The sequence below is a fragment of the Calonectris borealis genome, chromosome 1 (genome assembly GCF_964195595.1).
Source record: "Calonectris borealis chromosome 1, bCalBor7.hap1.2, whole genome shotgun sequence".
NCBI classification, from domain to species: Eukaryota; Metazoa; Chordata; class Aves; order Procellariiformes; family Procellariidae; genus Calonectris; species Calonectris borealis.
The window spans coordinates 202,668,546-202,740,634 of record NC_134312.1 but is presented as its reverse complement, the minus strand read 5'-3'; the positions used below and the strand labels follow the sequence as shown (position 1 = coordinate 202,740,634).

General features: G+C 43.2%; 2 protein-coding genes across 2 annotated transcripts; one reads left to right on the top strand and one right to left on the bottom strand.

Annotated features, from left to right (window-relative positions):
- Nucleotides 1-14,970: 14,970 nt before the first annotated feature.
- Nucleotides 14,971-36,651, bottom strand: SLC35F2 (solute carrier family 35 member F2). The gene is made up of 8 exons (XM_075143266.1): nt 36,497-36,651; nt 29,959-30,134; nt 29,283-29,410; nt 23,788-23,947; nt 21,943-22,099; nt 21,083-21,135; nt 20,252-20,406; nt 14,971-16,325 (listed from the first exon to the last, which is right to left on the bottom strand). Exons 1-8 carry the CDS (start codon nt 36,649-36,651, stop codon nt 16,107-16,109), a joined length of 1,203 nt encoding a protein of 400 aa, XP_074999367.1. The 3' UTR covers nt 14,971-16,106.
- Nucleotides 36,652-59,330: 22,679 nt separating this feature from the next.
- Nucleotides 59,331-70,435, top strand: RAB39A (RAB39A, member RAS oncogene family). Its single transcript, XM_075140250.1, has 2 exons — nt 59,331-59,653; nt 69,710-70,435. The coding sequence occupies exons 1-2, from the start codon at nt 59,331-59,333 to the stop codon at nt 70,134-70,136; spliced, it is 750 nt and encodes a 249-aa protein (XP_074996351.1). The 3' UTR covers nt 70,137-70,435.
- Nucleotides 70,436-72,089: the final 1,654 nt, after the last annotated feature.

Below are 72,089 nucleotides of genomic sequence, written 5' to 3'. Positions count from 1 at the left end.
TGCCCAGCCCAGGCAGAGCCTCTTCCCCCGCCGGCCCTGGGCCAGGGCTGTCTCCCTCCCCAGCTGCGGGATCACTGCTTCCCACAGGCTCGCCTTCCAGTTTGCTGTAAGAGATTAATCTTCCCCTTTCAAGCACAGGTCCAAGCGGGACTTTCACTGGGGCAAGCCTGGGCCCCCAGCTGGTCAAATCTTTTTTGATCATCGTTGACCAGCTTTTCACCATGGAGTGTGGCTCTGAGATATCTTCTGCCCTGCAGCCCCTGAGATGCACTCCAAGCCCTTTCCCTCCTGGCCATCCAAACCATTACCCCACCATGCAATGGTTTACACTAAGTGTCTAATGGAAAGTTAGAGCCGACCTCTCCATTCCTCAAACCTTTGGAGACTGAGGATAGGATTTATCCGACCCCACGCAGACATCCCCTGAAGGCAGGAGCTGGAGCGTGGGCTCCACCACTTTTTTCTTCTTGCTTCTGCTGCTGTTGTGGAGACTATGGGTGGCCAAGGACGTGCCCTGGTAGGCCATGGTCAAAAACTGATCCTGACTGAGAGGCTGAAACTTAAATGATTTAAGATCTATGTGCTCTCAGCCTTTGAGACAATGGCAAGAAAGACAGACTGTATTTAAAATATTAAAAGCTCCTCAGTGGAATGTGATGTTTATTAATGTGACATTTATTTGCATGAGACCAGTGATATTTATTAATACTTGTCACTCATAATGGACATGTTTTGCAGAAACACATTTTGATCTGTCATTCTTTGTCATCTGATTGCTGTTACTAACTGCCATGGCTTCATGATTTGCTGCTTTTGGATATCATAGATCACTTGATTCACACGTGATTGTCATCTTCCTGACTGAGCATTGTAGATTTTATGAACAGGAGTCCCTTATCTCCTCAAGAATTACATGCAGATAATTTCAAATTTTTAATGACTACCTCTAATTTATAGTCTCTTAACCATTTGATAAATAAAAGTTCTTTACCACACCCAAAAAGCAATTTCAGCAAGTGCCCTCCCAAAGACATTATTATCATAATTATATTTTACTACTATAATGGTAGTGTCAGAACACCACCAGAAAGCACCGAGCAGCTAAATAACCATAATATCCCCACCCTTAAAGATCTTATATCTATGCACAACAGTATAAAAAGAGGTAGCTAAACATATAGATTTTATTTGCATTTAATGCAAATGAATGCATGAGGAAGCACAAGAAAACTAACAATGCTACTGGTTGAGGAACTGAGAGAAAAACATTTCCACTGACACAATCAAATCTATTATTCTTCCTTCAAATTATCCAGCAGAGAAAACTTGCACATTCAAACACCTGGAAAATTGTGACTCACCTGACTTTTACTGATAATAATATCCTACGTAATTTTTTGTTTGCTCTATTTACCCAGTCCTCATCTTCAGGACACCCTGCTTCCTCCCACCCCTGCCCACCCCAGCACCCTACAATGACGGTGTCCTCTGAGCTATCAAACATCTTTGATAAGAAGGAGGTCTGCAGTGAGGTACATCAGAATGTAAGCTACCAAATTGTGTTTTGCTTTGAGCTTCTTATTTCAAAAAGGCAGAGGAAGCCCCTAAAATGAAAATTCTTGCTCTGTTTTTTATTAGCAATTAATATGGAGCCCAGTAAATGAAAACAACATTGAAAAATGAAGAAAATGCTTCATAAAATTACATTATGCAAATTGTTTTAATGGAAAAGCATGCTTACTTTATTAGAGCCCATATTGCCTGCTCTACAGTCATGTTCTTAATCAGACTAATTGCTCTTGCTTCTGCAGTTTAGAGGAAAGGCAGGGATGCACGCAATTGTCAATGTAGATTAAAACTCATTTACAACCTCAAAATCCGCACTGTGTTCTGCAGCAGCTCAGCTGAGCCACAGACACCACTCCCCCCTCCTCCTCTGCCCGAGCTTGATGACATTGAGAGAGGCAAGAGTTTCTTGCAGGAGTGCTGAAGTGTGGTTGTGCTAATGCTCTTGCTCTGTTTTTAATTTAACCAGGCTATCTCGCACAACAAGATGACAAGTAAGTACCCCAGGAATTGAGGTGGATGTGCATGGACATCTACTGGGCTCACAGTAGCAGTACTGCTCTAAAAACTTGTCCCCTAGATGATAAGGGCCTCTGGAGCAAATTCACACATGCAGAAGAATTGCTGTGTATGTGTACGAGGTGCACAGAGAATAGAAAGGCAGCTATCCTTCCCTGTACTTGTCCATATGGGAAAGGTGATTTTTATACGGGAATACAGCGATGACATAGAGTGCTGTTCTGGAATAGCTTATTTGCCTAGAACAGTGATAGTCAATTTGCCATGTAAGACAAAAGAGTCCAAGAGCTCACATGCTCTACCTAAAGGAAAGACTTCCATAATAACCCCATTCTCCATATGGGTTTTCCACACCAGAAACAAAAGCCTGCTCAACAAGCTTGGATCTTGCCATGCCTCAATATGATACTTTAGTGACTTTTTTTGCAGTAATCATTTCAATGGTACACATTTCTGGTAGCACCAAAATAAGGTATCTGCAAAATGACAAATGATTGTCCTTCCTTCTACTCTCTTGGGCTGAAAACAATGTGAGAAACTTCCCATTTCCTACCTGCAAAGTAGATTTGTTGCTAGAAGAGCTGGATCTCAATTTGAAACATGAATTAAACCTTCAGATCATCAAGTCCAGCTCTCTGCTCTTGCAGGATTTTACTTGGAGAAGGGCTCCAAGCCAGTTAAATCAACGTATAATTGGATTTGGAGCTTGGCTTTATTTTTCCTCTTGTTCTGGTTTCAAAACACCAAAGGTCAAAGGTGGGCCATTACTGTGAATTCTTGCACAAATAGGGAAGACTCAGGTCCCTGTGTGTTGTCAGCACCATGATTACTTTGCAAAGAGCCTGTGGAAGTTTTAAGTAGAGAAACAAAGAGTTGGGTTACTACTGCCAGCCTCAAATAGTTAGGTATCACGAGTCAGATTTCCCCAAATCCAAACAATTTTCTTTAAAGAACAGCAACTAAGGAGCTCTCTTGACTTAAGCCATTATGACTCCTTTGGTTCACATTTCCTCTGCAAGCACAAGAGTAAGAAACTTACTTTTTGTAAAAGGCAAGACCCTCACCTCATCTCAGATCTCCGGGACCCACAGGTCTAAAACCTCCCAAGGTGACTAAAAAAATCACAGGAACAGTGCTAAATAAACTTGTCTCCAAATGCTGTTTTGATTTCCAAGCGCATTGACTTGGCACCTGGGTAAGTGTTGTGTTTCTTCTCTTTTCTTCAGTGCTCTTTTGTTTCACATACAGGGGGAAAAGCAGTGCTTTTTCAGGGGGTAGTGTGATAACATCCTTGCAAGTAAGTCCAGAGTCTCTTTTTCCTCTTTGAAATGCCTTAGATTATAAGATACTTTCAAGTTAAAAAATTTCCAGGGAAAGAAATTTCTTCAGAAGTGTCCTTTGAGTCAAAGATAAAAGTGATGCCCAGCAGGTATAGGCTAGCAGTAGTTAAAGAAAAGATGAACTCCCAGCAGAAGCTGTGAAATTCACACCCTCTAGTTCTGCTACTGTATAAGACTACACCATTCTCTTCCTAATCTTTTTTTTTTCCCTATCAACTGGCTGTACCAATAAATGTGCAATATATCTGCCTGTGAATCTGCCTTTTTAGCCTAATTATCCTGCCGTTTATGATGTTTTCTCTGAGAACAGGTCTTAGACCATTAAACATTTCATGCAGTGACCCATGCTCCATCAAGAGATGATACATCTGCACGCCTCTGCAGCAGGTGGAGGACACCCCAGGACTGTGGGAGCGGGCACCAGCTTGGACCTCAGGAAGATATTCTTCAGCTTCCAGGTTTAGCAATGGTCTTCTGATACATCAGTGAGCATTGAACATCTTCTGCCTTGGTAAATCTGAGATCCTGGGAAAGTTCATTGATATTCTGGAATTATACATTTATATGCAATGCTATGAATGCAGGAAAGGCTAAGATCCTTTTGCAAGAAGGGGGGAAAATTAACCTGGAAAGGCAAGGTAAGCATTGAGACCAGGTACCAAGAGAGATGCTGATGGTGAGAGGCGTGTTTCTGAGAAACCTGCTTTTGTCTCCTGCAAATCTGTATTACCATTTCAGCCCATATTCCTCAGTTGCCCTCATGCCAACCATGCTGGGTCTCACTCTAATTTAAACCTGGGACAAGCCAAGGAGGGAAGCTCAGCCTCAGGTCTGTGTCCTCAACTCCCTAATGCTACCTCCAGCTTCCCCAAAAAAGCCAGGTATGCAGAGCAGTGACACATTGCCGCCTGTTCTGCTAGGGCAAGTTATAATGCTGGATTCATTGGTGCTACAACATAAAATTAATGATGTCCTCTAATGGACATCAGGAAGGAAATGTCATTCTTGTCTGGCTAGATAAATTAACTTTTAGAAATTAACTACATTCCTAGCACATCTCTAACTCATGGTTCTTTAAGATTGTTGAGGACCAGACCACTCATAAGCTACTTCTCATCTCTAACTCCAGAAGCATTTACAAAGGAAGCTGGTGTCTTCTAGTGCCTGGGAGACTTGAGTTTGGAAGACCAAATTCCTTTCCCCAGCCACCTAACAGTCCTGTGGCAGACCGAGTCTCCTGGCTCAGCCTCTGGGGTCCCAGCTATCAGCACAGCTGTTCAGACCATGGCAGTTTCATTGTGTTATCTGAGAAGTTGTAATAAAATAGCTTATTTCCATGCTTTCTAAGTAACCTGTACTTCACATACCCCATTGTGCCGGTATTGCAGGCAGAAACCCAATAAGCCTGTGCTGACTCCTGCATACCCAAACAGCAGCCAAACAATACCATAACCCCGGTATGCAAAGTGCCTTTAATACACTTCTTCTAAGTTAACTAAATGTTGCTGATGTTCTCTGATAAATAAAAGCCCTATGAACTGTTCCCAGTGGTACAGTACTGATCAGGGAGAAGTGTACCTCAAGGCAACTCCTTTACACTGAAGTTTTATATCAAGAATATGCTGAAGCTTCACCATAAATAATTAAATATCTTTCTAAAATATTAATGCAGTTTGTTGATGGCTTCTGTTTTGCTCATGGTGTTTCAAAGGCGTTGACTGTAGGCAAGTATAGATCTTATCTCTGATGAAAAAAAGCTTTGAAAATAGTCTAACACCTTTGCAATTGAAAGTCTTTCTCCAGACAGAGACTTTTAACTGAAATGTGCTGTCTGCAAGGCAGCACTCCTAAAGAGAAAGATCTAAAGATCGAAACAGAGCACAGTGAAGTCACTGCAAACAAATCTATTCAGTGTTTGACCAACTAATGTCAGCCACTTACAAATGACAGAAGTTTGACTCCATAAGGCCACTTCCAGAAATATGCTAGTCTAGGTAGAGATGGTCTGGAGCAATAATTGACATCATTATTTCCAAACTAATACCAAAAGTGGTTATTCAAGGCTGAGAAATCAGATAACAGACTGTAGTAAATCACTTTCCTTATTAAAGTTCCCCTCCATTTCGGGAGAGCTTATGGGTATCAAGGCTGATGGCATCTAACAAATGAATACTATCCCACTTTCTGGAGCCAATCATGATGCTGCAGATAATTAGAACTGCATTTTTAAATTTGGAGAAATGTGACAAAACTTTTCCAATTATTTTTCTCTTCAGAAAGATTCAAGATTTCAAATCAGCTGATGAGGAGACACAGAGAGGAACCTGGAGTATTCCAGTCTGGACCCTCCACCAAGCAGAGGGCACAAATGCCACAACTCTGGCACCAGCTTTATGACTTAAATACCTGTCTAAGCTCACTCTTCTAAGAATGATCCTACCTGGCCAAGAGCAACTTTTGTTGTGAGCCACATGCCCGCTGCTCCCAACAGCTCCAAGCCTATTCATCGCTAATATTTCTGCGCTGTTTGTTGATGATGGCAGCCTGGCAAGGGCAAGTGTCCCACTGGCTTGCACTGAACACTAGGGATTTCATGTCAGGAAAAGAAGGTTTATATTAAAAGAAACAGAGAAAATGAGGTACAGGATCAAAAAATCTTCTGCTGGCTTATAAGTAGAGTCCTAGATGTGGAAAAGCAACCCCCACATCCTGCCTTTGTGCAACCACAGTAAAATAACCACTTTCAAAATGCCAACATTAAATCGCCTCCTGTTACTGTGGTAAACCTGCAGATGAGCATTGCTAATCTCTTGTACTGAATGCGGGAAGCTATTGTTTGTGTTATTATCTGCTGAGTGCAGATTCTAGCACTGCACATAACTGCAGGGCATTGGTATGCTGGAGCTCGCCTGCTCTGGTGCTTATGTTAACGTAAATACCAGTGTAAATGGTCAAACTCATTATTCCCTCCTAGGAATGCACTCTCTCCATTTCAAAATGAGAACAAAGTGCTTCTGTTGACTCCCGCGGCTTCGTCAGACACCCAGAGCAAGGTTTGCCTGCAGACCTGTCATTGCAACATGACCTCGAGTCAGTTAGGTCATTTCAAAATAAAAAGAGAATATTGAATGTCACTGGCAGATGGTGAAGTTCTGTACTAAATAGATAAAGTCTACATACATTTTTGAGGAACATGAATGAAAAGAATAAGCAGATAAAACTGAAATGTTGCTAGACTTTGGAGCAGAAATGTGGTTTTCTGGGGCATGTTCTGCCTCAGCCGGGCAGGAATAACAGAGCAGGGAGCCGTGGTGTCAGAGGGGATGTTCTCCTGCAGCCTGAACCATGGTCCTGCCTGCATCACTGCGATTCCCACCAGCCTCCACTCATGACAGAGTCTAAGCAGAATAATCAGAGTCCTACGTGCTTCGTAGCTCAATCCATTTACCTCTATAAAGAAGGATGTGCATAGCTTCCTCCCCACCTCATACAGCACCAACCTTTGGTGGTGTCATGTTGGGGCACAGACCTTTTCCTGAGTGCCAGGTCCATCTTCCAAAAAGGACACTTTCAAAACTACCAAAGTACTTTCAAATTGCTTTTGTATAACATTATTCATCTAGATTCTTATCTTAGCAACTTTGCATCAAAATGTCACCACCTGATCAAAGCGCTGGAATTCACACTACTTTCCCTTTTTGCTTGAAGAAACGACATTATTAACTAGGTTATCAGAATAAAAACTTAACATGGTATGTATTCACAATATTTTGCTCCCACTAATTAATTTCTGACTGAACACCCTGCCAGAGGATCAACTTACTACTGAGATAGACATCACAGCACACAGAAGCTTAATTGGATGGGAAGAAGTCCCAGAAGGACACAACTCCGCTTCATCTTCATGCTAAGCTGGATCGAAGGCTGCCGCGGGCTGGGCAGAGCTGGAGTCGCGTGAGCTTGTGCAAATGCAGTTGCGATGCTTTGCTGGTGGTGGACTCTCATTGCAAGCATTGGAGCATGCACAGGACTGTGTCCTTCATAATGAAGAGGGGTTTTAATCAGCTTTGCATGACTGAAGCACGCAGGATTACATCTCAGTGACAGGATGGTCAGGTGTTCAACAGCACCATGTCCATGCTGGGATGTCAGCGAGCCTCAGGTCTGCCTATGCAGGACACATCCCCAGGGCTGGCAGATGTAGCTCGTGTTTGGGTGACTCCGAATTGCCATGGCGTCCTTGCAAACAACCCTTGTCCGTGTGGCCTTCAGCAGCAGAGGGGGAAGGTGGTGAAGCCAGGGGTGGGCACTGTGCCCATGACCCTCGTTCCTTGGGCCCACAGGGCTGTTAAGGACTGCATCCCACCTGCCAGACCATGCTGCCAGGAGCCACTGCAGAGGGACATATCCCTAGTCAGGCAGGACTAACCTTGCTATGGTTGATCACAGAAAGGGGAGACCAATATACAAGTTCATTTTAGCCAGCACTAGTCAATCAAAGCAGGAATGTGACCAAATTTCATCCAGCAAAAGCATCCATAGGACAATCCCTTACTGGGAGAAATTAGATGGGCAACTGTCATCTGCGTAAAAAAGGGAAGAGAGTGAAGGATTTGGTCAGAGGTCAACACCTGTCCTGCACTGACCTTTAAGGCTACGACCAGTCTTGGTTTCAGTATGTGGTCGGTACTTCATAGACACGAATCCATCAGCTTCGTCTGGAGGACATGGGGCACGATCCTCAGAGGAACTCTTCCTTGAGGCTAACAGTTGATCCAGTAACGAGTAACTCAACACTCAGCATCCCCAAATTATAATCAAAACTGAATATTGGATCATTTTAATGAAATTTCTCTGATCTGTCACTTCTGCTAACTGAATGGCAGTTAAATGACCTGGGGCAAACTGAGACAGTCCCTGTGGAAAACTTCATAACACTACCAGCAAATTAAAAAGCAAAGTGCAAGTCTTCTTTAAAACAATCTTAATTCAGTTTGTTACAAACCTGACTCCGAGTTCTGCCAGCAGCCTGATAATGCTACTAAAAGACAATTGTACTCTTTCGCAGAAAGAAAGGGTAGCAGTTCTTCAATTCTCCTCATTCAATACTAAGATGAAAGGTCCTTTTCTTTACAAAAATGTGGCTAGTGCTCAGTAGACCATAATCCTCATGTTGGAGTCTGTCCTGATTTAACCCCAGCTGGCAACTAAGCCCCACACAGCCACTCGCTCACTGCTGGTGGGATGGGGGAGAGAATCGGAAGAGTAAAATCGAGAAAACTCATGGGTTGAGATAAAGGCAGTTTAATAGGTAAAGCAAAAGCCGAGCACACAAGCAAAGCAAAACAAGGAATTCATTCACTACTGCCCATCGCCAGGCAGGTGTTCAGCCATCTCCAGGAAAGCAGGGCTCCATCATGTGTAACGGTTACTTGGGAAGACAAGCGCCATCACTCCGAACGTCCCCCCCTTCCTTCTTCTTCCCCCAGCTTTATATGCTGAGCATGACATCATATGGTATGGAACATCCCTTTGGTCAGTTGGGGTCAGCTGTCCCAGCTGTGTCCCCTCCCAGCTTCTTGTGCACCCCCAGCCTCCTCGCTGGTGGGGTGGGGTGAGGAGCAGAAAAGGCCTTGACTCTGTGTAAGCACTGCTCAGCAGTAATGAAAACGTCCCTGTGTTATCAACACTGTTTCCAGCACAAATGCAAAACACAGCCCCATACTAGCTACTCTGAAGAAAATTAACTCTACCCCAGCCAAAACCAGCACGGAGTCTTAAGGTTAACAGCCCGGGTTGGGACATCTGTCTTTTGAAATTTCTTTCATGCTTGGATAAATCATTCCCTTCCCTCAATGCCATATCTTTTTTCCCACGAGTCATTCAAAAGTGATCAAAACATCCGTGAAGCAACTGTAGATGGGAGAGACAACAGACACACTGGAAGGGAATTTTGAAAACACCTACAGAAACCCAGATAGGTGTTTGATGCAATATTTTATGTTTTATTAGCAACAGTCATAGTAGCTCACTGGAGTCCCTGAAGTGACTCACTCGCTCCGCGGGGTGACTTGTCTCTCCCTCATCCCAAACACTGCAGCCCATCACGGTGGACAATACTGACTTTCAGAGCAGCATTAAGGGATGAAGAGTGCGTGCTCTGCAAATTCATGGCTGCCTTCTAACAAAAATAGACCTCACTGAAAGAAAACAGGGCCCAGGCATGTGCTTGGGCTTGACATTTAAGAGACTGTCATCACACCGGCATTAATGAAGTTCATGTGAGATGCATCCTCAATTTCAGGAGATAAAACCATTCTACTAGACTATGACTCACCCTCCACACCTTTTCAGACTCTTTCCAACTAAAGAAAACCCCAAAATAGTAAGTCCTCCCTGCTGCTTTGGGGGAAGCCCCATGGCAGCTCCTGCAAGGGTGAGGGGTGGGCGAGTGGTCCCTGGCGCCCTGCCCTGCCTCCCTGTCTTTCTGTGCAAACAGAGCAACCGTGACCTTCCTGCCAAACACCTCCCTTAGATTAAGAAAAACACCCAGAATAAGAGCAAAATCTCTCTGACAGAGCACAGTGTGTGTCGCCGTCCACAAGCTGGTGCAATGCAGAGATAAGACGGCATCTCCCGTCTGCACGCATGAAATCCATAGGTAGTCCTCAGATTGTATCTAGAGAATGCAGAGATTTCTCATGTTAGCACAACTAGACAAACACTGTAGGAAGGAAGGAAACGTACCTTTGTGCATGCCGATTCCTGTTTCACTAAATTTATAATCTTAATATCGCATTAACATGGCGTGTGCCTTATGCTGTAATAGCATTCCAGCTGCCTGAATGCTCCTCTTAATTTAGTCATGCTACTTTAGCTTTGTTGTGAGTTACAAATCATTCTTGCTCTCAAGAAACAAATTATTTTACAGATGTTGCAAGAGATAGGATTACCCAGCAGGATTTCTTTTTTTTAACACATGCAATGTATAAACTTTATTAAATGAAAGTAATTTCTTCAGGGAAGTCCAACAGACACTTACACTAATGGCAGAGGGAGACAAATTACAAAGATTTTTGAGCTTCAAGGAGCATCGCAACTGATTTGAAGGAGCTCTGCTGCAAACAATAGAGCAAAGCAAGAACACCAGGAGTATCCTGTACCTGTACAGGTTTTTAAGTACTCACTGATTTTTCAGGGGCACAAATATTACGCACACACACATATTATCATCAGGACATGAACTGGTGGCTTGTTTGAGGTTGGTTGCATCTTTCCGCCCTGAGCAAGCTTTTTCAGTCAGTTCGAATTTTTATCATGGTTTTGTTTCATTTTCCAAGGAGGGGGTGTTTTATTGATTCAATATTTTGAAGCTAAGACCTAAAACATTCCCCACTTTGTTACAAAGATCTGTGTATGGATGAGCTATCTACCTGGTTTATTAAATAGTATTTATTTAAATAAAAATGAGTTAAAGCAAAACCAATCTTTTCTAGACTACCAGCAAGCAGCCATACTCTTGTGCAGTCCTCTTCCTGCCACGTTTACGCTATTTCCAACCATCCCCTTGGTCATGCATTTACTGAGTGACATTGTCGTGTTGTGGAGGGCGCACTTTTGCTGATCAGTGTGCTGTTTCTAATTAAAATAATTAGATACAGTGTCAATAGATGGTGCTGAAGAGCAGCAACATCGCCCTGGACTGCAGTAGCATCAAGAATATTCCTAAAAAATTGCAACCGCTGTCACTAGCTGCTGTTTACATAAACCTTCACTGACCTGTACTTTTGGAGACATTGCACTGTTTCCAGCCATCAGTACATAATAAGCTTTGGTATTTCTATAAAAACATCTTAACATTCTTAAATAAACATGAAAGATTCATTTTGTACAATAATAATATGTCTCTCTAATTTTTTTAGCCATCTTCGATGCCTTCTTTGGAAGTTGTCTGTAATGTAGTTTCAGTATACACTGTCTGTTCTTTTGGAGTACTCTGGACACTCTGACACTGTGATTTATGAGAACAAAACACACCTTTCACCTGTAGTCCCAGTGATCTTTCTGCGTGCGCAAACTCTGGATATGAGCTGGTGAAATAAAGTTTGTTTTTAATAGGGTGATGCCATGGGCTTGAGTTTGGTGATACTGACCCCAGGCCATACATTTAAGATGAAAATATCACAACTGTTCCCAGCTGGTAGCTTAACAAAAATACATCAGTCTTGAAGGGCATGGGAATCTGCTCTTGGAGGCTGCGTACTCTCAGAGAGCTCTGAGAACTGTAACTTTCTCTCTTCGCTCTTTATATATCCAAGAGCCAGCTCATGAAAAGATTCAATCCTCCTACTCTCAGAAGAGATGAATTTCATATTGTTTTGGGAATTTAATATCAAGATTTTAAAGAGATGCTGCAACTTAACTAAAACCTACGATTCTGAGCAACCAGATGCAATGTGTTAACCTGTGTTGTACAAGAAATCAGATTTTTCCTTCTGGCTATTTTCTATAAAATCTATAACTTTCAGCCTTGAATGTTCTTATACAAGAGAAAAATTAAATTGTATTGGGAGAGGAGTGAAGGGTGCACACTTTGAATACCACTGCACACCAATCTTGTGGAACCAGCCATGGGCTTCCCATAGTTGCTAAACAAATCTCTCTGTGCCTCTTTCATCTCTCACATAAATTGTAAAACTTCCAGCTTGGATAGGCCCTTACTACAGACACCAATGCCCATAAGAAAGGGGCATTGCCCTTGGTTGGGGTCTCCAGACTTGGCTTGGTTCCACCTAAAACTAGGCACCCAAAACAAGAAATCTCAATAAACAAATATTGGCATCTCCAAGGGAGAACGGAATTGCTCCCTCCAAGGACTGCAGAGAAAGCTCAGGAGAGTGAGACACCTCAGATGCTGTTTGTCTGATAGTGTAGGTTTAGGTGTAGCCCTAAGTTAAAAATGAAATGCTGTAACATCACAGCTCATCAGATTCTCATCAGGTCTAACACTTAAATTGCTTAACACTTGAATTTTGATGGAAGACCAAGACAGTCCCAGGATCCTTCACTCTGCATTTTTAGGAATCTCTGTCTGCTTACTCAAAATTGTTCATATTGATCATGTAGCTTGTGCAGCTTCTCTCTGTCAAACTTCCTAAATTGATTGAAATACATATTTACAAGATAGATAAGTATAACTCAAATGAAATATCCCACAATACATAAAGTGTGAGTGAATGGCGCTGACAAGAACTGATATGCTTGTCGCAGACATCACATCGTATAGAACTGAGTATGTGCGACTTAGGAAAGGTCAAAAGTCTTAAAATAGCTGATGTCCAAAGCTGATGTCTCATCCTTTCCCTCAAACTCTAGCACAGATAATGTCACCACCTAATTACTGCCGCACTAATTTTTTCTTTTTCCAACACATCATGACATTCTGATGCCAGATAATTTTTGATGTCTTGCAACCAAACCTTGGAGGGAGGCTGGGTGTCACACATTTTTATTTGGATACTTGGGTTTAATGCAAGTGACAGCTGGATTTTTTCTCCAGCTTATTCCAATATTAAAAAGATACATGTTAAAGACTCATCCGTGCACCTTCTCTGAGAGGTACCAGATGATCTGGCATATTTGATTCATTAACTGAACATGTGCTTCCCCGGGAGCAATACATGTGTCACTTGTGCTCTGAAGCAATGCATCCTTCTTAAAGAATCTGCACCAACCTCCTTCTGATGCACGAGACAGTGAGTAGGGGTGGTGTATCTGGCCCCCATCCCACGCAGGGCAAGTTCAGGGGACCAGCGCCCCAGGCTTAGGACTTTGCAAGGCCAGGCTTCAAGGACCTCTTCTGCCCAGAACCTGGACCACACCGCAGTGCCAGTTTGTGATGCAGAGCCCTTCTGCAAGTCAGCTTTGCTCCTTTTCACCCAGGTAGCCACTCCACAGAGACGGGAGCAGGAATTTAGGGTGAGGAAGGGTAGGACACCAGGCATGCACACCCATCGGTGTGCTGCTGGCCACCCTCCTGGGCTGCTGGAGGAGCCCCCCACATCCAGTGGGGTCACAAGGAGAGAAACGAGAGCCTTGCATCATGGGGATGGCAAGGGCATGACAGAAAGACTGACAAAAAATACCAACCTTGTCCTCGCTGGAAGCTTGAAAGACCTTCCAGAGCTTCTTGGTGGCATTAATAGGCATCTTAACATTCATTAGCAACAATGCGGCACAAAAATCTTTTGTATGAAGTTAAATCACAGCCTGTGTCTGTGAAACAGAGTTTTTAAGTTTTCAGTTCAGAGTACAAACCAGCCAAATATAAGAATATAAGCTGTCCCAGTGTAAGTGATGGGGAATCTGAGCTGGCACGCTGCCCCGCACTGCTCCCCTCTCCTTGCAGCTCAGCAGAAGTCCTGTCCAGCCCAATTCGTTTGAATCAGTCATATTTTAAAATATTAGTCATATTTTAAAAGCCTTGGAAGAACAAATCCATAGTTAATGGGATGTGTTTGTAATCTTACACGTGTTTTACACAATTTTGATTGCAGTGGTCTATATATTGAGATTAGTTACTGCCTGTGCACTCACACCACGCCACAAGACGCTCCTGCACTTTGAAGACCAGCCAAAGTCTGAGTCAATACATGCTTCTGTGTACTTTCAGATAAAGCCTACATTATGTTATCACTGATTATACACTAATTATAGAGAATAAAATACCATACCCCCTCAAAGGGAGCATTCTACATAGGAGGGGACTGAGTATCCAAATTAAAATTAAAATTAATACAAACCTGGATGCAATACCGTGTTTAGAAATATAACATACTATGCTGCCACAAGCATGACTTTGTCCTGTTGTGGTGACAGTATGGAATAATCACCTAATTAAAACATTTTTGTGATTGCACTACAAATATAGTGGCATCCACACTTCAATTATCAAATTTAGGTGTTTCCCCCTTGATTCTCCTGCAATGGAGAGTTAACAGTCTTCCAGCACAGCCTGGTGGTGCTGATGAGTTTACAAAGCACAAAACCTTTAGTGAACTGTTCATGCAATAATCACCAACAGCAATGAGATCTGAGGGGTGATCCATTTCCTTTCACAATCCCTCAAAAATGTAACCCCTAAATAATGTATCTACAAATTCTCAGAAGACATTGTCAAGGATACACTATTTCTTAACATGTAATCAAGATCTAAACCTTACTTTAATTCAGATTCCTAAGGTGGGATAACTGCCATTCCTCACATCTGGACAGCCATAGCATTTTCTGCTGAATGTTTGTTTTGCTACCGCTAAATAAAATCAGGTAAGATCTTTGCTGAATTATTTTGTTTGAATAAACTACACCAGAAGTACACAAAACCAGTCTGTGTTGTCTGATCACCAGTATCTTCAGAAAATGTCATATTTACTTCTTACAGCAAAACTCAGCCATTAAAATAATCATTTGGTCAGTAAAAACAATTAATATAATTTTGAGCAATAAAAAATTCTAGCTTAAAAAAAAAAACCACAAGAGCCAGCTCTTCAGCTGCTGAAAACTTTATTCTTTTGTTACTTCATACACCTGAGCTATGAAGACTTGTACAAAAAAATAAAATAAAATAAAATCCCAGTACGGTTTTACTGATGTCAAAACTGCAGCCTCATATTTTTTAATCATTTACTGTAAATATGAAGAGGGGGAGGAAAACTGCCAATGAATCTACTGAAAGCACTTAACCTTTTGGAGATTATGTCATTATTGTTGCAATGAGGATTGGCTAAGATGCTTCAGTTTTTTTAAGAAATGCCAATTTTAGTCAAACCTTTCTGCAGAAATGTGTCCCATTTCAGGGAGAAATTCACTGAGAAGTGAACTTCAGTTCAAACCCTTTTGCTGTCTCACCCAGAAAAAAAAATCCTTTAGTTCTTACTGAACAGAGCAAGGGCTTGACTTTGTCTCCTCCACCTAGTGGGAATGCCCCAAACAACAGGCCACTGAGAGAAAAAGAAGGGATTATAAAAACACGTATTCAAACTTCCCTTACTAGCAAAAGTCAAAATAAAATACTTGTAGCAGCCCCAGCTGCAACAGGGAGTGCAGCAATATGAAGAGATGAACATTGGGGTGGAATGTAAGAAGCAAATCCTCCAGCAGAGGAATGAAGTCCATCAGCACGTGGAAGGTGTACGTATGTAATACGGCTTACAGAACTAGATCCTGTGAGAAGCTGAGTGACTTTTGCAAGATGCTATTTGAGGGTACCCAGCACTGAGGTGTGGGAACCATGAAGCCCTCAGATAGCATCTTGCAGATTTGGGTCCCTAATGCAATATAAACCATATTTGCTCCAGTTAGTGACCTGAGAGCATGCTTTGGCTTAGTTTTTTCCCCCAAGCATTTTCTGTTAAGTTAATTAAGCATTTAAAAATAACAGTCTCTCACTTCCCAGAGACTCCACATGAATACTACTCTCTCTTCTTCTAAGGGCCAGGTTTTCTGCAAGGGTAAATCAATACAGTTCACTGATTGAGGATCTGGCCTTAAAAGTCTATTCAGTGCATTAAAACCAGCGCAGCATGACATAAGCCTTGGCAGCAGAACAATTCTCCAGATTAATATTTGAGGGAAATTTGGCAGTAAAAAAAAAAAGCTCTATTTTGAAATGCTGCCATTTCTTTAATCGGTGCTGACCACCACAGTTTCTCCTCTTGTGAACTGTACAGTTATGGCCGGAGTTTCACTGTCGTTCTCCTCCAGCTTTAGTGCAGCGTTGTCCAAGCCGGTGCTGCCGGGCTGTGGCAAGGCGGTGGGTTCTGCTGTCCGAGTTGGAGTGGAGCAATACAAGATGAAGCCCACCATGATGATAACAAAGGACAGGATATAAAGACCTGAAAACTGGCAGAGGAAAAAAAGAGATGCATTAAGTCTTGTTTGATGTAACAATATGTCAATGCTGCCTTGTTTTAAGAATGTGAAAGCTACCCTTCCTTTTAAAAATTATTTTAACGAGGATTATCACCACGATCTGTATTTGGGTCTGAAAATCAAAATTCAACAGCTCCATTCACTGATAGACTCAAGGTGCTCGTGGGTTTTCTCTGCATCTCATCCTCAACACTGTTGGACACAGAGTTTCCTTAGGTCTACATACAAGAATCTCAACAGAGAGAACAAATGCCTGTAAATATGGTGGTACTGAAGGATAGTTGTTTACACGTGTGAATGCTGAAATACTGTACCCCTAAGAGAATTTTGTTTCAGCACAGCCAAATATTTCAGGTCCTGGCAAGAGATGAATCTCTCCGTCCTACTGCAAGTCACCAGAGCAGCTGGTTCTCTGCACAGCTCTCTTAACCATCTGCAGGGCTAAATAAATGTTATTACTGGATCAAAACTAGTTTGCTTTCTACACCCAGCAAGTCCTTGAGAGGGAGACTGGGGCTCCTTTTACAAGATCAGCATTTGTGCTCTGTTAAGCGTGGTGTGTGGTAAGAGCATGAACTGCCGAGGTACATCAGGTATTTGATTCACTATCATTCACTTGCCTGTTAAAAGTCCAACAATTGCTAAGATTCATCCACGTTGACAGAAAAATAAATGCTTACTTCATATCACCAGATTCAATAATACAAAGTGTTCAAGTTATTCACAGCCAGGGACATTTTTTCAGCAGATTTGTTGAAGTCCTCCATATTGCCCTTGCCAAACCACACTGATTAAACAGTAGGATGAAGGACACAGCACATCCTACATCCCGCTGTCAATATTAGCTAACCTCCTTAGCTTCCTTAGATGTGCTTGAAAAATATGTTCTAGTTTATCAAGCAGCAGAGCTGAATGAAATGAATGATAAGACCTGGACAGTGGACTCTGATCCAAAAAAGACTAAGGCATCTACAATTAAGGCATTGCAATTCCTAGCTGGTAGTCACTTGGCTCGGAAACCCTTGGACAGCACCACGCAAAAGGAAAAGCAGACTGAAACACACTGGCCTTGCGACACATGCCCTCTCTCCTCACCTCGCTGGCTGTTTGCCCAGAGGAGCCTGGACTCCAGCATTCACTCTGCTCAGGAGGAAGCACCAAGCTCTGAAGATGTCCTGATGGAGGCAGCAGCAGCGTCCGTGGTCCTACCCCTTAGTGACCCATTCCCATCAAATGGGCAGCGCTTGGGTCTGTATCAAGGCACCGGCACAACTTCTCCAGAGTGCAACCTAAGGCCAGGAGGGAACACGTGCTTGTACGCAAGGACACGTGGCTGGCAGGCGGGGCTGGGTGGTCGCAGTAACTGCCAGACCCCCTCTCGTAGTGTGTACGAGGCAGTAGGTGTCTCTGATCCTGCTCAGAATTAACTCCTCCGAGAGTGGATACACAGTCACCAAGCCAGGGTGCCAAAGCCGTTGCAGCACAGCTGTGATTCAAGGCCTGCCTATGTGTTTGCAGCTATTGATACAGGTGAACCTTAACCATGCTGCTCCAACAGGCCTACGCTCTTCCCCCCCGCCCCCTTCATTTTTGGGGAGGGCTCAGTGGTCTTTTCCTGGGTTGTTTTCTTCTTTTTTTTTTTTCTCATTTCAAATATTGCAGCAACTTCATTGCTTCAGACACTAATTTCAGTCTTATATGTGCAGTATATATCCCCATACTCACTATCAAGCCTAAAGACAACTTGAAATGTTACTGGAGGACTGTAACTCCATCTAGTGTCTGTGTCTGCAGTAGCCTCCCTTCCATAGGAGTTTACATAACAAAAGCATTTGGAGACCTTTTTTAATATCTCTTGAGGGTTTACAAGTATCTATATAATAATAGATACTTGTAATTTATATATAATAAAATATCTATATAATAAGCTCATTAGGAACAAGCACAGCAAAGATTCATTACGGAGTAAAAGAAAAAAAAAAAGAGCTCATCAAAACAGGTATGCAAAATTCACATTTCACCTTAAACAAACATGGTTGGGGCTGAAAAGTTGAGTGCATTAGCAAAACACTGTGCACAAGTCAAAACCTCATAAATTCCTGGATGTAGCCGCTGTATGTTTGTGCTGCTTCTGTTTCAGAGCAGGCTCAGACCACAGCGGTTCAGAGCTCTCCGTGGCTCGCTCTGCCCCACAGCCCAGCCAAGCCTTCAGTGGCTTGCTGTGAAATATCATCTGGTAATGGGGAATACAGAGCGATTCCTTGCGTTTTTGTTTGTAGATTCCTGTGTCCAGGGTGCTTTTTAATCCAGGAAATGTCCTGCCTGGTTTCTTTGCCCCGTAGGTAAAGAAACTATATGGTTAACTTGGCAATAAGATTTTCTACTGCTAAGTGTCATGTTAAAAGCCATGTCAAAATCAGGCGCGCTCAGTTCTTGATTCCTAAGCTATCTCGGATCCTCTGATTACTAAAGATGCGGCATTATTATTGCTCCCCTTTTTGTTACTTCATTGTTTCTAACCACAGATGCAAGTTCCTATTTTAATAAACATCTGAAATTCTCTCACAATACAATCCCAAAGTCTTCTCCAATTCATTTTTCCTTTTTGCTACCAGAATACCCCGCAGTTAGTAATTATGGGATGATCTGGTGCCAGAAAAACCTCTCCCCAAAATAAGCTAAAAATCCTAAAGAATAAAAGTTTATTTATATCCCTTCCAAAGCTCTTGCTTACATCTTCCTCTTTACTATTATGAATATAAATTTATAATCACTTCTTGAGTTAAGCTACCTAGGTGCCAAAATACATGTTTGGAAGTGACTTAGAAAGGATTTTTTTAATTGTTAGAATGTAATTATGGTTCGCTTCCTACATTCATTTTTAATGGATGCTTTGTGGCTTGGAGCAAATTTTGGAACCCAAAACAGGGAGGAAAGTGAGCTAAGAGACACTTGAAAAGGAAAATCTAGCTCTAGTCAGATCCTATCATTACCAGACCTCTGTACTGTAAAATAAATTGGCCTTCATTTTCAGAAACAAATCTGACCTAAAAGCTTCTGGCTCTCCATAATGCTGAAGAGAAAGCAACCACATGGAATAATACAAATTAAGTTCTTATGCAAAGTTCACAAGCTTATCACTAAGCCCTTCCAGTCACCGAGCAAGTGACTCAATTACGCCAATTGCTATAATGAGCTAGGTTCCCTCAATGATTCTGGATGAAAAGTGTAGGGTGGAATGAAATTTTCTTAGCACTGTTGTTTAGCTTGAATAGACACTACCAAAAATATTTTAGAGAGCAATAAAAGTAACTGCCTTTCGGAGAGCATACAGAATAATATATTTATCTGCATTTTTTTCAGTTCCTTTAGTCTCTTCTCAGCAGTAGTAACGAGAAAGCTTGATTCTTCTCCCAAGGTGTTGGTAATGAAAGACTAAATTTCTAAAAGAAAATATTAATTTCTGGAAATCAAGCCAAACTCCTCCTCTCTCAGACACCAAATGCCTTTCAGGACAGGGAGGTTCAAACCTTCTCTTCGGACACTTGGAGAGATGAACCAAATCTACCACAGTACAGTTCCACACAGGGCTTACAGCAAGAACTCTACCATTTGAACGCCTCGGGAAATCATCTACCATCTCTTAACATTAACTCCAACGTATTCCACGAAGTGTGAAATTGCTTGAAAATCACTGTTCGCCTAATGGTGCAATGTTATGTAATTAACTACGTATGAGTCCTTCTGATTGACATCTGCCAATGATGAACAATACAAGCTGTAGAAATGTACAAGTGCAAACGATTGTTCAGGGACTTCTAAGAACATTATGCTTTATTTATAATTTTGGAGTAAAAACGTAACTGAAATTATAGTGAAAGAATGAAGGTACTTACCTTATAGAAAAAGATGAAAAGCCCAAAGAACAGGCTGTAGAGATCCGCAGTCAGAATACCCAGGTTGACCGAGGTTGCGCTGGTAACTTTAATCACTACTGGCATGAAGCTATACAGCCCAAACATACACAGGGCAAAGACTGTGAACAGTAATGCTGTAAAACAAGATGACAATTTACTCCTAAGGCACGGAATAATAATTTTAAAGAACACTGATATTCTTCAGCTGCTTTAAAACTATGCATTTTTATCTTTTAGGATAAGGTCTCCTAAAAGATATCGGAATGTGACTTTAAGAAAAACATGGCAGAAATACTTCTTCTTCAAGACTACCCTGCATTGCAAGAATTACTGTATCTATACAAGAAAGTTCTTGTTCTTTCCTAGTTAACATAAGAGCTGACTGAAGAAATTTAGGGCCACATTTCGTAGTAACGTACAGTTCTGTTGAGATCAAAATGTGTCACAAAATCCATTTTCCCAGTATTTCATTTAGGAAGGACAACAGAAAAATGTTCTTGTGATGTTCCAACACCAAACACATCTCTGATTAAACAGATCTAATTTTCACTTTTTGCAATTTATTTTGAAAAAATGTTTCATGCTATATGCAAAATGCAAAACCTGAGCTCAAAGGTTTTGATGTTCAATCCTGCAAACTTTATCTCTTTGCTGAGCTGCAAAGTTTGCAGAAAGTAAATTTGTAACATTATAATATGAATGCTGCTTAATATCCAGAGAAAGAAAATTAAATCCCCAGCATTTGAAGTCTAAATGATTATCATTTTCCAGTGTTGTGTAAAAATGCACATCATTTTGTCATACACATACCAATTTTCCAGTTCCACTGAATTCTCATTATCTCCCTATGTTCCACAATGGCTCTAGAGTTAGAGAAAAGATATAATATAGTAAAAAAAAAAAAAAAAGCATAGCATATTCAAACAGAGAATTCAATTACCAGAATATATAAGAAACATTTTGATTTATAATCCCTTAATTTTTTGTTTGAAATTTTATTGAATGACACTAACTCCAACATGTAACAAGCATGAAAAAAGATCTGAAAATTAAAGTGCCTGAAAGTCAAGAGCACTTTTATTTAATTCTTATGCCTTCTTCCCAAGCTTTTTCATCCTTCAGAGATTCTGTTTTATTTGATATACCATTTGAAGAAGTTATTAACTATAATGATGAGAAATGAGGAACATAAAATTCATTAGACAGACTTAAGTGCATGTGGTCTGTTACTCTAACATGGTTATTTATACGAGCATACATGGCTTCATTTTAAACTGAAGTTTAATATGGAAGACCTCCCACTAACAATTATCTCCTAAACTTTTCCACAGAGAAAATCCATTAAGAAATAGGTTCCTGTGAACAGTCCTCAGCATACTGAGTGTCCTCATGAAGATCAACAAAATCAAAAATACAGCCAAGTATCGTATGTGTTCAATTGCAGGATTTCAGCTTTAGAATTGCTGTAGTAAGAGTAGTGCAAATAAAAAGCATATACAACGGATGCTGATCAGCAACAAAAATAAAATTCAAATGGAAGGACTCCCATATAGGCCAAATGCAGATGTAACAAAGAATTAATTTAATAACAACAACATCATTTCATGGTAGACAAGCAATCATCTGTAGAATATTCTTAATTAGTTTTAAAATAAATATTAGATCCTTACAGCTGTAGACCGCTGATAATAGTCCCAAACAAGCCCACCATTCCTAGAAACTCCACTCTGCTCAGATTTTTCACAATGTATTCCTCACTCACATTAGAAATGGCATACAAAGAAGCACCAAGAAGCACTAAGACATCTCCAATCACCACGTCACTACCTGTACAGAAATATTAATCCACAATAAGGGTAATGCTGCAAACACTTTTTAACTTTCCTTAAAAAGACAAGCAAATTAATCTTTAACATCTCTATCTTCCTAGCGCCTTCCAGGGTAAGGGGAAAGGAAACATCTCTTGCCTGTGCAGATGAGGGGCTTGGTGTCTGAGCACGGACCCTGCTACCTGCTCACCTCTCCCTGCACGGTCTGGAATGAGCTAAACCCAGCATTTAAATCTCATCCTGACCAAGCCACTGCTGTATAGTCTGGTCCAATTCTACTTCTGCTGACCTTAGGCACAGTAGGGACTTAAGAAAATTCCCAGTTAGAGATGCTCTCTGCCTTTCTGAATATTGCCCCTGCTATTGCAGTAAGGCCTGATTCAAGTCTTGCTAAAATCAGCCTATTGATTTCAGCGGGACCTGGACTCAGCTTCAAGTTTATGACAGGTCTTAAGTGGGCACTGCAGGTGGGTGGTATCAGGGGTCCTGCTGCGATTTATTTATACTGGGCAAATGGGACTCCCTCTGATATAATCACTCATCAAGTAAATGCCGTTATGCATCAGCTAAATAGCAAGAGGATTGCTGTTGTTTAAATCCTTGAATTGATTTAAAATGTCCTTCCCTGAACCAGCTGGCAATCACTAATATGTCTGAAATACAAGGGTAAGCAGTAGTAAGGATACCCAGGTCAGCGAATAAAGCACAACTGTCTTAAAGACTCAGGGAAAGATTTTTCTCTCTCAGGACTGAGATACGTGTACCACATAGCATTAAAGCGAAACCTCAGTTTGCCTTGAATGTCTTAGCTACAGTAAGGCCCCAAAATAACGCCAAACAGGCTTATCTCTATGCTGCCTGATGCAGGCAACGCCCCATTCCTCTCCCCCTGAAATCTACCTTGCCTCATACCTACTGGCTCTGAAAATTCAAAATTCTTATTCAAAATAAGATCGCTATGATATGGGTTGATTTAGGCATCTGTCATAGAGAAGACGAGACCTGCCCTGATCTGCGCCCAGCTGGATCCTGGTCCCCAGAGCCCAGCCTCCCTCCCGGAGGTCCCAGGAATCCCAGCATCCTGCCCACGTCTCCTCTTGCTCTCCCGTCGTAAGCCCCTGCTTTCCAGGCTGTGGCCTGTGGGCCTTGGGGATATGTGGAGTATTTCTGTTGGGTCTGCCAAAGGTGACGCAGCGAAGTCAGCCTGCTCTTAAGGAACGTTTTATTTGCTATTTGTGCTCATAGAAAACTGCAAATCAGAGAAGTCTGGCTGCCAGCAGGCTGATACAGTGTAAGCAAGACAAGGTTTGCAGGGAGAGGCAGCATCTTTTATTAGACCATCTAACATGATTAACAAAAGTGAACGAGCTTTCAAGAATAAGGCCTTTCATCAGGTCTGATGAACAGCAGCAAAATTTAAGCTTAACACAAGTGTTTCTCTTTTAAGGTGGAAGAAATAATCTAAATCTACAAGCAAAGAAATTCCACAGCTCCCCACAAAATCAGCATCTCCTCAGCCACTATCTTCTTGGACAAGAAATACAAATAGCAGCGTGTCTTCTCCTCTTCTCTTTTAAAATAAAACTATCCGCTCCCCCTGCATTTGCTCCTCTTGCTCCTTTGCAAGTTAGCCCACCACAGGAACCGTCTCTCCACTCCTCCCCGCTGCGATAAAGGATTCCTTACCTTCGCTGTCCTGCCTCCCTGCCAAAATGTCTGCACCCACCATTGTTCCTACACCCAGCAAACAGATGGCAACAGCAAGAAAATGGATCAGCCTGTATCTTGCACGGAGAATGAACCACGACAAAGCCATCAGCACAGGAATCCCGAAACAGTCCAGCAGCTGTGTGTACAGAGAAACGGTTTGAATTAGAAACCCACCCCAAATCTGGATTGCACTATCCTGAAAGCAAATGTACAGGATTTTACTTTCCATACTATCAGATGTTAATGAAAGCTGCAAAGCAACCCCAGTGGATTCGTTTAAAAGAGGGGTCAGACCCACATTTTACCATGAAAAGCATTTTGCAAGCGAAGGAGGAGCTGGGGCAGAGGGTCCAGTCTCTCCTGGTAGGAAGGCACTGATCTAGAAACTCTTCTAACGATGGATCTAATCAATCTTTGCAGCTTCACAAATGAATGCTAGCATGTTGCTCTGAAACCACTTGCTCCCCATGACACCAACACAAGGAGGCGGTTCACCGACACTTCCTTTTCTCCCCAGCAGGTTTTGTCTAGCTCATCTTTTCACTCCTAAAATCTGTAATTAGAATTTAGGGCTCCATGTACACAAAGTAAAAATCTGAAACTACTAAAGGATACACGTGATCTGATTTTACATCAAAGTGAATAGGGCAAGAATCTGACCCTGCAGTTTTGGTTTTGATTTTATTTTCCCCAAGTGGATCCTACTGAAAAAAAAAAAAAAGTACATGAGCTGAAAGCTACATGCAAAATCGGTAGAAGGAAGAGAGGAATGAAGAACAGCCTTCCTGAAGTCACCTTCCCAATCTTCCAGCGTCCCACAAAATCACATGCAATCCACCAATGCATTTTCATGACTCTGCTAGAGCTGACTCTCAATTAGCCAGAAGCGGGTAACCCGCTCTATTTCACCCATGCCACAGCAGCAGAGACACACAAGGCAGCTGGAGTTTTGAAGCACTTTGGATGTGTTTGCAGACACTGTCCTGAGCAGACTTAATAGCTATGGTTCAAGGATGTCTGCACTCCATGGCAAGCAGTGACACTGACTTCTCTTTCCTTTCTTCATTATTCCCTTTCCGTGTGTTCCTAAAATCTCACCTGTCTTTGCCTTGTTAGACCCACCCATCTCCTACCCATTCTCCTTTATTACAGGAAAAAAATCAAGAGTTAGCTGTGTACTTAATACAGAAAAATACACTGTAGCATAAGATGGTCATGATGTTCCAGAATAACCAAATAATACCAAGTACATTGAGCTAATCATTATTGGTTTAATATTCAATTCAACAAGATAAGACTTTGTTTCTGAATTTGTCTGGGGAAAAAAGAGGCGCATTTTCTGACCTGCCTCAGTAGAGTGCCATGAGAATATATAAGGGAACAGTCTACAGTGGAACATATTGTCAGCCTTCCAAAGACTGCTCACAAATTACTCTTAAATGTCAGTACTTAAAACCTGGCCTCTTGAAGTCACTATGAAGTATTAGATACAGGTCAATAGGACTGGGGCATAATCATTACAACCAAGGCAAGAGCCCTTAGTCCTTAATGTTCATTGCTAACTTCTGCCTGCCTTCTCCCCAGAAGCTGTGCTGGCTTCCACTAGTTCAGCCAACGTCCCCAAGGGTTTTAACCGAACTTGTAAGGCTTTCACAGTAAGTTTGGTTTTACTTGTTCATAACTACACGTATTAAAGTCTTACCAGCACAGCATTAAGGGGAGTTATTACAGATTAAATCCTAACGGTGCTCTCTAATCCTTCCATTTGCCTTTGTTCCTGGGATTGCCTCCAGCTTGTCCAGTTTGAGAAGTCTGTGCAAAAGCACTTGCCTAGGCTGTATTAGGAGACATTAGAGCCACACAAATCCTAATGCGTGATGCTACGTATTTCAGTACAACTTTGCTCTATCGGAAGAGTGAGTTTCTATCTAGCCCCAGGCCTTTTCCTCTATCTTACCTTTTGTCTAGGCTCAAAAAAAACTTTCTAACATTTCCTCTGAATTCTACTGTTTTGCCTAGTGTCAAACAAGTATCATTTATCTGTTTCTGCAAAATGTACAATTTAGCTCTCATAACTCTGTTTTTCCACCTTTGGTCTGAACCAGTTCTGTCCTGAGTACGGAAATGTATTTGATCCCTCTGGTGTGAAGTTGCAATCACGGAAACTAAGAAATATTACAAAAATTAGAAAGCAAAAATTTTACCCCCCTGGTAGGAGACATCTCTTCTATTAACACGTAAGCTTTCACTTCCCCACTTATTGAGATGTTACCATGTAGCTTTCCAACCTCCCAAGCAGTTTTTCAACCCAGACAGAAAGAGTGGAACAACAACCCTTTTAAAAAAAAAAAAAAATCTTAATTAGGATGTAAGGTAGATAATGAGCCACAAGCTCTTTCAGTAATGGCAGATGGGGAATTGCTCATCCAGACCAATAACATACTGTAGAGCTACAGCATCCTGGTTAGAGGACTTGCAGCCAGGACACACAGGCACCAAATGATGAAGAACACGTCCTGGTAATCTGTTCCAGAGGACAATTAACCTCAATTACAGATAGAAGAAATTTGATTTCCAACTACTGGATCTTGCCTTCCCTTCATCTACTAGATTACAGAGCTCTTCGGTGGAAAATGCTCTCTTCTGTCCATGATCAAGATCAAAGAGGTGCAAAGCAGATGTAACATTGCAATGAATTGTGTCAATGGAACCATTTAAAAGAATAAAGTTGCTTTATTCAGGTTTTATGACATTTACGAAAGTACTGATTAGTATTGCCAGCTGAGCCTCAGCAAACTCTCATCTTACTCAATTCTAGCCTGTATTTTTACAAGGGGAAAAAAACAGATAACCTGTTCATTTGATTTACAAATGTTTTGACTCAAGCCAGCCTTTGGCCACACTGTTTATAGGAAGGTTTTAAAGGTAGGGTGAGTAAATTATTAAAAGGTGTTTTAACACATGGTTAATAAATGATCACAGACTGTTGGAGGTCATTGGTTTGCTTATAATTGCCAGCTCCAGACAGCTGTGTGAGCAAGACAGCTCAACAGCTCATCCTGTCGCTTCCCCGCACGGCTCCCTTTGGGCAGCCCCCAGCTGAGCCCCAGGGGCTCATCCTGCATTTTCTCCTGTTGAGGTTAACACTCTTCCATCAGCTGATATTCTGTCAATAGCTGCCTATAAAATGCCTCCACTCAAATTATATACAGAGCAAATGCTAATTGTGTCCAATAACACCTTAACAACATGAAACCATAGCTATGCTGCTTGTTTTTTGCTATGAAATACACGGTCAAACAGCAGCACAATCAAGTCCTGCCACAAGACAGAAGGACATTGGCAGCAACAAGTCTCCCTGGCATTGCCTCAGCCACAGCTGAACAGAAACAGTTCAGTTGTGGACCAAAGACTTTTTCTTTATTTACAGAGAAATGAGAGCTGCCATCGCAATGTTATCTCCTTAAAAATCTCCCAACCCCTTCCGTGCAGTGCTGGTATTTGAGAACTAAAGGAAAATCAGTTCTGCTTTTGTGTGCATGTGTGAGAAAATACATGGAAGTTCCCTGCTGAGCTGAGAAAACTTACCTTTGAAGATAAGTTTCATAGGGCTGAGCTGAAGCTCCAGCCAGCCAGCATTTTAACAGTGATTACCCTCTATTCAGGAAGGTGCCGTATACTCCTGCGTTGCTTTTATGCTCCCTGGGCATCCACTCACAGCCAGTACCGCAGACAGGCCATCAGGCTGGGTGCTCGAACCACAGGTTCTGATGTAACTGCAGAACTGCTTGCTACTGACAGATAGCAAATGCCTTGCACTGGAGCAAATCACAGGCCCTTTTTTTTTGTCCTGTATCTCATTTCTGACAGTGGTGAGAAACTGGTGACTTCAGAGAATGTGCAAGAAACCTTACTGCAACAGGCAGTTACAACAAATTCGCAATTACTGAACTGACACTGAAAGAAGCATCAGCCTGAAGGTTACCACATGGGAAGAAGGTTCAGCGATTGCTTGAGTTTGGTAACCGGACAGTACAACCTACTGTATCTACTCTTTCTTAATTTCTATGAAAGAAATTATAGGAATAGCTTTACTACTTCTGAGAACTTGGATCAAAGTCCTGGCTTTTTCAGCTGTAAAGTATATGATCAAACAGTGTCTCAATTACCAGCTTAACTTGATCTTGAGACTGAAATGGGTCACTCTTAAAGCTTTGATTTCTTAGGCATTATTTGAAAGGGAAAGTCCTAACACATAAGTACAAAGTGGAAACGTGACAATAATAATCCATCAGGCACATGTTACTGGTCTTTAAGTAGTGCAAGGAAAAGTTACTGCAGTTCTGTAAAGGGAGCCCAGATCACAGGAGTTTATTGCTTTACAGGCAATTCTTTTAAATATTAACCCTTTTTATTTTGACTCTTTAAAACACTGACACCTAAACACTTCTTTCCAACTAACAGCCAATTGTGTATGGTACGTTATTTTTTTATTCAGGTAAGTGGGGCCATGACCCCAGCCGCAGATCCACCATGGCACGGCCCCGGACACACTCACTCCTTGCTCTTGCACCATGCCCTCCCTTGTTCCAGCAGCAGCAGCAGCAGTTGTGGAGCTCCACGAGTAGCTATCTTGGGGGCCTGTCACGGCTCAGCAATAGTCCAGCAAAAGACAGGGTTTACTCTGACTTTGCCCAGTGCCCTGAGCCAGTCTGCTCAAGAGATTTGGCCGTGCAAGCTCAGGAGCATGCAGCTGGAGGCAGGAGGAAGGCACTAACTCTTCCAGCAGCTTATGTCTGTGTAGGGTGACAAAGAAAGCCCAGCCTTAGCCCTCCTGCTTGTAGAGCTATTTCAGAACACAAGCTTTGTCCTAGTGCAGCGATGCAGCACCAAGCACTGGCGTCGCAGAGGATGTTTGCTGTCCGCTGAGGAGCCTAGCACGCTGACCTCCCTTCCATCTCTTCCAGAACGGGGCCTGAACTGAAGTGCCACACCCAAAAGCCATAGGGACTCATGCATGGTCAGCAACCCCGGCTAACTACCAGTGTGTCCTCACATGTGGCGTTACGTCTCACAACGCCTCCTGCAGCGTCTAGGACTAGGCAAGAGATCTACCTCGCTCTCATCAGCAAGAACCTGCGCTGAGTGAGTGTTATCTGGTCCTAAATCTTTATTTTGTGTCAGGAGAAAAACCTGAGTGGCTGTCAGCAAACTCTTAGAAGTGCTTTCTGTCAAAATAATTAGACTTCAACTCAAGAGCTGGCACTGGGTAATACCAGCCAATTTTATCTGCTTCCTGGAAATGTTATTCATGATGCAGGATGCTCTTCTCTGTACCGCAGAGAGAAAATAGATATTGGAAGCTTTTTTAGGCTTAAATAGCTTCCATGTCTGTCCTATGAATTTCATTTCAGAAACCGGTCCAACACTGTAATAAAAGCAACAGTTCAAAAAGACAGATCAGTCCTTACCTGCACACTTGTGAGGGTTGTGTATTGGTAGGCTTTTACAATCATGTAATTGGCTTCAACGTCAGCCAGTCCCAAAAAAATATACTTCCACCACCGCTGTTTCAAAATTTGCCAAAGACTGTCACTGCCTGTTTAGAAGAAAGCAGCAATCAATATGCGTTCCTTTCCAACCAAATGTTGCACAGGAATCTTGCTTTTTAGAAGCATAAATAATACTGAGATGTTTGGTTTTGGTTGCCCCTGCTTAAGAAAGATACTAACAGCAAAATGCAGCCTGGGAGGAGACAATGCAAATGGTGAAAAGCACAGAAATTCTTCCACGTGAGGCAAAAACCCACAAGACTAGAGTTGTTTAAAGAGTAAATGAATAAGAGGAACATTAAACAGCCTCTGGTAAAGAAGCTTGTTACAACAAAGCCTATTTTCCCTAATATAACATAGGACTTGAAACCAGAGAACACATAATTTTAAACAGATATGAAATGAAATCAAATTAAGTGCACATTTAACCTGCGAAATTAATTTCCATGTGTTATTACAAGGCAGAAATTTCAGCTGGAACTTTAAAAAACTAGCATGAGTATTGAGTAAGTTCTTTAGTTTCAAAATCTGAAAGGAAAATGTAGAAGAGAAAAAAAATGATGAATCAGAATCTCCCATCCCATATTTCACATACCAGTTCTAAATGCCAGCATTGTTGTATAAACTAGAAGAAGCAAAGAATAGTTGATAAAACTTTGAAACATTGGAGTATTCACTTGGTATTGTTCTGCAAGGTACTGGCTTGTAACAGCAGTCCCACAGATAAACAAGGAGAGCATCTGGCCCAGAATTATCGTTTTCAAAATATGCCTGTGAATACAAAAGACAATACAGTAAGCTTAGAATTAAACATTCAAGTTTTAAAAAAAAATATTTGCTAGTTGTACAGGGAAAATGCCATTTTTAGATTGACACTTTATTCTTTTTCTACTTCCTGTGTGATCTACGGGTAAGCAGGATCTTGTCTACACCGAAGATCTAGTCTAACCCCATGACAGCCATGTAATACGTGAGGCCAGTTCAAATCACCAGTGACGGAGACTGCAGTAATTTGCAAGGATCTTCAAGCAGTTCACCTGGGCAGGCTCAAACCAATGGCAGGATCTATTCTCATCAAGAGAGGTTTTGATACACACGGCCTGAGTTAAATCCTTTGTCCTCCACTGAATCCTGTTCTGACTTTTGTCAACAGAAATCTGCAACATGGAGATAAGGCACAACTGCCTTCAGGCTCTTCCGAGACCTGAGTCTCTGAAAGTGAGCAGAGACCCTAAGCTGAGCAGCGCTAAGGAAATAGAAAAGCATTAACCATAGAATCATAGAACAGCCCAGGTCGGAAGATCACCAGAAGATCATCTGGTCCAACCTTTCATGGGAAAGGGTGCCTAGATGAGAGTATCTAGCACCCTGTCCAGTCACATCTCGGAAAACCTCTAGTGATGGGGACTCCCCCACGTCCCTGGGGAGGTTGTTACAGTGATTGATTGTTCTCACTGTAAAAAAATTCTTTCTTATAATAAGAATTGTTATAATTAATACTTATTGTGGATTTTTTCTGCTATATTCCATCACATCCTGCTGTAATTGAGGATGGAGTTAAGAACACATTTTGGCCAAAGATCATGTTAGCGTTTACAACTCCTTTTAGGTCCAACCCACAGCTGGCGGGGGGTCTGGGGGGAAAGCTCATGCTCTTTTAGTAGCAATTCTTCACCTAATATAAAGCGAAGTATTCCAGATGTTCCTAGACAAACAGGAGCACACATAGATTGCTGTGTATCTTTTGGCTTGCTGTTTTTCCTGCCAGTGGAGCCCTGCAGATTTGTACCACCCCAGTCCCTGCCTGCATACTCACAATATACAATGAGAGGGGCTCAGTGCCGTGCTGTCTGTACAGGTCTGCAAATTTCACATCTAGTTTGCTTACTCTGAAGACTACTGATGAGAATTTAACCGTCTGCACAACTGATTCATTTGTTCCTACTCAAAGTAATTGAGCAAGGGAAGAAAGCATCCCATTAGGATTCTGTACCTATCCCAAGCCCACATCTCTCCCTGATGATTTCTGGCAGGGCACTCACATGCCAGGCACACCACATGACAGTAACACCGGTTGTTTTCCCAACTTTACTACTTTAACGTTTTCCCAACTACTACTTTACTACTTTAAAGTTTTCCCAACTTTACTACTTTAACGTAGTAAATACCAGCTCACCCAACTATGCTGTGCAATCCAGTTGGCGGGCAACGAGAAGGGTGTGTTCGGGGGTGCTAAAGCCAACTACAATCATACAGTCAATCCCTCCTTTTGGAAGGGAGACATCTTCTTTGCACAGATTCTAATTCAGCTGCATGAATCTTGTTTTCAATTCAGCCTGACACCAAAGCCCTGCTGGATTTAAAAAGGCTGCTAGGCACATTTTTCTCTCCAAGCCCATTTTGATGAGACAGCAAATCTCTGCAGAGTCCAGCCATGCTGCACTTCCAAGAGATTCGAGCCCCATGTTTTGCTACAGCTTGCCTTGCCAATCCCAGCAACATCCACATTATAAGTATTCATATATCTATCATATGACAGTCTTGTAAGGTCCTGTCCAGCCTCGTGTGAACAACTCTTTCTGGTGTGTGAAAGAATGAACATTCTCATCTCTAGCATGTTAATGTTGAAGTAAGCAACAGAGACCGTGTTTCAGCTGGAAATTTATCATGGCTACTTTGCAGCTCAGCATTAACTGTAAACAGTGCTATAAAAAACATATATGTATTTTTTACATATAAGTATTTGTATGCAAAAAAAAAGGCAAAAAAAACCTTTTGAAGCTACCTCATTTCTGTTATATTGAATTTCTTTTTATTCTGGTCAAAGATCTGACTGTGCTATTTGGTGAGCAAATCAGCAATGATTGTGACACATTCTGGCTAATTATTCTGACTGATGCAGAAATGTATTTTTACGTTCATCTAAAGAATTAATTTAATCAGGTGCCATTAAGAAGAATGTAACATAGGTTAGCTAAAATTTCAGGGATGAGACTACCTCTTCTCTCAAGCAGGCACGGACCATGGTTCCAGCTTGCCCTTTGCCAGCCCTGTGAATCTGGCTCCTTTGCAGGCGGTAAGATGATAGAAGACCCATTGAAATTTCAAGGAAGAAATAATGTGGTGAACAACACACGAAAAATGTGGTTTCAGGCATTTAAAAAATACATATATACTTTTTACTATTCAAATGAAGAGTTTCTTGCTCCAAAGTAGCAGATAATATTTCTTCCTTACCCTCAGTGCAGGAGGCACAGAGCAAGCCTTTAGCAATTTATTGGACTAAACCCTGTGCTTGGACTAGGTGGGACGAGGGTGTGGAGGTGGGGATCAAACCTGTGTAGAGGTGTGACTGAGCAAAACTGCTGCAACTTTACTGGAACAAAGCTGTGAAGCCTGCGTAGTCCACAAAAAGAGTTGTGCTCGTCAATGCGTTACCAGGAGAGGTTAAAGCTGCCTTGGCTGGTAGAAGCTCTGCTCTCCTGGATGCAAACTCCCCTTCACCCATGTCCTAGGTGGTGCCACAGAGACGGGCAGAAGCACGGGCAATACTACTCCACAAGCATCTGGCTTGTTTAACATGGACTTCTGTGGGGCAAGGTTTTAAACATTTTCCCCCAGGATACGATATGCAAGGAGCAGCTTTGCTTGTCCGGATCTACGGCCCCCTCTCTATAGCACAGGCCTGGACTCTACGTGCACCGGCAAACTGGACAGTGACCATGTTCCAGCAAGAGGGTAAAAGGGGGAAAATCTGCTGCCATTCAAATTTGGTAATGATTGATCAGCTTCAACCATCATTTATTAAAAACAAGGAAGATCTGGTTGCCCTCTTGCAGTGGAATAACTCCACTAAGCTGATCCTCAGCTTTTCTAATAACTAAGTTTCTCCAGTTTAAAGTACCTAGGGAATTATCTCCTTGCGTTTTTGCATATGGGAAGAGACGCAGGTCCAGAACCTACAGAACTGATTGCTTACTGGTTTCTGCACCAGCAATCATTGCTATTTAGTTAATGGACCTCTAGGCAGTCCTACAGCATTTACTTCTACAGTATCGAAGGCATCTGACGAGGCAAGCAGTCAGTCTTCATCCTGCCTCATTCCCTTTTTTATTTTTCTATATTTTAATTCAGGGATTTTTTTTTTCTTCCTTCTACTGAAGAGACTCAAAATGTTAAGATCAAAAGAGCCAAATAAAGACACTGTTCACTGACAGTGGAAGGCTGCCCTCAAAGATGTCCTCTGGGAATCCCAAAACACTATGTGTCTGGCAACTTTCTCGGCTGCGTGTAAAATAACAGCCTCTTGCCCTGACTGCCCCCTAACACCGGGCGCAAGCCTCAGCAGGAAGCACCAAGGGTTTCTCCTCACCCCATTTGCCAAGGTGTCAAAATGAATTTCTTCAAATTGCGAAGGCGACGCCATGTTCCTGGTGCAATGCACTGCGCTCAAGGCGGTTTGAACAGGGTAAGATGACCCTCGTTAAATGTGGGCCCAAGAGCCTTATTATTTCAGTGCCCTCTAAAATCCTATAGCAAATTAAAAAAAACTGGTTTACTCTCTGTAAAACTTGAGAGTAAACTTTAAATCCTATTGGTTTCACTTTGCAAGACAATTTCTTACAGGAAAAATGAGTTTCCATTCATTCCAGTATTGACATGAGTATCGATGACCATGATTTTCTTATTAATAATTTATCATAATTTTTTGAAATATATTAATTATTAACTTTTCCATGTCAGAACTTGATCCTCTCTGCTCTTTTTTTTAATGCATTGGTAAGGACTAAATCACTTTGGACTCTCAGATGACGCAAGGTAAGTGGTCTGAAATGGCCTTTTAGTTTTATAGTTTGGGGTTTTTTTTGTTGTTGTTTTTTACTGCTTAGTAGTTGGCTACTGTGTAATTACTCCTCCTCTCCCTTCAGCCACCATATCTTAGCTAGCTATATCTATGGCTATGAGCAAAACTAGGAGTTACTTTGGGATTTTTTAGAACATGAAAGTTTGCCACAAATTGGTCCAAAGCTAATTGAACAATGTGCAGCTCTTGACACCATGAGCAAGTCAGGCTGACTTTTTTTGGCTCCATGAGAAATGCAGAAGAAAAATACCCCAAGATATTAAAATACAATCAGAGTCTCTATCTGAGGAAGTTAAAGACAATCTAATAAGCCCACAGTTAACTATTAGTTTAATAAATCCTATAATTTTAATGTGATTTTTTCATGAAAATAAATACAGCTTTTCAAAAATTAAATTTATTTATGCCACCAGTTAAACACTAACAGGCAAAGCCTGGCAACACTCTTCATGTAACTTACTTGCACTTCAGCTTTAACTACCGAACCCTTCCTGAATGGGGGTGGGGTGGAGGGAAGAGACCATTTCATTTGAATAATCTCACATTTTCATGCAAGTAGTTAAAGTAAAATGCAGGTTCAGACTGAAGCCATATTCCAACATGATTAGCAGATAGCTCAGGAAAACTAACATTTTCAGAAGTTAGTGCTTCAATGTTCTGCTTTGAAACTGAGGTCAATTTAATTTGTAAAAGGTAAGAAACAGAAAAGAAAAACTTGGGTTTTTTTCAAGAACCGGAAAGCATACTTTCTACTGGTTTTACTAAAAAAAAAAAAAAAAAAAATCTAGTTTATTACATACAAGTATTAAACCTTCCTACGACTCAGAAAGGCCTCTAAGAAAGCTGAAATGGCTGAGCCTCCAGCCACCTGGGGGGGGGGGGGAAAGAAGAAAAAAAAAAAAAAAAAGAGTCAATTCAATGTCTTGGACAAGACTTTGCAAAAGTACCACGAATAGACTCACTTGGTGTAGCCTCTGGCAGCATTTTGGCAAAACTACTAGCACAGGTGAGGCTACTGAATAGTTCCACAAGTTCCTATCTTGTCTTTTTGGGCATTCCTGGCAGGCAGGAGGAATGAAAAGAGAAAAACTTATAAACAAAAGAGAAAGGTAGGCTTTGCCCTCTGGAATAAGACTCTGCTTGGCCAGCGCACACCTCCACGCAGCCTAGCCGTGAGACTTAAGCTTATGAGCGCAAGGGTGACAAGACAGCCAGCACCTCCTATTTGTCAGCCGGGGATATCTGATGCAATCGTTATTGGAAACCAAACCTAGAGCCCCAAAAAAGCCTTTTAAACAGGGAAGGGAAGGAAACTGAAGCTGTAAGTGAATGGTAGCTCTTGCAGGCTGGAAGTCAGAGGAGGAAGTTCTGCTCTCACTTGGCCAGCACCAGCTTTGGGACGCATGCGATGACTGCAGTTTGGCAGATTTTTTTCCCCAAGTTTTCCATGCTTAAACAGTACTCACTTTTTAAGTGATATATTTGAATGGGTCTCTGTCCTAAGTGGATTCAAGGAAGGAGGGAAAGGGGATATCGCTCTTTCTGGACCCACACCTCATCTCAGTTATTTTGTTCTGCTATCTCTTCTGCCCACCATGACCTGTTCTTTGCAACAGTGTTGATAAAAGAGTACAGAACAGATAAAAGTATAGAAAAAACAGGAAAGCAGAAAAATCTTAAGCCAGAATTACTAAAAAAATCAAGTGCATGTGTGCATATGTGAGATTACACTCCTAGCTTAACAAAATCAAATACATCACTCGCTGATTCTACACTTATCTTAGCAGCAGAACTTATCACACAACAGCAGTTACAGGCTGTAGCTTGGCTGCGCCTCCACAGCGGCCCCGGTATCACAACACCCTGTTCACGCAGCCCTCCATCAGCAGAAGCCAAAACTCTCCTGGCTGCTGCCCGCACCCCGCCGGTCTCCCTTCTGCCAGGGCGACGGCCTTAAAGGCTCGCCCGAAGGATCAGAGCTTTGCTCAGCCCCACGCCCCGCTCCCAGCAGCAGCCCGGGCCCGCACCGCTGGCGCCGGGCCGGGCACCACGCGGCTTCTCCCGGCGGCACAGATAAGCCACCGCATCCTGACCGCGTGTTACCGGCCGACGCGCCGAGCACAGAAAGCCCGTTTCCCGCTTCCTTTCCTCCAGCGGAGCGCGACCCCGGCAGGGGCACGGCCCCCGCCGCGGGGGGAGGCGGGCAGGGAGGCCGGCGCTGCCCGGCTCCACGTGGAGGCCGGGCGGGGGGCCGTGGCCGCGGACTCACCAGGTGCAGAGCTTGGCCCCGAGCAGTGCCAGCAGCCGGCGCGGAGGGGCGGCGGCAGCCCCGGCCGGCGTCTCGGCCCCGGGCGGCGCCTCGGCCCCGGGCGCAGCGGCCGCCGCAGCACCGGGCGGCGGCGCCCCGGCAGCGGCCGCCTCCATGCCGCGGCGCTGCCCGCCCCGCGCCCGCCGAGAGAGAGAAAGGGACGGAGAGAGGGCGGGCGCTGCGGAGGTGGCGGGCGGCGCTCCGCGGGAGGGAGGGAGGGAGGAGCGGCGGCACCGGGACGGCGGAACAGAGCTCCGCTGGCGGCGGCCGAGCCCAGCTTTGTGCCCGCCGAGGGGCCGCCCCCAGGAGGGGCATGGCTCGTCCCCCAGCGGGGGGGACAGAGCTCTGCTGCCCGCCCCGGGATGCTCCTCGTGTTCCTTCCCCTTAGCAAGCCCCAGCCCGGCAGGTTTCCTTCCTCCCGCTGGGTGCAGGTGAGAGCAGAGCAGAGCAGAGGAGCAGCGAGGGGCTGCGCCAGAAGCGCCAACGCCAAGTTCATAGTCCTGCTCTCCAGCTCAGGCAACCTGCGGGGCTCCCCGGCAGCGGCCCCAGCCTGGTGCCCTGGTGCAGGTCCCCGCAAGGCCACTTTGGCCCCAGCCCCGCCACAGGCTTCGGCCCCTAGGACGTGTGGAGGCCTGAGTGCGGCTGGCCTCATGTGCAGGCATTTCAAGTCTCATGTTTCTTCCACTTACATGAGTCAAAGTTGCTTTAAACACTCAAATTTTAATTTCTCCCAGCTTTGTGCGCAGCCTTGAGCTCCTCTATTTCTAAGGCTTCAACTCCCATCCTTTTGCTGATGACTCCCACGCCTAAGGATTTACCTCGTCCTGTTTTTCTTCACCCACATCTCAGCCAAACTCACCTGGAGAACCTGTTGGCATTCTGCATACCCTAGTGGTTTTTTAATGACTCTCACTGTTAATGATGCTCTGTATGTGTTACAGGTGATAGAATTTAACCCCAGAGATGCCTCCAAGAAGACCAATCTTCTGCCCTCATCGGTGCAAGTATTTGTCTCTCTCCTGGCTATGCTGGCATCCTTTCTGCCACAAGACACTGCTTCTCTCTACTCTCACCTGTTCCTCACAGAGCACCATGGTTTAATCTTTCTCCCCCCAACACCACAATGTTTTTTTTCAGACATGTTTTTCCTTATCACAATTCAAGCTGTGTTTATCTCCCTTTGCAATTACCCAATCATCTGCATAGGATTTGATTTAGGAGTGTAAAAGAGGCATTACTCTGCCATTTTCAGGTAATCTTTAAAACTCCATATGCCTGCCAGTCCCTTTTAAGCAGAAAGGTGAATTTTAGTTTCCCGCTTCCCAAGGGCCAGGCCCTAACCACTAAGGTATTAGCTACGTGGGAGAGGATTGGTCCTCAAATCCCCTCTTTGACTCTGTGATTGTGTAATATTAAAGCTGTAGGTCAACAGGAGAGAAAAGCTCTATAATTATATGTCTTAAAAGAGCATTCATAAATATACTTCTATATTTGTATGTATACATACCCATTTCTATATCATATTGAGTTTTTATGTATTTTTCCTTCACTTATATAACAGAATAGTTTATGGATTTTTTTATTTTTAATTTGTAATCCAATAAAAATCCTGCTGTGACTCCCGCAAGAAATCAGTCTGTCAAGATTAGTTTCAGTGTTGTGATAGTTATGAGTCAGGTCATGCTGGTCATGAATTTCCGTAACCTAAAATAAAAGCAAGATTAAAAAAAAAAGAAGCAGAACTATCAGACCCCGCACATTTTATCGTATCTGAGCTCCACAACTGTGGTACTATTTTCTTTACCTTTAATTTGATTTATCCTATACCTGCAATCTGCTGCCGATTCTCCAAAGATGGAGAATCGTGTCTTTGGTGCTTTTTGTCTCCATTTAAGCTCTTGGAATTCCTTGCTACAGGTAGGCTGCAGCAGCCTCACACCAGAAAGCCACTGCCAGGCTGCGGCTTTACACTAGGACTGCTCAGCTGCAGAAGGATTGCCGTCCCAGAGGGGTATCTGTGTACTGTGAAAATATGAAACAGAGTAATAAGAGTTTAAACAGGCAGGGACCTCTTTTTAATTTAATTTCTTTAACCAAAAAAAAACCTTTAAGGTTATAAGAAAAAACACAACAGCAACAACAATTTTTAAAAGTGACCTTTGTTAGGCTTTGGGGACTAAGTTCATTTCAGAGTATGATAAACTTTGCTGTCTCAGGAAATTTTTATGGCTTGTGGACAACATGGCCATGAATGCAGAGATATCTGAGATGTTTGAACATGACTTTGTGTTCAGCTATTCCTGCTCCAGGCTCCCGCTTTAACTACGATTCAGGGTTCACCCCAAGTGTGACCGTGGCTGTGTGCTTCTGAGTTTTTGTCAGCCCCTGGGTTTGCCTCCTGCCACAGTGAAGCAATACAGCTGCCTGGAGCCTGTGCCGCCCAGGCTGCCTGGCGCCGGAGACACCCGCCGTTCTGCCCGGAGTTGGTATTGCTGCTCCTCCGTGCTGTCGCACCGGTGGAAACCCGGGAGCGTGCGCACCTAAGGCTGCGCACCCTCTTTCAGATACAGAAACCCTATTCCCAGTGCTCTACAAAAGTAACTAATTCCACTGGTTACTGTGTCTTTTCCAGGGTGAGTGAAATCCCTGGGAGCGGCTACAGTTTATCTGCACACAGGATGTATTTGGATGCGTAATGGGCCTCTACACTAGTAGGCATATACCTCTTTTTTGACTTAGAAAAACTGTTGACAAAGAACTGTCAGAAATACATTTGTAGAATTCTTTAAAAATGAACTCTTTCTATTCAAAATTTGTACCTAAATTTCAAACTGTTTTGAAGTGTGATTGAAAGGAACTAAGAATCTAAATATTTCTTATAGTTGGTTATCTTCTAGAATGGTTGAAGGATAACCTAAAAGTAACGGCATAGGGTTTTTTGCTGCTTTTCCAAAAAATTTACTTTTGAGCTGAGAACAAATAAAAGAATTGGCACAGCCATAACAAATGAGACACAGACATAGCTCTCACATCTTCATCCACTTTCAACTACTTTTTGTTAAAGAGATTTATTTCAGTGTGTCCTATCAGGCTGTTCCTCCTGCAAAGACAATCATAAGTTTGAGTAGGTGATAAAAGTAGATAACAAGTAAAAACACAGAACATAATTTTTAAGTGACAGCATCTACTTTAAGTTTCAGGGAACTTAAAGCGCAACGCCATTGTACGCCTAGACACTTTACTGTGTATTACTCTGACAAAATTATATTTTCTGCATTTACCTTACCGACAAAAGGAAAGACAAAAAAAATCACACAAATTGAACTTAAAATCTGAAACTGCAGAAGTGATTCCTTGTAAAATGATGAAGAAGCATAATTTTAGGGTTTTTTTAATTGGAAGTATTTATGCCACTAGAGGTCCTTCATGGCCAGATTATGATTTCCTCCACCATGAGGGTTTTTTTTCTGTTTCTTTATCCATGCTAAATACAAGAATTACTGTCTCTAAAGAAATTTACTTTGTTTAATGCAATACACTCTTAGAATAATAGAGTGATTTTTCCTTGATTAAGCTTTTTCTGGGAAAATATCAATATAAGGATTTTTCAAATAGAATTTCTTTAATAAAAGCTCCTATTTATTATGAAATAAATTATTTATTTTTTAATTCAACAATTGCACATTTCCAATTTCTCATCATCTTACACCACCTCTCCAACATAACCACTTTTCTCTTAGAAAAATAAAGGAAGGAAGCAAAGGACAAACTAATGAGCAAAATTAGGATAAACAACTGGAACAATAAAACAATATGTAAGGTAGTTTTTCTCTGCTGCTTCATTATTTTCTTGTTATTTTTCCTAGTTAGAAGCCAGTTAAAAATGTTTGAAAACGATTTGGAAGAACTGTGCAGTCTTGGGAACTTGAATGATAGGACTGAGATTAAACTTATCACTACAGAACACAATATGTCATTTATCGGGAACTAGTAACAAAGATTTGTAGCATAAGCTCATCATTTCCAAATGATTAGAAACTAAGTCGAAGAAATACTTGTTGTTCCCAGGATGGCCATGAGCTGAAAAGGCCTAATAGCTGCACAAAGGGCAGATGTAATCCTAGGATGCATCAGCTGGAATCAAGGCAGAGATGTGTCAGACTGTACAAGGTCCTGCGGACACATCTTCTGAAATATGGTATATGTGCTCGCTACTCATGGTCAAGAAAAATGTGCAGAAAGATGCAAAAGGAGATCTATAAGAGATCGCGGGAGCTTGGCTTGCTAGTCTAGCAAAGGACACCGAGATGGGACGTGACTGCTGTCAAAAAGTGCACTGAGAGCAAACCCTGAAAAAGGAAAGAAACTTTTAAAAATAAAAGACAATGTTAGTACAAGAACAAACATGTATATATGAAATATTGTTAGGTTTAGGCTGAAAATGAGAAGACAGTTCCTTACTAATATTTGCAATACAGCTGTCTCTATTAGGACCATCAGGACTTGGAACAGGTTTTCCATAGGAGTAGCAGAAAGAAGAAAATAACTACCTGGCAGCAGAGCATTAGCCCTGATAGCCAAAAGGTTCCTTCCTGTCCTGTATCTATAGAAAAAAAAGGATTTGCAGATGAAGGAAATTACAATTTTAAAATTAAAATATTCTAATATTTTCTATAATTAGCCATAAAAAAATTAATCTGAGAAACATCACAGTAAGCTACTCAATACAAATACACGCCTTATGGCTGCATTGACATATCCTGCGGTGCAGTGGCGGGTCTGCTGTCTCTACCAAAAAGGAATATGAAGCAGAATGCGTTTACACATTGCAATGTCAAAAAAAGTATTAACTAAGCAAAAGCAACTGAACGAGGAAGGGTGTGAATTTCAATATATGGAGAGTTTTATTTAAGATAAAAGATCAAGAATGGAATTTAGGTACTTGATTGTTGTTGAAAATCACCAGAGCCAACAGAAATGGTAAGACAGAGGGTGGCATTAGGGGGGTGATTAATACAAGGTCACACGAGTGTTTATGCGTCACTAATTCTGGTTACACACACCACCCTTGCTTCCCGTCCACCTGGATGTGACCCCCTGCTTGGAACTGTACCCAGGCAAAAAAATCGGGGTTTTGTTGCAAATGTAGTGCCCCTGAGGCCTAAGTAAACTGATGTGGGTGCTAATTTCAGTAATAATTAGTAAAATCTCAAAGGACACTGGCTTTGCACCCAGTCCAAACACAGCTCCTTCAAATCTTTAGTCTTCCAGCACTGACACCAACGTAGATGGTATTGAAAAAGCCACTGGGAAAACTGGAGATTACAGCTTCAAACCATGAGCTATGTCTCAGAAAGGCAGACATAATAAAGCCCAAGGACCATCAACATTTGAATTTACTTAGCACATGTTGATAGCATGATTTTTTTTTTCAAACACTTGTCCCTGAAATGAAGGAAATTGCTCTTCAATCCTCAGACAGATTTCTTTCTCTTAAGAGAATTGTATTCTCCCAGTGGTTTCAAGGAATAGCATTTCACACCTCTGACTGTGCAGTCGCAGCCTACAATAAGACCTCTTCAACAGGCATCTTCTGCTCTTTGGACTAAACAGAGTAGTTTTGATTTTTCTTAGTTGATCACTCTGATGACTATGAAAATCATATTTGAAAAGACCCAGCAAATTGCCTACTTTCCTCTACACAGACTGGGGTACAACCCTATCTGAAAGCCTTCCACGTTATTTAGGAATTATAGCCCAATGAATGTTCCCAAAGTTTGGGAAGACTTTGTGTTTTGTTTTCCAGCGAGAAACTCCTGGCAATACAACTTTGGTGTGGATAACGTGGGTGCACTTGGCTGCATTTCTGTCAGACTGGGCAAAGCACAGAAAATGGTTATTCTGGCCTGCACTATAGGCCTGGGATCTGATAATCCGGTGTGCATTGTGTCCACCATTCAGTTCATGCCTTCAGCATGGGATCCCTGCCCCGTTCTGGTATGGGATGTTGGGAGTTGTAGCCTCCAGCGGACTGACTGGCTTTCCTTTTCTAGGATGAACCACTACACTGAGCCTTCCACCTCTGGCTGCGTGGTCCTGCCCCTTCTCTGGTATTCATCTAATCCTGCAGGGAGCCCATGCAGCTGGTTGAGCCACCAGAAAACATCTTGGGATTTTGTTTTTTTTTTTTTTCCTTAAGTAAGATCAGTGTTTTATTGGCTCAGCTCTCTGAATCAGATTCCTGTCAATGGGAGGACCTCCAGTTCCAGTGCAAAGGCAGAGGCACACCAGGTAAGGGGTGGGGTGACAAGAGCAGCTCTGATGTAGATCCATTTTGTCAGGATTGGATTCTTCTTGGGGAAGCACATTTTAGCTGTGCTCCCATCCTATTTTTAACATAACCAGATTAGGAATTTTAGTCTTTAAAAGAAAATCACTAATGAAGTAGACTGTTTACTACTTTGGTCCCATTTTTTTATCAAAATACCCTGTGACACTGCGCTCAGCCTTGATATTACAGGAAAAATACAATCAGTGTATATTTAATTGCAAAACTTGCCATTCTGACATCTTTCTTAACTAAGACTGCATTGTTTCTGTAGTATTCATTTCAGATTACTTGCTTGTCTGTGATAGGATATTGTCATAATGTTCAAGACTAAACTCACCGTGGTGAAGAATCCACAATTGATCTGTCCTGCATATGTGTGAATGCCAGACTTTGCATTGTGTGGTTTATCTTTAAATCTTACCACTCGTGTAGAGACTAGGGCTGAGAAGAGACTCATCAGGCCCCGCCAAAAACAGGCTTAAGGGTAGGATAGTATTTTACAGGCAGATGAGACCCCTGTCTCCCCTCCCAACCTAGCAGAAGAGTTGAGACAGTCTTTCAAAGGTTGTTTTTGCACCTTACTGGCACTATCACTTTTCCTTCACACCTTGACGGAAAAGTTGTAGGTAAGAACGTCTAAGGCAGCATTGTGATGGTCCACCACAAACAAAACGTGGTTTCCAGGAAGAAGAAATTGTTTCATTAGATCGACTAGGATAATTTGAAGACAGTTTAGCCTGACACACAAGCAGTTCATCCAATTGGATTTGCAGTGTTGCAGACTTGGGCTGCGTCAATGCGATATTATTAAGATAGGGAACTGAGAAAGTCGTTTTCTGAAAGAGCTTGCACCAGCATATTTTACCTCATCAGTGAAAGACTGGATGTGAGGTAGTATCATGCAGCTGTACAGTCTGTGATGCACAGATAAATGGTCATATCTGAGAGAAGAAGCGAAGAAAAGCTAGTTCTTTCATTCCTGTCCGTTTTTGCCATATTCTTGTTTTCAGGTACTGAATACAGTATCTCTATATTGCATGTATTTAAGGCATGGCAGGTTCTCTTTAAAGAATCTGCCTACCCTGAAATGCTCTGTGTAGTATTTGTGGGGTTTATATTGTTCATAAAAACCCAGCTAAATTATTAAATTTCCAGTAATCACACTGTGAGTCTCTGTAGTCTCCAGTATTAACACTGTCAGTACTACAAATATTAAAATATGCTCTGAATTTTATTTATTTTGCACATGAATGTCCTATTTGTTATAAGGAAAGCACATGGATGTAACTCTCCAACTGTTCCACCCTAATGAATGTTCCTTTCAAAGCGTTTCTTGGCGTTTATCAAAAAATATTCATAGAATTGCAGAATAATTTTGGTTGGAAGGGATCTCTGGAGGCCATCTAGCCCAACCCCCTGTTTAAAGCAGGGTCAGCTACAGCAAGTTGTTCAGGGCCATGTCCTGTTAAGCTTGAATATCTCCAAGGTTGAAAATTCCACAGGTCTCTGGGTCCTGTTTCAGTGTACTCTCATGGTAAAAAAAAAAAAAAAAATATCCTTTTATCTAGTCAGGAATTGCCCTGTTGCAAACTCTGATTGTCAGCCTTTGTCCTTTTGCTGTGTGCCTCCAAGACAAGTCAGGGTCTGTCTTCTCTACATCCTCTCTTCAGGAAGGTGAAGATTGCAGGAAGATCCCCCTTAGCCTCCCCTTCTCCAGGTTACCTCGGCTTCTCCTTGGATGTCATACGCTGCAGACCCCTGACCATCTTGGTGGCCTCCACTGGACACCCTCCTATATGCCATTTTCTTTCTTGTACTTGAGAGCCCAAACCTGACCACAGTAATGCTTATTAAGGTGATCATGCAGGGTGATTTCGGTAATTTTAACATTTAATGTCTCAGAAGCGTTGTTTCTGCCAGTTCCTTTCTGAAGTCTTACATTGTCTTACTTATCTATTGTTTCTTCATTCTTTTTGCTGTTCATATCTATATTGAAAGAAGTGTTACTTATTCTCAGGAAAGATATTATTCTTAAAATCAAAACATGCCTTCTGACATTTTAAACCATACTTGGAGGAAAAGCACTCTGTAGAAGCCTATTAGGTGTTACACAAGAAAAAGCAGAAATTGAGCATCAACTTCAATGTGGAACTAAGATAAAATTTTTTCTTCACTTTATTTTTCGTCAATATCAACAAAACACGAGTAATACCAAACATTTGAATGGTGTAAAAGAAAGCTATTCTACATATAAAAATATACTGTAGAAAACAGATACTATAAGGTTATACAAATAATACAGAGGTAAACAGCTTTAAATTCTTTTTCCTAAAATTCCTACATATATAAAAGCCATTTCATTAAAATTTCCTGCTTGAAGAAATTTTAGTTAAATAACATGCTCATGTTTCATATCAATTCCTTCTTAGAAAAAACATTACCTTTTCCCAAGAACATTCTATTTCAGTATTAAGTATTTAAAGATTTTTTTTTTTTAAATATATCTGTTCTTTTATCCATGTTGGAGTTTAGGTCTTGGTATTTCCATTTTGAACAGTTCCTAAACACTTTCTTTAAGTGAGGAGGGAGAGTAAAATATTTTGTAAAAGTAGAACAAAAGTTAAAGAGGTTAGGTGTCAACCAGACCTGTGGAACAGCATTCCACTTTCTGTTTTAACCTTGGCAGGTCATTCCACTAATGAGTAAATGATGTAAGCTGTGCCTTTAACACAGCATTACTTTAGTTGAACTTTCACCATGTGGGAAGATATTGGAAGACGTTTTGAACCTACAGTTTAATATACATTCAAAGGGAAATTGTTTAGTTGTTCTCATAAATGAACACAAAATAAGCAATGTTAATTCACTTTTTTTTTGTGTCAATATGAGTGTCAGAAAATATTAGTCTTCCAGATGCTTGCAGAGCTTAATTGCCAGGTTAGGCCAATGTTAAGTACGCACTTAACTTCATGTGTTGAAATGCTTTCCTAAACATTTTTACTAAGAAATGTAACCAGATAGTTTTAGCCATTCCTATTCCTTTTCCTAGTCCTATTGTAATTCCATTAGGACTAAGAGTGATGACAGAATTTCCTTTATCTGACATATATATGCAACCTTAATAAAATCAATGTTATGCTGAAAAATAAATTAATCACAGAGGAATTATTCTTGGAGTTTTGTTGGAGGAGGGTTTACAAAAATAAAATATGTTCTTATCTGAAAGCTAAGCTGTTTCATGGTAAAGTGATCTCTACATTTCAGAATTTTATCTCATTTATAACAGTGTAAGGTAGCAATAAGTCTATGAAATTTGCCAGTCTTATCCAAAGATATGCAACTTATAACAGTGACCAGAATTTTGTTTGTTCTTTTCCTTACAACTTTTCCTTACACTCTTGGCCTTCAGTCCTAGAAACTACAAGTCAGGTCTTTCCACAAGAAATACACAGGTGAAGAGTTGGTATCCAAGACTGAATGACCATGTAACAGAGTACTATGGTTGTTGCTTTGTCATTCTGTTTGGGTATGATAAATGTAATATCCCATGCACGAAAACGACTTATTATTACATCTGTGAAAGAAGAAAAAGAATGACTAGACTGATTTACAGGAATCATGTGCATGATTTTATTACAAAGTCACAATTTTATGAAAACTGTAATTTTTGTCACGTGTCCTATTTCTTTTGTTTACAATTTTTTTTCTGTGTGATGTCTCTTTGGCTTACAAATTTTTCAGGTTCCCCCCCAACAACCACTTGATCCACCAATATCCCTTAGTCCACCACTACCCCTTATACTACCAAATCCCTTGCCACCATTGCCCAGCCTACCAAACCAGACAGTGGTATCAGCCACAGCTTCAGCAGTCACATCATGACACCTCAGTATTACAGTGATCACTTCCAAGACACCTTCTGTTTCTATAAGCGGTATGTAGAAATCAATGTTTGTTCAATTCTCTCAGCATGCTAAGGTGTGCTCTCCTGTTATCTGCCGTGCATTAATGGTGAGTTAAAACTTTTTCAAAGAGCTTTAATTACTTTTGCATTGTGAAAAGACCATTGTGCTTCCTGGAGTTGTAAACAGTACAATATATTAGATAATGCATACTCAAGAAAAAGAACTTTCTAAATTTGCAGTCCCACCTGGACCCACCTGGAACTGTCAGACCTTTTCCCATTTCCTTACAAGTCAGAACTTTACCAAAAGAAAGAACAAAGCATTCTGCTATTTGACAATCACGAGCCAGGTTTTGATTAGAGTTACACTGGAATAACTTCAGAGCGACTGCCAAGACTGTACATACACATCTGAACTTGAACTTTGATCTAGTCACACGTCAGGATCATCACAAAGGCTTGCATAGAAAAATGAGCTAAATCAACGGACCGGGTAGCTGAGCTTGCCAGCTGGCTTTGGCTAGCTGTAACTAGTGGATGTAGGCAAAAATAACAAAAAATGTCTCTACAAATGTTTGGCATAAATGCATCTATTTGAATGAAATATGAAAACCAGAATGTTTGATAAGAGTAATGAGGCTTAATAAGTGTTGACCAAGGTAAGCTGGTTTTTATCTTCAGGCCTGGCTCGAAGAGAACTGGTGATTGACCTGTAAAGCCAAGAGGAGAGCTGTGCATGCTTAGCACTTGCCAGAGAGGGGGTCTGTGTTCACAAAATAACCCTCTTAAAAGCAGCTGGGTAACTGTGTTCCAAACTGTTTGACAGTCTCATATGGACAACTGCTTGTACTAAAAAACATTCATTATGGTGTTTCTGTTAACGTGAACGGGATGCTGTCATTTAAGGAGACTTCAGGGAAGACAGTGGGGGTAACGCACCTTAACCACAGCAATTGGAATTTATTTCTGGAAAAAGTGCTTTTTATAAAAATGATCCATCTGTAAACCTGTCTGTGGGTCTGATCCTGAAAACCACTTAGAATCTCCTCAGCACCAAGGGTTTTGCCATTGGCTTCACCAAAAAATACTTTGTCAAATGTTTTTTCCATCTTAAAATGCCATTGGTCACAAGGATGAGCTCTGGCATAGCACACCACTAGCACAACGCATCATCGCAACTTCTTACCGAGTTTGATCATTGCTTAATGCACCCACGAAAACCCAGGGTGTTCCGTAAGACACAATGGGCTAAACACACAACATGCTTCTAAGGCAAGATACAGATCTTGGAAGGTAGAACATGGACTTTTTCTATTATTCTGTGTTAAAAAGCTCAACTTGAACTTTATTAGGTGTTTTCAGAACTCCAGCTCCTGATGCCACACCCGCCCTCCCCGCTCTCAACGGCGGAGGCTGAGGGCTCCCCTCGCCGCGACGGCGGGCGCCCCCTCGCGCTAAAATGGCGCCTCCACCGCACCGCCCAACGGCTGGGGGCGGGGCGGGAGCGCGCGGACGCAGCCCGCCCTTCGCGCGCGGGTGCCCGCGGGAGGTGGGCGCTTGCGCGCTCCCCGCGCCGGTCGCGCCGTTCGCACGGTGGCCGGGCTCAGCCTGCGAAGGAGCGGCCGTGGGGGCAAGGCGTGGGGCGGGCTGCCCGCTCGTTTGGGCTGCGAGGGCAGCAGGTGTGTCCCTGCGCCCGCCGGCCCTGCCGGAGCTGGGCTGTCTGCAGGCATTCGGCCTCGGCGGCCGTGTCTGAGGAGGGCTTGGTTCAGTGGGCAGCCTGGGGCGCTGCTCTGCGGCGTGGGGGTGCCCCTGCGTGTCCGGCCGTGTTCTGCGCAGCCCCCGGGCTTGTGCGGTGGGGTGCCGGCGCAGTGCCTGCGCCCCAGCCCTGCGCTGAGGCGGTGGGAGCGTGTCTCCCTGCAGATGCGGAGGGGCCTGTGCTGCCTAGGGAGGAGATGGAAGGGGCTTTAGCAGCAAGGCCGGGCCCCTGCGCAGGAACTACACGCTGCGAATACCTCTTCGGTCCGAAGTGGCTTGCTGTGCCGCTGCACCTCTAGGTGTGATGCAGAATGCTTGCGTCACCAGTGCGCCATTCCAGGCGCGCAGAGGTGTGCAAGGGGCGGTGGGCTGCTTTTGGGGAAGTACTGCCGGTGGGGACTGAAATACTAATACTGAAGGTACGAAAACATTGTCACTTGCAGCTGAATGTGTGTATATATATTTATATGCACATTTGTGTGTGCTAGGGTTCACTAAGAGTTTAGAAAATTGGCAGGTAAGTTTTAAACTTTAAAACTTTATCCAATTAATACTTGTTAATACATTCCACACTAACGGTTACTTCTAATTGATTATTATCAGTAAATAGTCAAAACTATCTTCAGCAGCATATCCAAAATTAGATACCAGTATACAATACAGTGAAACTGATACTGTATTGTAAGCACTGATGACCACAGTCATCGATGGCCTTAGTCACCAAGGTGGAAGCAGTTAGGTTCAAGAGCTCTCTAATGAGAAATGCTGAAAAGTGGGCTTCATCTTCCCACCTCCCAGCAAATTTGGGATCTTGTAGTTTTATAAGATGTTTGAGTTTCTAGACAGTGCCATGTTTCTCTGCTTTGGCTACACTAGCAGCCCTATTGGACTATTGTCTGTGTAGAGAAGGGCCACTCAGATTCAAAGGGAGAAAGGAAAAACATTGTTAGTTGGGTATTTTAACTGCTTGTGTTCTGAATTCTTTCTCTCTGGCAATAAGACAACTTTGAGGCAGCAGTGAAATAAGCATCAACCACACTATGAAATGGCAAAGGTCCAAACAGTTTCAAAAAAACTTTCCTTCCAAGCAAGAAAGACGATATGCATGGCAACTTAAGTGATAATTAAGGAGATAAAAGCCCAAAAGTTCCTATAACAATCACTGTGGGGGGGAAAAAAATGCTGTTCTCTTAAAAAGCTTGCTCTCGTATTCTGAGTAAATAATAACTATTTTATGTTCGATTTTTTAAAGAGAAAAGAGCAATTTCCTCAGTATATTTCACATTTCTTCAGCATGCCAGACCACAGCATATGTCTTGAGGAAGGAAAAGTAGTTTCATTGTTTGCTTGTCCAGGAAAATCTTTAACATTCATCGTCCTACTCTAAATGTTAAAATGTGAATTCTGCCAAATCAGTAATACACACACATGGAAACATTACAGATAGACAGATGTTACATCTTTGTTTTATGGAGTAGGTATATTTCAAGAACTGTGGGGATGTTGGACATACTTCAGAGATCTTTCTTTAATTTCTCAAGTTAGCTAAAATTACAAATTCTCTCCCTGCACTTCCACGCTACAAATAAACGTTGCGAGTTGAAGTTTCAGCACTACTCTGCTGCATTGCATTCATAGTGACCTTTTGTTGGTGGATTAAATGGCTGTTGCACAAGCGATACAGACATAATACTCATCTGAATAGAGGCTGGGGTGCATCCACTTTTAGCGCTAGTACTCTAGAAAGTTATGTGTGGCTTCCTTCCCATTCTGCCTATTTTATCCCTTTCTCTGCCTCCCTACATACATCTCTTCAGACTCGCACTGTACTTTTCTTACGGCTGAGAAGGGAACTGGGAGATCTTCCTAGTCAATCCTAGCTTATGTGTGGTCTGTGCTGTTTCCCCACAGGGGGCAAGCAGCTCCTCGCCCCCTTCTGGACTTGGCAGGGGAACAAGTTTTGCAGAGAACACAATAGTGCTGCTGTTGTCCACTGCAGCCTCTCTGGGGTTTGGAAATTAAAACGTGCTTTCCTTCCACTACTTCTTCCTCAGGCTTTGCTAGAGCAAGCCCCCCACCAACAGCCAGGCAGGCCAGAAACCAGAAAACCAGAGTCAAGTCACCCAGCAATGACCTGAGGCTGCTGTTGTGAACTTAAGAAAAATTTGCAATAGCAAACAGCAGCACTGTAGAGAAATACACTCTGGAATCATCTGCCCACCTTGTGGTGTTAAATCATTAAGATAAACAGTCCCCTGTATCTCTCCTGTCCCCATAGAGGTGTAGCTCAAATGTGTTACAGGAACAGCCTGTTCTCTACCAGCACAGAATCCCTGCCTCAGCCAAGGGCTCGTCCAGCCTTCTCCTGTACTGGCAATGCATTATAATCCAACTTGTTCACTGCACTGGCCCAGTGGTAATGCAGGTGGCCCACTGTCCGGAACTGGTTGCCATTTTCTTGTCCATTTGACTTCTTGATTCCACGTGTTTCGGGGAGAAGTGCTCTTTGATGACCTCTGATTATTGTAAGCAGTTGATAGATTTGGCTAGTTGTCACAGAAGACCTGAGCTCCTGCTGCCTGCTACGCAATGAGATGCTCGTCTGCCTTCTGTAACTGGTGCATCAAATCCCAGGAAGGAAGGATCATGTCTTCCCTGTCTCACTGGGCAGCACATCACCTGAGAAGGCTCTTTTGGGCTTGGGCCTTGGAGGGTTTGGGAAGGGTGGGGTGAGAATGGTGTACTTTGTGCAGAGTCACTCATCTGCAAATGCTGGAGCTTCTTTCTGTATTGTGAGAAAAACTCATTGGCTCGAGGTTTGCCGAATCTGGTAGCCCAACAGAGGCAAAGCTGCTGCAGCTCCATGTTGCCACATGCAGTAGTGAGGTGGCCTATTGCATGTATTCCCAATAGGCCCGTAGATGCTGTACACTGTATGTATGTGTGTATATATATATATACACGCAGATACATAGCTGACCACACAAACAGCCTAATCCTGTCTCTCTCTTTGGCAGTTAAAGGTTTGTTAGTGTGAAATGCATACATATATACAATATGGATCCCTCCAGTAGCTGGCCTTAGACACCCAGTCTGTCCAGTAACTGACGCTGGACCCTTGGCCTTCCAGTTTCCTTTGCGTGCCCCACACAGACCAACATCTACACATATGCACTATGGATCTCCCCAGGAACTGTCCCTGGATCCCCTGCTCTCCCCTTGACTTATGCACAGAGACATATACATGCAGGTGGGTCTCAGCCGACACCTGCCCTCACGGTCTCTCCAGTAATTTTCTTAGCCCAGGAGGCTCACTCCAGGAGCCAACTGTCAGACCACTGGTGTGACCAGTATCCAGCCCAGACCCATGGCAGCTCCAACACATGACTCCCAAGCCTCTTATCCTACTCACCGGCTAATCCAAATTGATATTTGCAGGTGTGCACACACTGACATACACCCCTGCACAGTACACGGTCTTCTCCAAAAAAGAAGCATCCTCCCTCTATCCAAAATTATTTCACCTGCATTTCCTCAAATCATACCTCTCAGGTGAACTTTTCAAAGACCACTGGAATAGGAATTATCTTTTGCTTACAGCATCAAATAAGGTCTCAGCGTGATGTCTCTGAAGGTGGATCCAGTGCCCTCCACCACATTTGCCAGCACTAATGTACTTTCACCTACAATCTCAGAAAAGATAATGGCCTAGATGGACCTCACACCAGAACAGGTCTCTTACACCTTCTTATCTGCAAGAACAAAACACAAGAGCTTCTCACTCCTACTGCCTTTAACATTTGTTCTCTATCATTCTTCTAAGGGCTGAATTTGCTAGGAACCATTCCAGAGCCGGTCTTAGCTCAAGGATCCACATTCTGCACCAAGTCACACCTTTGCAGTCAGGCTGGCTTCTAAATAGAACATAATCTTAAGAAGCACTTGGCTTTTCTAGTCTGTCTAGTTGTTGTGGGCAAAGCAGTCTCACGTTGGGAAATTTCACTGATTTTTAATTTATTGCCAACTACATATTTTTTAATTACTCATTCAGGGGTAGTGAGAAACAAGATAAAAATTAAATGCCTAGGGAAAACACCTCAACTTCAATCCTTTCCCCTTCTAGTCTCCACTCCCCTTGCTTTTGCCAAATGTTACACTTGATCCCTTCAGTGAGGCACCAGGCAGCACAGGAGGTTGGCATCAGCGCACAGTGGTTTCCTTTCTTGCCACTCCACGTTCTTACACTTTTCAGCTGCCCCAGCATGGATTCGTCCCCAGACTGCAGTCCCCTTCAGGGTAGTACCTGCTTCTGCAGGGATTCCTTCATGGGCTGCAGTCCCCTCGGTATGTATCTGCTCCTGCGTCTTCTGTGTGTCGTCACATGTATCCTCACACATCTCTTCCCAGCAGCTGCTCTTCGTTATTAAATATGTTTTCGCAGAGGTGCTATTCACCTCTCTGGTTCAAGTTTTGGCACATGGTGGGTTGGCGTTGTCTGTTGCCAAGCCAGCTGGAACCAGCTGTGACTGAAGGGCAGTCCATGACCTTCTCCTACACAGGTCACCCCTGTAGCCCCCTGCTATCAAAATTCTGCCAGTTATGCCCAATGTACCAGTTTCTTTCAGTCTTGGGCAACCCAGGATCTTTCTAGTTAGGGGTCGTATTTAGGCAGAAGCATTTTCAGTCTCACCTCAGCTGCCCCGCTGGCCAAATTTCCCCGGCCTCTCGCTGCCCTCCCGTGGATAGTGCTGTTTGCCAGCTTTGTCTACTAGGGCACACCAGGCAGGTTTAAAGAGCTTCCTTTCCTTCAACATCATATCCTTCAGCAGATAAAAAGAGCGCAACATACCTGTTAGCGTCAATATATTGGCTTGAACCAGTCGAGGCATGTGAGTAGCAGCATTCCAGGATTTGAACATTGAAAATTCCTACACATCTTTGACTGATTGCTACAAGAGAGCTTTCCTTTTGAACCCAGACACATTCTGGGGCGTAAGAACTTAAGAGCCGAGAGCAAAGATGCTCACCTGGTCTCTGAGATAACAGGTGTTGGGGTGAGGGTTTGACCTGTTGATAATAGTTTTCATTTTCAGTCCTGGGGTCAGAAGATCTGTCGAGTTCTGTTTCAATCCAAAATATGTTGTAGCTGGGATCAGGAGCAGGACTTCACTGGTGGAAGGCTGGTCTGTATTTCTTTCTGAACCAGAACAGTCTAGTTTGGAAGGACAGTAATATCCCTGACACAGAATGAATCAGAAGGGGTAGTGGAAGTGAAACTCTCCCTTCTTGGGGGGCAGTTCAGAGAGCTGGTTCTGTAATGGAGTGCAAACAAACCCTCAGAAAAAAAAACCCTTCTTCCCTCTGCACACCTCTCCCCCTCTGTTTGTTCTCCCATTCCCTCACCGCACATTGCGCTCGGTCCCTTTGGTGGAGCAATGGGCAGCGCAGGAGACTGGGGTCAGGAGCAGTCCCTTTACAGCCACGCCTGGTGGGCCCTGCTCGGGCGGCTACGTGGCTCCGGCCCGTGCTTAGGCATGGTCTTCTCTTTCCTCCTCCTCTTGCCTCCTTTCTTTTGTGCTGGCACTTTCTACCCTTTCTTAAATACCTCTCTTCCAGAGGCACCACCAGCTTGGCTGCTGTGCTCAGCTGTGTCCTGCGGTGGGTCTGCTGCAAGTGGCTGTGTCCAGTGCAGCTGTGACCTTCCCATAGAGGTCATCCCTGCTGCAGCCCCCTCAAAAAAACCCTGCCCCTGCCAATTATGCTCAATACAAAGATGTACGCAATTTTACAAATGACTTTATTTCCCCGTGCCATGGGAAAGATGGTGCAGCGAGGGAGAGAAGTTGGGCAGGCTGGCGTTGTGGTTTCTTTCACAAGCTCCTCGTTCTGCGTGAGAGGTGGTGCAATCCTGGAGGGAGGCTGGGTGGGTCAGTGTGGTGGTTCCTGCCATGCTGTGTCATCCTGGCAGAGGGTCATGGGTGGGTCATGGGTTTCCCTGGGCTCTTTTCCGCTCCCTGAGTTCCCCAGATGTTGCAGAGATGGTCCTGCATCCTGGAGCAGGGTCATAGGTCCTCCCTCCCCAGAGTCTTTTTTCAGCCACCTCCAGTTACCCCAGTTCATGGGGATGAGCCTTCAGTCACATAACCCAGCAGTCTGTAAACTCTGTCCTCATTTAGGTTCACTTCTTGAAGTTCTTTGGGGTAAAAGGTCCCTGAATAGCTCTGTGACAATAGTCTTTTAAGCAGTACAAGGGAAGGGTATCTAACCCCTTCTGATGATTTCATCTACTATGAAAATTTCATCCATGAATGTCTGCTAATACCCTTTTGCAAACCTCTTATTTGTTCTAAATATCCTCATGTGATGCGTGCATAGTGTCTCAAATTTTTAAGAAACTTTATTCACTTTTAAATGGCTTTAAATTCCCATGGGCAGAGGGAAGACTTTCTGCCCTAAAGGCATCAATCTACCTCCAGTGTAAACAAGCTGGGGCTCCAACTGGAAGCGTAGGGGATGGCATTCCGGGAGAAAGACCATGGGACCTACTTACAGTTACAAAGCCTAAGACAAGCCTTTGCACTAGAAGTAGGGGTGCAGGGCAGCTGCCAGTTTTTTTGAATGGAAGTTGTCTACATTGTGCATCCAGTGATCACGGGGAGACTGGGTGGTGTAGTGCTGTACTCAATGACACGCAGTCTAACGTTTATTTGCCTAGGAGCATGGGTATAGCAAGTGGATAATGATTCCTGCTCTGCAAACATGCATATCGCAGACAGATCACAGCTTCAGCCCCACCAGTCTAGTTTAGACCAGCCCTATACCAGTAACCCCAGAGGAACAGGTTGCTCATTCTGACTGGTTGACATGCTGGGTCAATGGATGACAGCTTAGCTTCTGTGTGTTGCAGTTCTTGGGCTTCAGCTTCTATGTGGTATCAGATGACCATGTATGGTAGTTGCCCCCAAAGGGCTGTCATATTGACTATTTATTACCTTTGTTATTAGATCATTGATATAAGCTGGCAATGGCTCTGCTAATCACATGGCCTGAGGCCCAATCTCTTTGATGTCCTCCATCCCTGAGGCCAATTAATAGTTGCCACCGCAGTTTCTATAACGCTCCAGCTTCCCACCCAAGTAATTTACAAGAAAAGAAACATTACCTGTGTTACCAGCTCATACTGGATTAATCTAGTCAGTTCAAGCTTGGCAGATGTAATCACAGCTCATTTATCTGGGCAGTTCTTCCAGGTAGGTTAAACTCAGTGGCACGTACCATACACGTAAGTTCTTAATTTAATTTTTGCAAACAGTGGAGGGACACTTGTCTGCCCATCCTGAAATAGATCGGCAATTACATTTACATATCAGTTGCCTTCTGTGTCCTTTGTGAGGCCTGCAACAGCATAAAGCATGAGAAGAGTTGCAGGCACTGGATAGGATAGAGGCATTGGGAAGGCGATTAGAAATAATACTCCTCTTAAGAAATTATCAGAGAATACGTCTGGAGCAAAAGTGGGAATCTGGGAAAAACCCACTTATCAAAGGTTGAAAAAAATCAATGCCAAGTCAAAAATGTGAAGAGAAATGAGAAATTTTTAGATTGCAAGGTCTTGGATTTATGGGTTAGTACAGTCATATAGCTAATAATGCTATAGATTAATAATAATTAATGCTATAGTAGATTTGGAAGTTTGGGTTTGTTTGGCTTTTTTATTCTTTCCCAAAATTTAGGTTTGATTCACCCTTCCTAGGAAGAGCAGATTCAAGCTGCCAATGCCCAAGAGGTGGAAACTGTCTCAGGGAAAGTCAGGTTCATGTTGCTGCTTTAACTTCTCCGCTTCAATCATTCCAGCTCCTCAAAGCATACCCATTTTTGATCGCTCCTTCTGACTGCTGGTCAGATATCTTTGTGATGGACCGCATGCTGTCAGGGCCTCTGTACTCACTGGTCAACTAACAAAAACTGAATGACTTGGAGATAAAATTCACCCACCTTGTCCACTCCACAGCAGACATGACAAATGCAGGTTCCCTAGCATTTAACACATGACACTCAAAAGGTCCCAAATGAAAGTATAAGTTTGTGCTTTGGATATATGTGAGTTTATATACCACTGTCTTTCTACAATGACAAGCTTAGCTAGACAGACCAGACTCCAGAAGTCTGAAAATATTTGCAAACATATTTAGCTCAACTGTAAATGCCATAGGCAAATTGACTTCGCTTACCTGTTAGGAATGAAATGAGCTGTGTCACTCACTGGTGTGAGGTTCTTCCAGCCCAGCTGTGCAAAGGACAGCAATCTGCTGTGCATCTAAGCTAGTGAGCAAATCCTGGAGGCTTTGAAGACCTGTGGGTGTTAGCCAGGGTGGTGATCCATGCAGGATCTAGGTATTATATAATGATCAAAGTCCACTTAAAATTTTGCCCTATTCACATTCGGCAAGTATCAGAGCTACTAATATCACGTACCTCACATCTCTGTTTCACATGCAAATACTTCTTGTACCTAAGTGCCACTTTTATCAGAACACTTAGAAAAAAGATCCTTAGGAATCACCTGTAACCATGTCCTGTGTAGAACTGCAAAACTGGACTGATTTTACCCTTCTGTAGGTTCATTTATCTGAGTTAACATTGTTTTATTTTAATTGTTACTCAAGGAGCAACTAGTAAAGTACAAGCTATGTTCAATTTATTTTTTGCAAGAACAGCTGGTGAAAGTAGAGGGGAGAAATGTGCAGGGTGCAGGAGGAAACACACTCAGAGACACACACAGGCACACAATCACTAAGTCCTGAGGACTGACTGGCCAGCCCAAAAGGTCCCTGGAGAGTCCGGATTCTTGGAGCTGGCGGCATCCTGCAGCTTCAGCTCAGCACGCACAGCAAGATAAATCCTTTTGGCAGCTCCTGGCTGTGCCTTTTACAGAGTCTGGGCCAAGTCTCTGCTGGAAGCTTCTGGGGTCACCCAGACAAGTGTCCCATGACCAGCCACACTTGCACATCCCACCCAGACTCATTTGGGGGCTGGAGGACATGATCTCCCGAGCAGTGCATGCAAACCCCTCTTCTGACTTCACCCTGCCCTTGGTCAGGTGAAGGGCCAAGGTGCCCTTGGTCTCAGTCATCCACGCTGTGGAGCTGCAAGGTCTGCCCAAGCCTACAGGGGGAAACATACTAGTCTCACACTGGTGACCACGTAACACGTTGGAATAACAAAACCAGACTCAGACAATGAGAACACTCGTCATAACAAACTGCCCCACAGAGTTACAGAAGAAATGTGCTTTCAGCTATGCCCTTAACCAGCCACAGGCAGTTATGGATTTAGCTGCATCTGTGCCTGACATTACAGAGGAAAACAGCAGGCTATGTGAAAAAAAATGTCGCCCATCTCCTCTCCCTGTCCTTTTCACTATCAAAGTGCCCATTCATATGAGTATCCACTTGCTGCTGACCTTCTGCCAGCAACAACCTACTTCCCAGCTCACTCAGCCTACTCTGCTCGGTTCTCAGGCTCTCTGCCCCTCGCTCCCCACCCCAGCCCAATTTGCAGAAGAAGCTGCTGCAATTCGGTTTACCAGAAGTCCCAGGATTTCTGCTTATTTGGCTCTAATGCCCTTACCAGCCATCTGAGGCCTGTTGGTGTTTGTTATCCCATGTGGTTCTGAGACTTTAAAAGAAATCTGAGGAATCTATTGCTCAGCAGATTTATCATAACATGATACTTAGCCGAAGATCCCAGGGGGGCAAAGAAATTTCTCTGGCGGGCATCTCTACTGACAGAATTGTTCTATTACTGTAGGTAAAGGTGCTTTCACAGTTTGTTCCACCGGGAAATGAAGAGTGTATGTCCCTGTCATTTCCAGTATATGCCTTTTCTCAAGACAGTTTGCGTGGTTCTCTCTGGGAATATCTAGATCGCTAACTCTCCTTTTCCCTTTCGCCACTTGCCCAGCCCATCTTTACCACTTGGCACTTGTTCCACTACTTGGTCTGTCTCTTTTCCAGCTCGCACTCCTCCGGCCAGCCCCTGCCCAGCTCCCACCCCACCGACAGCTTCCTCTCAGCTCCCTCCCCCTTTTCACCTGCCGATCTGGTTCCTCCGCTCCTTCCCCGGTATTTCCTTTCTGCTCCCACTTTTCTTTGCAAATCACACGCTTTAGCAGCCTGGTTCTCTCTCACCTGATTTTCCAGGCCGGCCTGGTTCCCCCCCCAGCATCCCCCTTCTCCTGGCCAGCCCTACACTTGTTGCCCAGGAGAGGAGCTGCGCTGCTGGGTGAGCCGGGCCCTGGGCAGGGGCTGCAGCCGCAAGGCAGCGTCCTCCCCGCAGCACGACGGTGGGCGGCCGGCGGCCCCCTCCGCAGAGCCCGCCGAGGAGCGGGGCCGCACTGCCTGCCCGCCCTGCCCCCCGCGCCGCGCCGCGGGGGTGGGCCCGTCTCGCCGCGCACATGACGGCATGGTGGGAGGCCCCGGCGGGCGGCTCGGCCGCGCCACCGCAGAGCGGGCGGGAGAGGCGGGTCCCAGCGCGGACCCGGCGGCGGGAGGGCCAGGGGCAGCCGGGGCGGGGGCGCGGAGCAGGGGCCCGCGGGCCGGGGCCGGCGGCGGGAGCGGGGCAGCGCGGTGCTGAAGGGACAGCGCCCGCGGGCGCCGCCCGCCCCGCCCTGCCCCGCCCCGCCCGGGCAGGCACCGGGAGCCCGGCGCGGCGCCCCAGGAGCGGGGCGGGGGCCCCGTCCTGCACCCGCGGGAGCGGCTCCCCGGGCCCTGCGCATCCCGCGCCGCCGCCCGCCCGCTGCGCCGATGCCGGGCGTTGGGGCGATCGGAGCGCGGTGCAGGCACCGGCCGCGCAGGAGCCCCAGGAAGAGCCCCAAGGCGGAGCCGGGCCAGGCCGGGGCCGCCATGGACGCGGCGATTTGGATCTACCAGTTCCGGCTGATCGTGCTGGGCGACTCCACCGTGGGCAAGTCCTGCCTCTTGCACCGCTTCACCGAGGGCCGCTTCCCGGGGCCGCTGCACTCCGACCCCACCGTGGGGGTGGACTTCTTCTCCCGGCTGGTGGAGATCGAGCCCGGCAAGAGGGTCAAGCTGCAGCTCTGGGACACGGCGGGGCAGGAGCGGTTCAGGTACAGGACCCGGGATCTTCCCTTCCACCCCCTCCTGTCCACCCTCCAAACCTGCTGGGCACACCCTGCCCCGCAGCCCCGGCCCCCGCCGCCCGCCCGGCACCGTACCTTCATCGTCCGACACATCTCCTGCCCCAAGGACTTTGCCTTGCCTCCCAGCACATCTCACTCTGCACCCACCTGGCTGCTGTGCCCCAAAGAGCCCTCCTCCCCATTGCCATCCAGCCTCACCACCCCATTGCCTGCCGGTGCCCCGCAGCCCTTGGCCCACCATCCCTCTCGCCCCACTGCCCACCAGTTCCCCCCCAGGAGCTTCCTCCTTCCCCACCCTTTCCCTTCACACCCACCAGGGAACAGCTACCCTTCCTCTCCCAGCTCACACTAGGGGGTAACAAGTGGCCTTGCCGTGTTTCTCCTTCCCTCCCTCATCCTGCCCTGAAGTCCTGGACCTAGGGTAGCAATCCTTCCTCCACATTTTCTTCCTTCTTTGCAGCAGAAGGCCCCTGCTTCAGTCTGCATTTCTTACTTTGTCATCACCTCAGAACTCATCCTCCACTGCAGTATTTCCCTCTGCCATAACTCTTCCTCCCATGCGATCTGGAGAGACCAGGCCACCTCCCTGCTCTTCCTCCTTCCAGCACAGCAGCACTGCGAGCACTGGTGCAGCTTTGGCAGTGTGGAAGCCACCAGGAAGCCAGCTACCGTCCCTTGTTAGTGTTTTATCTGCCTTCTGCACCTGCTCTGCACTGATGGTTGCCATGAGCCTTCACTAATACCTCTATCATTTATAGTGTGCTAAGCCAGCACAAATTCTGCACTATTAAATCCTCTCCTTTCTCCTCACTGTCACAACCAGGTAGCAAAACTACCCTCTTTTCCTGCCCCAAAAGAGTCACGGTCATTCCCCAACATACAAACTGGTACTATCATTCACTCGACTCTTGTGGCTCTATTCTTATGCTTGCCACTTCAGGCAAGTTGCGTATGGATTTTAGTTTGGACTTGGAGTTCAGTACGTATGAGCTCAGGTGGGAGGCTAATGCATAGCCCATCTACATGGTACCTGACCCCCACACTTGTTACTGGGATGCTAGCAGTAGGGTTGGAATGGGTCTTTTCACTGGTCGGAATTGATTCTTTTATGTTCCCTGTCTTCTGCTGCAACAGTTGTGCAGATTCTCGCACTCAGCTGAAGAGGTGGGATTTCACTATCTTACCAGGGGACACCAACCCTGTTTTCTTCAGTAACAAGCATTACAGTGAAACAATAAAAAACTTTCCTGGGTTTGCATGAGTCACAACTTTATATGTTTTTTTGCACGCAGGCCTCTGAAGGATTAGGAAAGAAATTAACAGTGATAATGGCAAGCTCTTAGCATTTTTCATCCTCCTTGTGCTTTCCAGCAAAGAATGTAAAATACGTGTAAACAAGTGACTAAGAATGTATAATCTCTTTATTTTGAATTTGCTGACAAATAGCCGGGATGGCCAATGACAAGGCACTTGACTGAAAGGAATGCAAATGCAAAGAGTTTTGCATACATTTTAAATCAAATGATAGCCATCCTTTAACCCGGGAATGCTCAGGGGGTATACAGTGATGAGTCATGCATTCAGTTGCTTTTAAATTTACCATTAGTATACATCTGTGTTTTTTCTGATACCCAGACGATACAAACTGAAGGAAGTAGTTTTAAACATTTGTGTTTTTCTGGTAAGAGTTCTTGTCAGTTGGTGTATCAAATATCATAGTGTTTATTATATGAGTCTGTTTTACACTTACTCAAGTAAATTATAAATATTTTACTAAGTTATACACCACAGGTTAAAATCTTGCACATTGTGTTCTCTGCTAATGGAGAAGGGTACGGGTCACAAGCAAAGATGATCTTGGGGAAGAACTAATTATTCCAAGAAGTAATCTGATTTTGTGGAACACCAATCAGTTTGCAGTTCTGATTCCCAATTCTGCTCTGGTTCACTTGCATTGGTCCTTTAGAGGAGGTAAAACCTGGCTTTAAAGCTCCCTGGGGAGTTCCCTGTATGCAGGGCAAACTACTGGCTGCATAATAACCCCCTTCTTTTGGTCCCAGGCATTAGGGACATTCCCGGGGGAAAAGTAAGGAGTGACACACCTGCCATCACACTCTCTTGAAAGAGAGCACTTATTTTCTTGGAGAAATTGTTTTGGAAAAATTCTTACATGGGTCTAGTTTATTGATGCTGCTGTATTTGAACTGGATTTCATGCATGGTCTTAGAAATCATCTTTAACATGGACTGTTTGCATTACTTCTCAAATAAAGTAATTCCTACCACTTCCACAAGAAGGGTGAGCAAGCTGCAAACACTGGTGCCGGACAGTTTACTTATTTTGAGCTCAGACAGAGCAGTTACTGACTATATTTACTTTGACATCAGTAAGGCATCACTAAGCAGAATCTCCCATTCTGCTAGGTGCCGTATAGACAACAACAACATGGTAACTTCAACACTTTAGTAGAACAAGAACCTACAGACTTGCTTAGTATAGACTCGGGTCCATAATGCAGACTGAGGTAAATAAGGGGTACACCCTAAGTTTCTTTCTGTCTTGAGATTAGTTGTCATTTAGAGCAATCTGCTGCTTTGGCTGTGTTTCACATCGTCTACTTTGCTGTGATTTTTTTTGTTTATTTAATTTTCATGTATTTAAATCCAACAATATATTTAAATCATATATTTAAACTTCCAAGGCTAGAAAGTGCTTGGTAGTGGTGCTAAGACTGAGAGTTCATTTCAAGAACGCAGGGGCAAAATATTGTGGGGATGCCTCAATTGCATTAACCCACTTTTCAGACTATGATATTAGATACATTCTGTTTCTAACACATGTCTTGAAAATAAAACACTATCCTTATTCTTCTTTTTCAGTAAGCAACATGTATTTTCAAAATTAATACCATTACAAGGTAGTCTTTAGTCATAGTATAAAAATAAATCTTCAAAATTAGATAAAGCTTTTAGTGAAAGTTTGGTTCATCTGGTAAAGATCAGTAAGATCATAATGAGAAAGAAACACTGTGACTGATTTAAAGTCGCCCTAAAGCCATAGCCTGATGTGATTAATACATCTTCTAATTCATTTTCAGAAACAATTGTTCAGTAGCCATCATCTTACCAAGGCATTTCTTGAGGGTATTAATTAGGGTCTTACTTCTTTAACCTAATGTTTAGATTAAGCTAAGATGATGACTTCTGTTCTAGGCAGTATTTTCCCTTTCCATAATGCTAGTTTAGGCAGAATTAATTAGCAGAACCAACACGTATTTTACATGGGAAGTCATAATTTCAAAAAGGATTTAGGATCTGCATTTAACAAATACTCCCAATTAAAACTAAAGACTTCAAAGTTACCATTTGGAAAAACATTCTAACATATCATTATTGTACATCACAACATATAACTTCTTGAGGAGCAGCCTCACCTCCAGCAATGTCAAATACAGAACAATCTGGAGGAACCTTACAGCATTCAATATCAAAGTGGTGTGATTCCCTTTTAATACTTCGTGCAGTCCTACCTTTTTAGCATGTTCTAATAGGGAAAAACTTATTTTCTCCAACCCTTTATCTGTATTTACCTTTCACTTATTACAAATGCCAAGCATTATATGAAATGAACAAAAATATTATTCATACAAGTATTCTTGTTGAAAATAAAAACTTTGCTAGGACAGTCCATATTTAAACAACAGCATAGATAAGGAGCTTTGTAATCTCTATTTTATTTATATGGAGTGGGGGAGAAAATAAGAATTACCTTTTCAGTAATGCGTACATCAATTTTTGTAACTCTCAGGCAAAGACGGTATAATAGTTCACACATTTAGTGTGGACCGACTGGAGGCTGTAGCACACCCATCGTCAGTGGCTGGCGTGACATGCACACTCCAGCCTGAACGAGGAGGAGCTGCACAGCCGCACAGGCCTCCCGTCGCCCAGGGCTTACAGTCACCTCTGTTAAGTAGGAGGGTTGTCTCCTTTCATTTAGCGTAGCCAGAGGAAGCAGGCAAACTCCCTCCTGAAATGTCAGCTTGCACCTTAAACAAAGGCCCAGGCAGACGCATTGGTTTGGGCACTTCCATTAGCTGTCGCTCTGAGAAGGGTTCAGAGCCTTCTGTGAAAGAGAAGCTGGGAGAGGAGGCAGCAAGGAGGTACTGGGCACAAAGGAATAGAAGAAAAACAAGGTGGTTTAGGCCTAGAGGTAAGACAGATGCGGGGATGGATTTAAGAGTTCAGTCTCTCTTCCGTTCAAAGTCACGGGCAGATTTGCCAGATTCTAAATCTGAATGAAGTTCTGCTTCCCACTTCCAACCAGCACCTCCTCTGAATGGTTTCCTGGAAGGAGATGGCAGGCTTCATTGCTGTCTCCCCAATTTTAGAAGAAAGGCTTCTCTTTGGCCTTTACTTTTTCACCCTATTCCCACCCTGTCCCTAAGTTAAGGCTTTCCCCCTACTAAAGGAAGTACTCCCCTCTCCCTCCTTCCCCACAGAAAATTAATCATGGTGCTGCAAGTAACACATGCCCTTAATGACATGAATTAGCTGAACCAAAGTTTACTCTATACAAGAAGCCATTATTTCAACGAGAATGTAGGATCTGCATGGGGATAATTTGAGAAATGGAAATTTGAACATCCTTTATCAATAAGTTGGACTACATCAAACCTGACCTGTCACCAGTTCCTCATCCTGACTTGAAAAACTTGCAGGACCCTCAGGTTTTTTTCCTTCTGTTCAAAAAGTGACAACAATAAGGGAGTTAAAAACTTCATTTTGCTTTTAGAGTTTCATCTTGCAGCACTTACCAAAGTGTGTATAATCATGTAAGTGGGTTCCCTGCTTGTGAAAGCACACAAGGAAGGCCAGTCTTGTTTTGTCTATGGTCAATACTCTGATATCTTGTCTCCGACAGAGTCTTTGAATTTTCCTGAGTACTCTGCTATCCTGTACTTTCAACTTGAGGGACTTCTGGAGACTGATGGGGTTTGTCTGTTTACTAAACCTCACTCAGTCGCTTGTTCAGCACTTGTTCAGTGTTCCATGGAATACAGATAAACCCTTTGCATTCATAAAATCTTTCCCAAGGAGACCTACAGGTCTACCAGCTGTTGCATGAAGAGCCTTTTACTGTCAGCCCTCCTTGTCTTTTGTTGGCTACCATGCACTCTCATCATCAAGCTTTTCAGTGAAGACATATGCAGTACATTGGCATGGCCTGCAAAGTCTATAAAGCTGTACGTCTTCTGAGCAAAACCCCTGGAGCGGCCTCTGTACCACGGGCTCTGTGAACACTGACCTGTGCCTTGTGAAGTAGTGCACGAGGAGTCGGTATGAAAGATAGGTACCTCACTGTGCTGAAAGAAAGTTCCTCTGCGTTTGTGAGGAGCTTGAACCCATCTGAGGGTGTTGGCATGCTCTTGGGAAGCCCTCCCAAGCAGAACCCTTCCAGGCGCCCACCTGGAGCAATGGTTTGTTTTCAGCTGGGATCTGAGCTAAGGGGGAAGGCAGGGCTGTCCCCGCTGAGCGGCTCGCAGCCTGCGCAGAGGCAAAGCACTCGCGTCCCCCAGGAGGTTGTTCAGGCACCACGGTTAGATACGCAGCTGAGTGGAGCACACCTTCAGATGTCTTTGTTACAGTTCTGCCTAAGCCTTGTTGAGAGCACTTAAAAATCCTATAATATTTAGCAATAATATTAATACGAGGCAAAAATTGCCCTTGCACTTAGTTTTATAGAGAAAAAAAACAAACCAAAACAAAAGCAGAGAGACCTACCAGACCATCTAAGTCAATGCTCTTTCATTCTTTCCAGGTGTGATACAGGGCATCAGTGAGCAGAAGTACATCCACTTCACACAGTTCATTTTCCAAATAACTCTAAGCTGTCTACTAAAAAAAGGTCTAATGCTTAATCCACTCTGATTGTCATATTTAAGTCAAATATTTTGCATCTGTAAGATGTTTCAGATACTGCTGAACAACCTATGTGGTGGGTTGACCCTGGCTGTTCGCCAGGTGCCCACCAAAGCTGCTCTGTCACTCCCCTCCTCAGCTGGACAGGGGAGAGAAAATGTAATGAAAGGCTCATGGGTGGAGATAAGGACAGGGAGAGATCACTCAGCAATTACAGTCACGGGAAAAACAGACTCAACTTGGGGAAAGTAGTTTAATTTATTACCAATCAAATCAGAGTACGATAATGAGAAATAAAAACCAAATCTTAAAACACTTTCCCCCTCCCTTCTTCCCGGGCTCAACTTCACTCCCAATTTTCTCTTCCTCCTCCCCCTGAGCAGCGCAGGGGGACGGGGAATGGGGGTTGCGGTCAGTTCATCACACGTTGTCTCTGCCGCTCCTTCCTCCTCAGGGGGAGGACTCCTCACACTCTTCCCCTGCTCCAGCGTGGGGTCCCTCCCACGGGAGACAGTCCTCCACAAACTTCTCCAACGTGAGTCCTTCCCAGGAGTGCAGTTCTTCACAAACTGCTCCAGCGTGGGACTCCCACAGGGTCACAAGTCCTGCCAGCAAACCTGCTCCAGCGTGGGATCCTCTCTCCACGGGGCCACAGGTCCTGCCAGAATCCTGCTCCAGCATGGGCTTCCCAAGGGGTCACAGCCTCTTTCAGGCATACACCTGCTCCATGGTGGGGTCCTCCCTGGGCTGCAGGTGGATATCTGCTCCACCATTAACCTCCATGGGCTGCAGGTGGATATCTGCTCCACCATTAACCTCCATGGGCTGCAGGTGGATATCTGCTCCACCATTAACCTCCATGGGCTGCAGGTGGATATCTGCTCCACTATTAACCTCCACGGGCTGTAGGTGGATATCTGCTCCAGCATTAACCTCCCTGGGCTGCAGGTGGATATCTGCTCCACCATTAACCTCCATGGGCTGCAGGTGGATATCTGCTCCACCATTAACCTCCATGGGCTGCAGGTGGATATCTGCTCCACCATTAACCTCCACGGGCTGTAGGTGGATATCTGCTCCAGCATTAACCTCCCTGGGCTGCAGGTGGATATCTGCTCCACCATTAACCTCCACAGGCTGCAGGTGGATATCTGCTCTGCCATTAACCTTCATGGGCTGCAGGTGGATATATGCTCCAGCGTTAACCTCCATGGGCTGCAGGGGGACAGCCTGCCTCACCATGGTCTTCACCATGGGCTGCAGGGGAACCTCTGCTCCAGCACCTGGAGCACCTCCTGCCCCTCCTTCTTCACTGACCTTGGTGTCTGCAGAGTTGTTCCTCTCACATATTCTCACTCCTCTCTCCAGCTGCTGTCGTGCAGCAGGTTTTTCCCCCATAAATACGTTATCCCAGTGGTGCTAACCCTGTCGCTGATGGGCTCGGCCTTGGCCAGCGGCAGGTCCGTCGTGGAGCCGGCTGGCATTGGCTCTATTGGTTATGGGGGAAGCTTCTGGCAGCTTCTCACAGAAGCCACCCCTGTAGCCCCTCTGCTACCAAAACCTGGCCACACAAACCCAATACAACCCACCACATTCACGTGCCCAGACATTTTTCCCAGTTGATGGCCTAAACTTTCTGCTTCAAAATTTTGTCTTATTTGCCAGGAATATTTGTTTTAAAATATAACTGCAAATAATAACTCACCTTAATAGTAAAACTATCCAAATATTTGTAGACCATATTTTAACAAACATCATCCTTTTCTCAGATGTTAGACAATCACGTAACATGATATCATATGTGTCATATGTATCTTTAAAACTCTTTGTGCTACTTTTTTCTTACTGTTTTCTAAAGCCTCTCTAGTACATCAACCTTTTTTTGGTAATGAGAAAACTAATTTCAAATTATACATACCAAAAATATAGGAAAAACGACTGCTGTCTCTCCCATATATTCACCCAGTTTTTGTGATGTACAGCCCAAAGCTACAGATGCTTTTTAATCATGCTTTGTAATCTCTGTTACAGGCAATACAAACACATAATTAAATATAATGGCTTAGATCATCAGCTAGTGTAAATTAGCATATCTCAGCAGAAGTGAGTTACAACAGATGAGGGTACTGACTGCTGTGTGTGAGGGCTGTTTTTCAGTACTCTAGCTCATAGATACATGATATAACATTGTTCTATATAGAAATCCTTGGTAAATGACTGCATTTCCAATACTAACCTACTTTCTTCCCTGGCTAATGCATTTCTTTGGCATAACTGTTTTCCAGATTTTTTTTTAATGCAAATAGGTCGTATTAGCTTCCACTTCTCCAAATTGAATCCCCTTTTTGTCATCCACTTTCACTCTTTCCAGAACCACTTGAATTATTTTAATGTTCTCTTTTGTGTTTGCAACTGCTCTACAGCAAAAAAATGCTTGAGAAAACCTGAAACAGATCTTTATGGCACCTTTATTTAATACTTCACAAAATGAGACACCCCTCAATTACGGTCTTAAATAATTTTGCAAAACCATGTGTCATTTTTCGTATCCAGGCTATGTGAATTAATCTGAGGGTAAGATCCTTGTCTTCACATTCGAACTGTTCAGAGAGACACTCCATGGACTCTATTGCTGGGAACGTAGAAAAGATCTTTCTAAACATTAGGTCAAACAATGCCTCCCTGTTATCTAAATAAAACCATTTCAAATGCTCTTTGCTGTGGCTAAATTAATTTAGATACGCCAAGAAACCTAAGCCTTATCTAGCTGTGCACTTACCTATCTGTAATATGACCACTGCTGCTAATTGTACCTCCAAGTTCAAATTGTTATAAAACACTATATGAAATGCAATGAACTGAAAATCAGAGGGAACTACTGTTATGGAAAGATACATTACTGTGTACAGTTCATCCTGATTCCACAAGTTTTGAGGCTGCATCCTCTTCATAATCATAAGATAAAATTGAATTAATTCTTGGCTAAATTATAATTTCAAATAATGACTGTTAATAGAGATGGTGCATCTCCTTTCAGCTGGAGAATACTTATAGATACACTAGCTATACATTTATGCTAGTAACGAGTGCTTTCGTCCACTCCTTGGTAGGCTGTCACTTCCTTTAAAATGTCTCTTCTCACCTTCTCCATCCTCCCCTATTGCTCATGATTAGAGACTTACAATCATTTTTTAGCCCCTGTATCTTTCTCTCTCTCTCTACATTCTAACAAACATTTTTTCTTCTTCTAGAGCATATTAAAAAGCTTTTCAACCAGAGGAAGGGTTTCCTTCTTCCAAAATTCCTTCCAGTGAATGCTCTGGAACGTAGAGGGCTCAAAAGTAGAAAATATCTGTTGCCAGTCCTGGAAGTCTCATGCCAAAAAAGAGTAAATGCAATTACAAAGAGCTTTTGAACTTCTATGTGAGAGAGATGCTGGAGGTAAAAGCGTTCCTTGCCGATGCTGTTACAAGTGTGTGTTTGCCCCGCGCAGTTACTTTTGGTCAGTTTTGGTTAGGGAGTTTCCTTTCTTAGTCTGTTACCTGTTGACTTCTGCAAGCAAAACCAATTATGATTCTCTGTACAAACTTTTCTACCAAAGAATTTTTCTGCAAGGAATGCAAAAGGATACGCTTGTACATTGGCAAGCTTAGGCGCCAGGTTTCTTGACATCTGCCTACATATTTCAGTTTGAACTAACTGATTAGAACAAAGCGAAGTGCATGTTTGTATAAAACGGAAGCACTCGGACTTTAACACCAACAAGTATTTGACAAATAAATATATGTATTTTAATCTGTGAACGTGTGCCACAGTTTGCTAATAAAGAGTACTTCGCAGAATAATTCAGGATTCAAAATTTTCACTAGAGATGTTGGCTTCAAGAATGTTTAGAAAGTGACTTTTGAATGTAAGAAAAAAATGAAAAAGGAACATTGTTGTGTAGGAGGTAAATTAATAAATTCCAATTAGTTTTAAAAAAACAAAGATATTTCTTAAAACTTATAGTAGATAAAAACACATTGCCACATGGAAAAGTGATCTATTTTCGAATAAAGCAAAAATGTATTTTAATTTTCCTTTTTCTTTTTTTCCTTCACAGATCAATAACACGCTCTTATTATCGCAATTCTGTGGGTGGCTTACTAGTGTTCGACATCACAAATCGACGATCCTTTGAACATGTGAAAGACTGGCTAGAAGAAGCAAAAATGCATGTGCAGCCCTTTCAGATTGTGTTCCTGTTAGTAGGACATAAATGTGACTTAGTGTCACAGCGTGAGGTTACAAGAGAAGAAGCTGAAAAACTGTCATCTGACTGTGGTATGAAATATATAGAAACTTCAGCAAAAGATGCCACGAATGTTGAAGAGTCCTTTACAATTCTTACACGAGACATCTATGAACTTGTAAAAAAAGGAGAAATCTCAATACAAGATGGATGGGAAGGTGTCAAGAGCGGCTTTGTTCCAAATGTTGTACATTCGTCAGAAGAAGCCGTAAAGCCCAGAAGACAGTGCATCTGCTGAATTTGTAGCATGCCAAAGAGCACGTCGGGTGTTCAGAAGATGATGCCAACCTAAATAACAGAATAATAATTTTGAAACAATATTAGATCATGACATAACTGAATCATAGAATGGTAATTTGTTTTTGTATCCTTCTGTCTAGGTCATAACTTCATAAAACTTTAAGTGCTTTTTTTCTTTTCAGAGTACAATAACTTTGTGTGGTCTTCAGGAAAAGAAATTATGTATTGCTAAAGGAAGAACTAATCCTGTAGCAAGGCACTGAGAAAGCGCAATAATCATTGTGACAACATCCTCTCTTGGGCTTTGTATTTTGAATGCTGTTTAAAATCAAGGCTTGCTAGGTGAGGATCAGATGAGCTCATTACTTTTGTTCATCCTGCCTTAGTTTTGGACAAGAAAATATTATACCCTGTACTTTTTTAATGTGATTCTTCACTCAAGTGCAGGGTTGCTAACGGCCGTTGAAGTTTAGAATGCTGTAGAATTTCATAGTAAATATAACCCTAAAGAAAGCAAGCTGAAAGGTTGCTCCAATAGCAAACACTTTTGATATGACTATGAATACAAGCCTTACTAAAGAAAAAGAATGTTTTAGAAAAGATGATTTATTTGTATACAAAAATGGGGAATAGAAGCAATGAAATCTATTATTAAATATTTTCTGAATTGCCAATGAAACTAAATGTAACATCACATACGATCCAGCTGTTACTTGACTTGTATACAAAACAGATTTCCCAATCACTGGACTTATTTGGAGGCCAGATCTTCAGCTGGGTAATTATCATAGCCACACTGATGCCTAGGGAATTATGTTAATTTACACAAACAAATTCCATATTAGCTTTAAAAAATAAATCTACTTCTAACTAGAAGTAAAAATAAGTTAAAAAGTGCTGCAACCCATGGGGACCCAGGCCTTAAGTTTGAATAGAGCAAGGATTGTTCTATTCTCAGCCAGAAAATGTTAAACTGTTGTCTAAAAAATGAAAGTTTTAAAACCAAAACTGTTGTGAATAGTGTTTGGAGAGGAGAGTATTTCTAAAATAATGCTTGGCTACAGAGAGCAAAGTTGGAGTACCCCTGTTCTAAGAAAGCAACACATACTAGCTTTTAATAACAATAATAATAGGAGAAATCTGTGATCATGTAGCATTTTACTGAGCTTGAGGTCATCTTCCTGCTCCTCTGAATATAAAACACATTAGCTTTACGCAAACTATGCCCTATATGTCTAGCACTTAAATACCAAATAAGTCTACTTCTATTTTATCGTAGTAGTATAACAAGATGACTTGATCTCCAGAGTTGATAAGCATCTACAATTTTTTTGGGCATACTCATAACTACTGAACATCAAGCCAGTTATCTTCATATAAAGGTGTGTTATTTTGTTACAATTCTCCGTTTTCAACACCAGGCAACAAGTCTATCTACTCTAACTTTTTTCTTCAACAAACATATAATTGGTTTTCCCTCAGGTTACTTTTAGGTCCTTTTACAATCCTTTTGTAAATATTCCATAGTATAGAGGCAGGTTGGTTGTTTCCAGTTATTTTATTCATTTAGGGCCACTAAAATTATTGACTTCAAAGGAAACGGAAAGGTTAATTTTTTCAGTAGCCTGAGTCTCACTTGCACTGAGGCGCAGCTACACTGTCATAGAAGGATACAGAGGCCTTAATATAAACAGGAATCAGCCTTAATTCATTAGCAATTAAAACAGTTAGTTAGTTAATTCTAGTCTCAGCATGCCACAAAGTAATTGCTGTGAGCCTGATTCTCTGTTAAACTACATATATTAGTTGTTTCCACCAAATCAATTGTGATTTGAGGGCATTTTAGGCCCTCGTTACATAAATGTAAGTGACTACAGATGCCAAAAGGCAGTGCAGAATCAGGCTGTGTGCGTTTGGCACCGATTCCCCTGTGACACTAGGCCCATGTTGT

Bases quoted from the DNA above. Each gene is read 5' to 3' on its own strand.
- SLC35F2 (XM_075143266.1), bottom strand. From the start codon at position 36,651: ATGGAGGCGGCCGCTGCCGGGGCGCCGCCGCCCGGTGCTGCGGCGGCC. The intron at 30,135-36,496 runs GTGAGTCCGCGG...TTGTATTCACAG, and splicing joins GGGGCCAAGCTCTGCACCTG to GCATATTTTGAAAACGATAA. The intron at 20,407-21,082 runs GTATGTGTATGA...CTTGTTTTACAG, and splicing joins TCAGTGGAACTGGAAAATTG to CATTACTGTTCACAGTCTTT.
- RAB39A (XM_075140250.1), top strand. From the start codon at position 59,331: ATGCCGGGCGTTGGGGCGATCGGAGCGCGGTGCAGGCACCGGCCGCGC. The intron at 59,654-69,709 runs GTACAGGACCCG...TTTCCTTCACAG, and splicing joins GCGGGGCAGGAGCGGTTCAG to ATCAATAACACGCTCTTATT.